Source organism: Gossypium hirsutum, chromosome D12, assembly GCF_007990345.1.
Source record: "Gossypium hirsutum isolate 1008001.06 chromosome D12, Gossypium_hirsutum_v2.1, whole genome shotgun sequence".
Taxonomy (NCBI): Eukaryota; Viridiplantae; Streptophyta; class Magnoliopsida; order Malvales; family Malvaceae; genus Gossypium; species Gossypium hirsutum.
The window spans coordinates 931731-1003819 of record NC_053448.1 but is presented as its reverse complement, the minus strand read 5'-3'; the positions used below and the strand labels follow the sequence as shown (position 1 = coordinate 1003819).

General features: G+C 32.9%; 4 protein-coding genes and 1 long non-coding RNA gene across 10 annotated transcripts; 4 read left to right on the top strand and 1 right to left on the bottom strand.

The window, feature by feature from the left end:
* Nucleotides 1-27374: 27374 nt before the first annotated feature.
* LOC107936834 (F-box protein At3g56470) lies at nucleotides 27375-29130 on the bottom strand. The gene is made up of 2 exons (XM_016869603.2): nucleotides 28969-29130; nucleotides 27375-28471 (listed from the first exon to the last, which is right to left on the bottom strand). The coding sequence occupies exons 1-2, from the start codon at nucleotides 29007-29009 to the stop codon at nucleotides 27541-27543; spliced, it is 972 nt and encodes a 323-aa protein (XP_016725092.1). The 5' UTR covers nucleotides 29010-29130; the 3' UTR covers nucleotides 27375-27540.
* Nucleotides 29131-41548: 12418 nt separating this feature from the next.
* Nucleotides 41549-46759, top strand: LOC107936848 (RNA-binding protein BRN1). 5 transcript variants are annotated; one of them, XM_016869618.2, is made up of 10 exons: nucleotides 41691-41875; nucleotides 42098-42180; nucleotides 42712-42757; nucleotides 44051-44102; nucleotides 44255-44380; nucleotides 44539-44618; nucleotides 45285-45464; nucleotides 45630-45975; nucleotides 46070-46213; nucleotides 46291-46759. In XM_016869618.2, the coding sequence occupies exons 2-10, from the start codon at nucleotides 42149-42151 to the stop codon at nucleotides 46416-46418; spliced, it is 1134 nt and encodes a 377-aa protein (XP_016725107.1). In that variant the 5' UTR covers nucleotides 41691-41875; nucleotides 42098-42148; the 3' UTR covers nucleotides 46419-46759. The 5 variants fall into 5 exon arrangements, with proteins under 5 accessions (XP_040964052.1, XP_016725106.1, XP_040964051.1 ...); XM_041108118.1 differs by lacking the exon at nucleotides 42712-42757 and having other exon boundaries at nucleotides 41549-41875; nucleotides 45678-45975; nucleotides 46070-46197; XM_016869617.2 differs by lacking the exon at nucleotides 42712-42757 and having other exon boundaries at nucleotides 41549-41875; nucleotides 45678-45975.
* A 5709-nt stretch (nucleotides 46760-52468) lies between these two features.
* On the top strand, nucleotides 52469-56826 carry LOC107936828 (probable ATP-dependent RNA helicase pitchoune). Of its 2 annotated transcripts, XM_041108116.1 has the most exons (3): nucleotides 52469-52598; nucleotides 52700-53030; nucleotides 56413-56826. In XM_041108116.1, the coding sequence occupies exons 2-3, from the start codon at nucleotides 52741-52743 to the stop codon at nucleotides 56486-56488; spliced, it is 366 nt and encodes a 121-aa protein (XP_040964050.1). In that variant the 5' UTR covers nucleotides 52469-52598; nucleotides 52700-52740; the 3' UTR covers nucleotides 56489-56826. The 2 variants fall into 2 exon arrangements, with proteins under 2 accessions (XP_040964050.1, XP_016725087.2); XM_016869598.2 differs by lacking the exon at nucleotides 52469-52598 and having other exon boundaries at nucleotides 52605-53030.
* A 5408-nt stretch (nucleotides 56827-62234) lies between these two features.
* LOC121224604 (uncharacterized) lies at nucleotides 62235-64055 on the top strand. The gene is made up of 2 exons (XR_005922183.1): nucleotides 62235-62318; nucleotides 63709-64055. It is a non-coding gene; the product is annotated as an uncharacterized lncRNA (long non-coding RNA).
* Nucleotides 64056-69683: 5628 nt separating this feature from the next.
* Nucleotides 69684-71128, top strand: LOC107936832 (peroxidase 3). The gene is made up of 4 exons (XM_016869601.2): nucleotides 69684-69966; nucleotides 70043-70234; nucleotides 70314-70479; nucleotides 70574-71128. Exons 1-4 carry the CDS (start codon nucleotides 69685-69687, stop codon nucleotides 70975-70977), a joined length of 1044 nt encoding a protein of 347 aa, XP_016725090.1. The 5' UTR covers nucleotide 69684; the 3' UTR covers nucleotides 70978-71128.
* Nucleotides 71129-72089: the final 961 nt, after the last annotated feature.

The window sequence follows — 72089 nt, the reverse complement described above, 5'->3', positions numbered from 1 at the left end:
ACCAGCGTCGAATTGTCTTTTGACTTCTTCTCTTATTTTCAACACAATGTCAGGTCTCATTCTCCTAAGCTTCTGTTGAACGGGTTTACAATCCTCTTTTATGGGCAGACGATGCACCACAATGTTAGTACTTAGCCCAGGCATATCTTGGTACGACCACGCGAAAACATCCTTGAACTCTCGGAGCAAATTAATGAGGTCTTGCCTTGTCTTTGCGGTGATTTCAGTTCCAATTTTCACCTCCTTTCCATCCTCTAGGCTCACTATTTCTAACGATTCCCTATGAGGTAGGATATGCTTATCCTCCTGTTCCATCATTCTTAACAAGTCCGGAGATGCATCATAATCTTCGTCATTTTCAAAGTCGTGGGATCCCTCTGAACACACTTCTTGCTCAAAAATAGGCTCCGTGTTTGAGGCAGCGTCACTCATGTCATTGATATCTGAAGACCTATGAGGGCGCATCAAAGAATATACCAAGAATATAAATTTATGAATATGTTTGTGCAAAAGAATTACAAATGAAAGAATTATTTGTAAGACAATCAACCAAATGAAAAATATGAAAGGAAAAAAAAGTGACTGATCGAGATGAACGTAGACACGTATTTCATTAAAATAATGATATTTAGGCCCAATGCCTATTTCACAAAAGATTTCAATATCGTTTCTAGGCCAACAAACAACAGGAATGTTTTGAGCATTACTCTGAATAAGCCCTAAAGACTACAGGGATTTCTTCAGCAGTCCAATTGTTTAGCTCGCTTCCAGGCTCATAAGGGCAGATCTCCAACAAAGCCCTCCTTTCCGTTGCTTCTATGGCGTTGGTATAAACGTTTTCCAACATTCCTCCCATGCCGCTACCGGACACTCCACATTCAGAATGAATAAATTCTCCCGACACAAAAGATGTAGATATGTGGGGAAAGGTTAAAGGCTCACACTTAGCTTCATGTCCATTCAAACGCGCCCTTCTTCTCTCTTGTCTCTTCTCTACTTCTTTCTTCTTCTGTTTCATGTCTGGCTTGTACCCTAAACCAAATCTATCAAACTTTTCCTTCGGCATTGGTGCCTCAATCCTTCCCTGAAGATATTTTCCCAATCCTTTCCCGGGTAAGGCTCCTCTTCCTACCATCAATCGCAATCCCATCTCAGTGGTCCTGGATATTTTCGGTACTGGAATTCTATTTCCCTCGCAATAAACATCGCGTTCACAAATTCTAACGACCGAAAAGAACATTCTAGTGCCTCATCGTTGATGTCCACATAAGGTGCATCGCTAGTCATCATTGCGATAATATCCTCCTCTGCATCTATTGTTACCAACCGATCCTCCGATACCAACTTCACCTTCTGATGTAATGATGAAGGTACTGCCCCTGCTGAGTGTATCCACGGTCTCCCCAATAGACAGTTGTAGGAGGGTTTAATATCCATTACCAAGAAATCCACCTCATAAGTGACTGGGCCAATCCTTAATGGTACCTCAATTCTCCCCATAACCTCCTTTTTTGTTCCATCAAATGCCCTTACTATGTTCTGGCATGCTTTCATGTGCGAACTGTCTATTGGTAATCGACTAAGAGTGGACAAAGGCAATACATTTAGTGCAGATCCATTATCAACCAAGGCCCCCGGGAGTGTGTACCCTTTGCATCGGACAGTAACATGCAGGGCTTTAGTAGAACATCTTCCTCCGGATGGTATTTCATCATCACTGAAGAAGATAAAATTGTCAGCACCAATATTGTTGATCAGCCGATCCAGCTTGTTTACCGAAATATCGTCAGCCACATATGTTTCGTTTAGCACCTTTAATAGTGCATTCCGATGTACTTCCGAGTTTAAGAGTAAAGCTAATACAGAAATGCGGGCTGGCTGTTTGTGTAGTTGCTCCACAACACTGTATTCACTGTGTTTCAAAAACTTCAAAAACTCCTTTGCCTCCTCTTCTTTTATTGGTTCATTTACCAATGGTTCAACTTCTACTGCTTTCCCTTTCCTCTGTTCTTTCTTCCAATTCTCTTCCCTGGACGACTCTGCTTGAGCGTCATATCTTTTTCCATTGCGCGTGTAAGAACCTATTTCCTGATTTCTTTCTGCTTCTTTTCCCAAAATGGTCACATTACACCCGTAATTCCACGGCACCATTTTGTTATCCCTATAAGAGAAATTTGATGGTTTCTGGATTACAATTTTCAGTGTTACCTGAGCCCTAACCTCATTACCCTTAGGGCGTGAGATAATGACCACAGGATGATTTGGAGCCTTTGTTCCCAACTCTGTCGCGCATATGCTCCTCATTTCTTTCGCATCCTCGTAAAACCTCATCTCCTTGTTATCCATCATGCTTTGAACCAAAGCCTTAAATCCTTCACATTCTTGGATTTCGTGCCCTGTTTTATGGTGAAATTCACAATAATTTCCCATCTCATGCCCTTCCTCAGAATCTGAAATAACCAAACCTCTTTTCGCCATTTCTTTCCAGACCCGTTTCAATGGAGTTTTTACTTCAGCAATGTCAGTCTTGGCTTCTTCTCCCGTACCTTCGCTAACCATATTCACCCCTTTATCTGCGTGATTAGGTAACGGATTCTTTGCGTTAGGTGAGTCGTCAAGTTTGACGACACCTAAATTGATAAGTCCTTCTACTACCTTCTTGAAGGCAGTACAATTTTCTATCGAGTGCCCAGAAATTCTCGCATGATAATCACATTGCGCGTTCATATCATACCATTTTGGATACGGGGGTTGTAGAGGACTCAAGTATCGAGGAGCAACAACATGTGCATCGAATAAAGTCTGATACAACTCCTTGTATGACATCGGGATTGGCATGAATTGGGGCTTTTCAGTACTTTGCCTAGCTCCCGACTCTTGTCTTGATGATCCCTGTTGATTAGTAACCACTTTCTTTGGTTGATTCACGGTAATTGACCTACCATAAGCATTCACATTATTCACTTCATTTTCTCTTTTCCTCAGGGGTGCCCTCCTATTATTTTCTCCTCCATCTATTTTTCCACTTTTAATGGCATGCTCAACCATTTCACCATTCATGATTATATCCGAGAAATTTTTTGAAGCGCTTCCCAACATGTGAGTGATGAACGGGGCTTTCAAAGTATTAATAAAAAGCGTCGTCATCTCTTTTTCCAAAAGCGGTGGTTGCACCTGAACTGCCACCTCTCGCCACCTCTACGCATATTGTCTGAAATTTTCGTTCGATTTCTTCTCTAAAGTTTGCAGAGTTATCCTGTCAGGCATCATTTCTGAGACATGATTGTATTGTCTCAGGAAAGCCTGTGCTAAATCCCTCCAAGTAGCAATTTTAGCTCGGATCAGCTGATTGTACCACTTTGACGCCGCTCCCGTAAGACTTTCCTGAAAGCAATGTATTAATAATTGATCATTATTAATATGCCCTGTCATTCTTCTACAAAACATAGTAATATGGGATCCTGGGCAACTAGTCCCGTTGTATTTCTCAAATTCCGGCATCTTAAATTTGTAAGGGAGCACCAAGTCCGGAACCAAGCTCAGATCATTTGCATCTATTCCATAGCTTTCGATGCTTTCTATTGCCCTAAACTTCTCTTCTATCCATTTCCATTTCTCCTCAAATTGTTTTGGAAATTCCTCCTTCGCCTTGTCCTTTTCAACCATCTCGTCAAGATCTGGGACAGCAATATTATTCGGGCTATCACCGGGATTAAGGCCCGCTCCGGGTTGAAAATTCATTGAGATTGAAGCATCGCCTTGGAACTGCTGGGGCCTAACCGACACAAAGGGTCTCCGCGGATGCAGCTCAGTCTGTACTTACGCATGCGGAGGCGTGAAACCTGGAGGATAAAGTGGTTCACCATTGTTTTCTTCTTCACTAACAATCACAAGACCTTTACCCTTATCTACTCCCTTCAATAATTGCGTCATCTTAGCCACCAGATCATTTTTGGACTCCTCCATCTTTTGCGCCATGTCACGCTGAATCTTTTCTATTTGCTCTTTCATTTGCGCCTGCAACTGGTCTTGCATTTCTCTTTGAAGTCGCTCTAGCTTCTCCAACCTTTGGTCCATAATTTTTGTCTTAGCTCGGGTGCCGTAACTTTGTTGGTTTTCCAGGTTAACTGAAATGATTTTATTCGATTAGGTTTTTAACGGTCATTAATGCATGTGATGTGATGCAATGCATGAAAAGAATGCAAAGAAAAAGAGGCACTGATTCTAATTCAACTTCATTAGAAAACTTTACTAGATAAAGAGTTTCTTTACATAAAATAGACTACATATATGGCTTTGCCCTTACACTCAAAGCCTTAACCTTTCTAAGAAGCCAAGCTAACTCTCGGCCCCTGTCTGACTCTAACTCATACTTCAAACTTAATAGATCAGCCTGAACCACTAGAGTTTGCAGATGATCAGCTACTTCGCGCACTTGAGTCACCGCCTCTCCCATAATATAATCTCTTTCTCTAATCTGCTCTTGAGACCGACGGAATTGTCTTTGCCACTGCTCATTATTTTCTTCCAGAAGCTCTATCCGGATTTCACTATTTTGCAATGCATTCTCTAGCCCTCCTATTTGTCTTTTCAATTATTCAATTTTGTCTAAGCTCGCCCTTAATTCAACCGTAGCATTACGATTACAGTACTGGTGAAGCGATCTTTCTAGTTCAGTTATCCGGACCTTCAACTCCGTCTTCTCGTCTTGGCAATCTAGTAGACTCTTTCCCAAGGCGACTTCTCGAGCCCGAGTATCCTGGAATTTCTTTTCCCATTGATTAACTTTCGTCTTTTCCTCCTGAATTTCTTGTCGCCATTGTTCTGGTGTTTTACCCAAGCCAGCAGCTCTTACCGACCTACGCAATTTCTTGTAATCTGTCTTCAGGCTGTCCAAATCTTCTTCTGCTTTGTTCTTTCCTTTTCTCAATTTGTTGGCCTCTAATCTTTGAATGTCCACATCCAGTCCTAACTGCATTTTTTCTTCCTCTAGTTGTTCTATCTTCTTCCCCAATTCTAAACTCCTTTTTTCGAATTCTTGTTTGATGATTTCTATCTCAGAAGGCAAAACTTGTAAGTGTTCCTCTAAAGATCGAGCAGTTTCTGAATTTGACGCCGGGATGTTGTCGTTGATCCTTTGATCACGCCACTGACCATACTCGGGGGTAATTGTCGGACCCACGGCTAAGATCTTCATTCGACGAGTCTGGTTCCAGGCATTAGATATTTCTCGAACCTTCTTCTTGTAATTGTCCTCCCTATAGGAAAAATCACTATAAGCCAACCCCTGGGTTGCTGGTATGAATTGTCGTGATCTATACTGTCTTGATACGAGTAGAGGAGCATATCCGATAGCTCCCCATATCCCGAGCAGCGGAACCCAGTCAAAATCTCCACATCGGTACAATATCTCATCAGGAATTAACCAAGGAGCCCTCCATTCAATATCTTCATCTTGGAGATTCTGGAGTATCTCTATCCATTTTTCTTCTGAAATATCATCCCGTCTTGGCGTGGCCACCAATTCTCCTAGAGGGGAGTAGCTATCGGAGAATACCCGATAAGAGACCTTTTCGACTTTCCAGAAGTGGCTATAGAACCATGCCAATAAGAGCTGCGCGCATCCAATAAACCTTCCCTCCCCTGCTTTTCGACACGCATTCAAGGATCTAAAAGTTTCAGCTAGTATTGTCGGAACCGGCGTAACCCCTTTACTAAGCCGATCAAACAAATCAGATACAGCCTCGTCTATGTGTCCTAAAGCTTTGGGGAAAACCACTAGTCCATAGATACCTAAAGCGAAGACATCGACCCTTTTCTTTAAGTCAGGATGTACAAGCACCAAATCTCGCAAACTTTTCCAAGGAACACATTTACTGTCGCCCTTTTGTTGGATCCGGGCAGCGACCCACTGCTCGCTCATCCCAGTGATGTTCATTAATTTCTTTAACAACGGAGGGACACAAGCAGCTCTGGAATAAGCCTTGTCGACTTGAATCTTTGGGCACCGAAGCAAGGTCGTATACTCCTCCACAGTAGGCGTCAAATCTACCTTCCCAAAAGTGAAACAACTGTAGGCAGGATTCCAAAAAACTGAGCAAGGGCTCGGAATAAATACTTGTCCACTTTGACACTAAGCAGATAAGGTAGGTCACCGTAGTTACAATAGAACAGCTGCTTGGCCTCGACATCCCATTGATCCCAGACTTCTTTCATTTCTCGAAGGTCATTCTGGATTACACTGATACGGGTAAAATCCCACAATTCTGACACGTACCCTTCGGTAAGACTATCGCCTTTCTTCCGTTGTGTCGTTTCAGCCCATATTCGCACAGCCGCATTATCCTCTACTTTATCAACAAACCCCTTTTCCATGATAAGCTTTCTACCAAGAAACTGAACGTAAATCGACACCTCTTTTAGAATGAAGATGCCATGCAATCACAAACAAAATAAATTAGCATTAAACACAGAATAAGATTTAAAATAAGCGTCAAATAAATACAACATTCATTTAGGTAAGCACTAAAAATTTGGAGTAGCTCTACCTAGGTCGGTTCCTATGGCTCATTACATGTGGTTTGGTTCTAAAGTAGGGTACCTGAACCAGCAAATTCCTCGATCCTCACCCATTATAGGCTCATACGGACCAAGTTCGATTCAGGGGGATACATTTCCCTATGGCCATGCGGAGATGAAAATCTCACGAAGACATAGGTACGGATATATCCCGAAAGCGATTCACTATCCCATGCGGAGGTGAAAACCTCACGAAGGCGTAGCTTCTCACTCCCACCTAAAAAGGTGTGACCAACGGTCATGCAATGCAATGCGGAAAGATACCAAAATTTAACAAACAGAGCAATTATAAACCCTAATGATGATGATTATGATAAAGACAGATAAAATAAGATGAAAGGATCGTAATTTTAAACCGAATTTTCAATTTTTGACAAAAGACAAAAAGTAATCACCACGTGGCTTGACCCTCTTATCAATGTCCCCAGCGGAGTCGCCAAGCTGTTGGCACCATTTTTTAATGAAAACGGGGTCAACTTGGGTTTTGAAAAATGAAACGGGAGTCGCCACCAATCCTTTTTTATGAGGTGTGATTGGATCACCTCGAAAAGTGGTTGTTTTAATAAACGATTTGATTTTATTAAAACAACAAGTTTGGTCCACGAAATTTAAAAACGGGTTCGGGAGTCAGTTACGTATGAGGAAGGATTAGCACCCTCGTAACGCCCAAAATTGGTACCTAGTTGATTAGTTAATGTCTTAATGTCGAAGGTTGAAAACTTTGAAGAATTTTAAAAATACGATCCTTGTATTAAAACGTTGAAAATTTTCCAAGAAAAGGAGGGTATTTCACGTTATTCGAGAAAGAGAATCATATCCAGTAAGTTAGGACACAATGTCTCAAATTCCTGATACGCGGATAAAAAATGCTTATTTAAAAGATATTTTATTATCTTGGTTTTAGAAATAAATCAGGCCCAGTAAGTTAGGGCACGATCTTTTCTTGATTTCCGAGATCGTTTAAAAATTTGAGTTTGAAAAGATTCGTGTATTTAGATTTATTATGAAAATCGAAACCCAGTAAGTTAGGGTGCGATCCTTTCGAATCTAAACACGAAATATTATTTCAAGTAAAAAATGTGAAAGCAAATTGCATTGTTGTTATGCATGGCAAAATTAAAATGAATACAAAAATATAAAAATGATATGAGCAATAGCAACAATAAAAAAATAAATAAAAAGTCAGATCTATAACATACTAAAATAACCATGTATATAAACGAATAAAGTTAAACATTCACTCAAAATAATAATGGAAATGAAATAAATAAATAAATAATAAAAACAAACAAAGAAAATATATAAACTATAAAATATAAAACATATACATGAGTGTATATACATAAAATTATGAAAATATGAAAAATATATGCATGTACGTATTTTAAAATTATCATATAATACATATATAGGTAAGTTAAAATTTTAAAGTATAAAAATGTGTGTATGCGTACGTAGGAATATGTATGTATATAAAACTATATGAAGATGTAAAAACATACAAGTATGCGTATATATTTAGAAAAAAATATGTATATAGATATATAGATTCAAATTATGAAATATAAAACAAATACAAAAATAAGTATATACATATATATATATGATAAAATTTGAAATTTTAAAGATATAAATAAACAAATAACAGCAATAATAATTAATGATAACAGTATGACATCAAATTTATTATTTAATAAGAAAACAAACAAAATACAAAGGGCTAAATTAAAACTTTAAACGAACTTCGGGGCTTGAATATGGAATAAACAAAAGGAATAATACAGGATCAAAGTGAAACACGCTTAAAGCGTGAGGGACTTGTGGGGAAATATTTCCCCGTCCTGAAACGCTGCGTTTCAACCATGGGCAGCAATTGGTCTAAGGACCAAATCGGAATAGAAGCAAAATCCACTGGCCAAAATCTGAGAAAAACAAAAGACCACATTGAAGCAAATTGCAAAAGCGGAGGGACCTATTGCACAAATAGCCCATTTCATGAAAGCACGCGGATCCCCCTGGAGCGGGTCGGATCGCGCGCGGGTCATGGGGCCTAAACGGCGCCGTTTTGCAATGGTTATTAAAACCCAAATCCTTTTTTAAAAATCATTTCTGTCACTGTTTTAAAACAAAAAAAAAACAGAACCCTTCCCCCTTTTTAAAGACCTTTCCCTCCTCCGGCCGTGGTCACCACCGGCGAACGGCCGCGCCGTCGCAGGCGGTAGTCGGATCTAGGCAAAGATTAGCCTTTTGGACCCCTCTTTAGATCTAGATCAGAGGCCCTATTCTCTTGATCGAAAAAGCCAAGAAAGGAGGGATCTTTCACTTCCTTTTCGGTCCGATTCCAACGCCGAAAGTCTCCGGCGACGACTTTCGAGACCGGTAAGTGCTTCCTTTCCCTTCTTTTTCCATTTTGTTAAAAGAGTAGCAAGCAAACAACAAAATAGAATGAAATAATCAAGAATGCAAGAACAGGAAAGGTAGAAAACAAACACTAAAAAATGCAAGGACAGAAAAATTTGAAGTCAACCTTTTTGTTTTTTGTTGTTTTTTTTTATATTTGCTTCTGTATTGATCCGGTTTTTTCTTCCTTTTTTCAAACTGATCTCCTTTAGGCTTTATAGCCGATTACAATATTAAGAAAATGTGGCTACTGTTGCTTGCTGCCTTGCTCTGCTCTGTTATTTTTCTTTTGATTGCAGGTGCCAGAGGAGTTGGTGGTGGCGTGTGGGCAACGTTTGCAAGGCGGTGGAGCAGGTGGGTGGCGATGCTAGGGACGTGCGGCGCTAGGCTAGGGTTAGGGGGATTAGGTTTCTTTTTTTTTTGATTTGGGCTCCGAATTTGGGCCTCGGGTTTGGGTTGTATTTGGGCTTGTGGGTTGGTGCTTGGGCTCTGTTAATTGGGCTGTACAGTTGGGAAGAAAAGTAAGAAAAACAAATGGGAGATATGATCATTTTTCATCTTAATGCATAATAAGATAAAGGAAATAAGAGAGAAGTTTAGTTCAAAGTTATGTATTTTTCAAATGTTTTTTTCTATCTTTCTTATCAAAAACAGTTATAGAAAGAAAAATTATGTTCTTCATCTCTTTAGTTTTTTACCTTTTAATTTTTCATCCTTTCAATTTTTTTTTCCACACTACCAAGCAAAATTCATATGCTATAAACCTAAACAATTTTTTTAATAAAATAAGAGAATGAAGTAGATGTGGAGCATCTTTTAAAAATCTTTAAAGGATAATATAGTCTTAAAATAAATTAAATAAATAAATAAATTTAAGTGTATTTTTATTCAAGGTTTAACTAATAAATTTGTATCTAAACAATACCCTTTTTCGTATCTTGATACTTAAACCTTCTTTTTGTTACAAGTGGTATTTAAATATATTTTTTTTAAGTTGGTATATCCGTTAGTCAAACTATTAAATCTCTTTTTAATAAAGGTTTAACCCATAAATTGGTATCTAAATTATGCAATTTTTCCATTTTGGTGCCTAAACATTTTTTTTATCACAAATGGTACCTAAACTATTATTTTCTTACCCATTTTCGACAAAATTGTTATATCCGTTATAAAAATTCCAACCAATAATAATCTGTCATGTCATATAAACTTTAAAAAATATTTTTAATTCTTTCATTTTTCTCTTTTCTTTTACATTATTTCTCTCTTTATTTTTTTCTATTTTTCTATTTTTTTGTCTTATTCTTTTATAATGTATGATAATACCAACAATGCTCGAAATTTTCCCTCTTGAGATGAAGAAGCTGGCTATTAGTTTTATTTTCGAACTTTATAGCTTGCTTGCGCAACTTGACAATATCGAAAAAGTTATTTCATTTGTCAGAACCAAATTGGAATGCCTGGTCAAACCAATTGGGATATTGTCCGAAGATAGGGGTTGAACCAATTAACACACAAATTAATACAGGTCGGTTAAACCCAACTAAAAAAATAATTGAACTGATTTTCTCTATTTTTTAAATAGTTTTGTTTTATGAATTTTTAATAATTTATTTGATCGAACTGAAAAAACAAATCAAATTAAGAATTGATGGCCTGACTGATTCAAGCATCAGTCTAGTTCTAAAGCAAGAAAAAATAAAAATATATATAAAAAAGAGAAAATAATATTTTTTGTCTTCTTTTTTTTTTTGCGATGTGTCAATTTTAAATTAGGTATCTATTTTTAAAAAATAGACTTACACCACGTTTGGTTGGGGTGAATAGAATAGAACTACAATGGAATAGAGTTGTAATCAGTAGTTCAATTATTGGTTTAATGGAATAAAATAGAGCTGTAATAGTATTCTTGTGTTTGGTTGAATTGAATAGATATTGTAATAGCATAAGGAAAAAGACTTAAATGACCAAAGTACCTTTAGCAGAATTTTTTGTTAGGTAGATGATTATTGTTATTGTTATTAAATTTTAATAAAATTACTATTAAATATAATTTAATAAAAATAATAAATAATTTAGTCATATTTTAACATAATTATTATTAAATATAATTTAATAAAATTCTTAATATAATTATTTATAATGTTTAATAATAATTTTAATATAATATTATTATTAAGAATATTTCGATGCCTAATATATTTGCTTCAATCTAGCCTCTCACCTCTTCTCTCACAAACATGTCACAATCACGAATATAAAAATGAGTTTTACCTACAGTATGAAAATCCTCTAATAACATTTTATTTTAATAGTCAATTTTAATAGAAGGCTACTTTTTTTATATTTTATTTTATCCTTTATAATAGCATGGTAACAAAAAATAATTATAAGGTATACTCTTTAATAAATTAATTATTTATAGCAATCTTTGGTAAAATAAAAACCTTCAAATTTTACATAAAAATTACTAAATTTTAGTAACATTAGTTCCTTTCATATGTGAAATAAAAAAAATCAAAACTCATAATTCTTTATGTTATTCAAAAACCATAGTACTTGATTTTATGTTATTCAAAAACTTATAGTTCTTTATGTTATCCAAAAACATTAAGAAAACTCGACATAAATACAGAAGGAGCTGAGATTCGTAAACCCTTTTTCTCAAAAGCCATTCCTCATTTATTGCTAAAGAATGCAACTTGATATTCTATCAATTGTATTGTTGTCCTTCCAGGATCCCAATACCTTCAACTAAATAGGTAAAAGTTACAAGGTTTATTCATCATTGAAAAAACCGAATAGGAGGTTGAACTGTTTGGACCATCTATTTTCTGATTTTTTCTGGTTTAGTCTCTAAAATTTTCCAATTCAAAAAGTTGAACTGCCAATCCAATAGATTCCTAGTTCAATCTATTGAAATAGCTGACCTGATTTTTAAAGCCATGGTTTTATCTAAAAAACTAAAATATTTTAAGGGTCAATGATGCAACATTAACCTGGATAACAAACCTCATTACTAACTCGTTGATAAGCACGCAAATATAAAAAGACAAAATGAGTGAATCTACATCAGTACAACCTTTATGCTTGTCTATCGAACCAATAAAGACAACACCAAGTCCTAAACTACAAAACGTAATGCATTTTCAAACATCTATTCCACATATCATTGGATAGTCGTAGGACAAACCTGTACAAGCTATATGAATAATTACAATAAAATGAACTTGCCTTGTAACCAAACCCCAAAGCACTCTTGGAACCAGGGCAGGAGTCTTTTTGTTATTCTCGTATAAGAAACTGTGAATTATCTCCATAGCATTGGCTTCTCTTAGAAAGTCAAACTCATATTCGATCTTTACAACACAAAGGATAAAAAATTAACGATGTGCAAAAGAACAAAGAAATCCAAATCCAAGTGGAACGATACTCTCAATTTACATAAATTGAACAGTACATAAAAGAAGGATATATGTGTTTTGTAAAGAACACCAGTGTGAATACAGATACATGTTTTTCCATTTCCTTGTTAACGGAGAACAGATCAAATTTGATATCAGTAACTCATGTTAATCAAGAATGAAATACACTTATGAGCCTTAAACTGAGCTTACAGGACCCTAAAAATAGTTTGAAAACATTCAGTGATCATTTTGAAACAAAACAGAAAAAATTGAAAATATGGGTCACACGGTCGTGTGGCCAAGCCGTGAGACATAGCCCAGACCGTGTAAGCATTCGAAGTATGGACATATGACCATGTGACCCCTATTTTCAAATTTTTCCATTTTTTTTGTTTCAAAATGGTCCCTAAATATTTTCAAACTATTTTAGGGTATGTAGGCTCAGTTTAAATAAGTGTATTTATTTCTTGATTAAAATGAGTTATTGAATGTTATTAGATAATTTGCATAATTGTTTTTATTTGAATTTAAATGTTCTAAATTGTATTGTAATACTCCGTAACCCTAACCCGATGATGGAAACGGGTTAAGGGTGTTACAAAAAGTACCATACAATTAAGAAAAAAAAGGTAAAGTCTAATTATCAATCACCTATTTACGAGTGGCCATACTCGCGGTTGGTGGCTCACTGATGCCAAAAATGACATTCAATATAACGCCCACGACTGCAATAGAAGGCAACAACCGCTCATGTTCTTCATAGATGGCTTTGTTGCTCGATAAAACTCACAGTATAAGCATGCCAATACTGTAGAGCCTCAACTATAATTTTTAGCTTGGTCCAAATTTTCTAATAATAGGAGGTATGTGATGTGGACTTTATTCTGATTTACATCCGACATCAATACCCCACTAATCAGTTGCAAAATATACGATCTTGCATCATAAATAATGTCTATTTGCATTGGACGGCTCAGTAGATGTTCAAAATTATTTCTTAACCAGGTAAATTTCAACCTGGTTAATTTTCCTTCCTCGTCATTGAGGGCACTCTTCCAAGTAATTGTTCGCAAGTGCCCCACAGATCGATAACTTTTCCTAGGCTGGTCACTGTTTGTCCATCAATAGACAACCCTAGTTGGATTGCTACGTCTTGCAGTGTTATGGTTTCCTCCCCACAAGGGAGGTGGAATGTGTGGGTCTCCAAGCGCCATTGTTCTACTAGGGCTGATACTAAATCGACCCGTAAGTCAGAAATATGAATGAATACGACTACCCTAAATCGTGCAGCATTCAAAAATGGCAGAACCCTCTAATCGAGAAAATATCTCGAATCATGGAGTTGAGGCCTCACAACCCGGTACCATTCCTGTAGAAATCATAAACAAAATATTTTTATTTCTTGTAAAAATACAAATTATATGGATTTTGTTTAAATCTCAATTGGTCAAAAATTTACCATATCGTGTACGAACTTTGCAATGTGGTTTTCATTATTTAGAAGAGATTAAGGATCCATTCCGATATCTGCATAAAAATCGAACAGTTTATCAAAACGATATAAAAGATGAAGAAATTATTGAAGAAACATTTATATTAAAAACATGTTACATTAACTTACAGTTTTTAAATAGTGGAGTAAAGATGAGAAAATAAAATTTTTCGGTGAATGGCGGTGGTACTTGAGGTGGTGGAAGGGTCGGGGACCAATTAGGGGTTTTATAGTGGGGACCATTAAGGGTGTTAAAAGAAAGAAAAAAAGAAAGAAAGAAGGAAGGAAAGAAAAAAATTTACCTGAAAGCATCGTGACTCGTAGCCTTCGGGTTACATCAATGCAAGCGATGCCGGCCATCAGAAGGCTGTGGACCCGCTGACATAGGTCAGGTACCGACCACCAAAGGCCCACGTCCCTGCTGACATGGGTCAACGTGTCAGGTGCTGGCTATTCCCTTCCCAAGCCCACTAATGTGTCAAGTGTTGGCAATTAATAGGTCGTGGCCTACATACGTGACCGATCACTTTTTATTTTTTTTAAAACTATAATTAATTTATTTCTTCAATTATTATTTTTAATTAAATTATATTTTTTAAAATTAAATTTATTTTAAACTTTAATTAATTGACCTTTTTAATTAATTTTGATTGTTTTAAATTAAATTTTATTTTTTAAATTAAATTTATTTTAAACTTTAATTAATTTATTTCTTTAATTAATTTTTATTTTTAATTAATTTTTATTTTTAAAATTAAATTTATTTTTAAATTAAATTAATTTATTTATTTAATTAATTTTAATTGTTTTAAATTAAATTCTATTTTTAAAATTAAATTTATTTTAAAATTTAATTAATTAATTAATTTTTTAATTTTTTAATTAAATTATATTTTTTAAATTAAATTCAATTTTAATCCAAATGGGGTTTTGTTATTATTTTTTATACTATTTGGGGTTATTAATTTATATAATTTTACAACCATATTTTAAACTTTTTTTATCATTAGATACAAAATTGATTTGCAAATACAATATTGATCTACAAAGATAAATTATAGTAATCATGAAAAAAATAAAAAATGACTCATCATCTTCCAATCTGACATCACGAGAAGATTGACCGGCACAATAGACACAATGTGGGCAAGTAGATCGGTTGTGGTCGGATGTTCGGCACACTCCGCACTATTTGGGTTCCCCAGTCTCCTTAACATTCATGCCATTTCGAATCCTCGTCGAAGGTGGTCGACCTTTAGGATGTCTACGGAGACTGTGGTCTGGCAGTATCTCGAAAGCAGCCGGTGGTACTTCCCAATTTGAGATATCCAGCAATACGGGATACTTGTTTCCCTAGATATCGAATGTCTGTTGCAGCGTGTAAACATCGTCTATGAATTGTTCGACGTTTAGGTTGGCGTTCGCACACGCTGTATGAACATGCACACACGGATATCAAAGACTTTGGAACTTCCCATACTTGCAACGCCTGTTTTGTAGATCAACTGCGTACAACCTGGGCGGAAGACTCGAGCGATGACTGACGTATTCTTGAACCCGAAAAGTCTCAAAGTCGTGAGAATACAGTTCTACATTCATCGTTTGCGCCTTCTGAGCATTTACTGCCATGGCCTTTTGGACGGCCTTAACGTGCACGTAGCCAGCCTTTATCTGCTTTACTTGTCTCAGCCCCATCTTTGGCATCAATGTGGCAAGCCTATACAATATTGCTGAGAAAATTGTAGAAATTAGAAAATGACGTATACGTCTCAAAATGGAGTTAATCGCCTTTACGAATTGGTCATCATCTAACCATAACGAAACCCATCATCGTAACTTTGAGTCCACTGCCAGTGCTCTATTCTACCCAACCACTGTCAAAGATTTTGGGGTAACGATGTCATCTGAGCTTCAAGTCTCGTGAATTGTTGCCTGAATCTTCGTGGTTCTATCTTGTACCCTACTTATGCAACAGATTCAAAATGTTAATTATCAAGTTAGAACAAATAAATTCTATAAAAAATTATGGGAAAAATGATAAATTTTGTAAAAATATATAAAAAATGACTACAAATTTTCAAAGAAAATTTTTAAAAAATACAAATTGATAAATCTTGAAGAAAGATTATAAAAAATATACGAACTGATATTTTTCAAAACAGATTTTAAAAATTATGCTCTGACAAATTTTCCAAAGAGATTAAAATTAAAATATGAACATATCAATTTTGGAACAATATTTTTTACCCATGTTCACGGTTTATTTGTGCCATTCTTTATTCTTATAATCCTTATGGAAGTTTGTCGCGATATGCTGGATGCATTAAAAGGACCTTCACGAAGCCCCCGAATGCCTTATCACAGCCAATAGTCCCTTCGATCCGTTTGATATAAGGCAGATGTTGTCTTTTCTGACAACGTGCCTCCACAGATTTCTTAATAAAAATTTCCAAGACTCGAAGGATTCACCCTCCACGATGGAGAAAGCGATAGAAGTACATTCCGATTGTCGTCTTGTACAATCGCAATCATGAGTTTTTACGTGTATTTGCCGCAGAGTCAGGTACCATCCACCTATATTAACAACTTGAAGTGAGGGTACATAGCTCGAACGTCCAAAACAATCGCCTGAAAGCTCGTTTCATCGGTTGTATCTCGTCGTCTGGACCTCTATGCGGCTTTGTTTGCAAATCAGTCATCGTTCCCGGTACATACTCCCGCACCACGACCATCCAAGCATCCACCCTTGAAGCTCGTTGTATGACGCATCCCAGTCACCATACAATCGTTGCATCACCATTTGCTTCACCCACAATGCCTTCTTGTAAGAAACCTGGTACTTGAATCGAGCTTGCATGTCCGCAATAAGGACTAATATAGGGATGGTGGGCATGTCTTTCACCAACTGTAACACCCCTAACCCGTATCCGTCGCCGAATTAGGGTCACGAGGCATTACCGACCTAAACACAGCTCAGAACAATCATTCAATTCAATTTATGAACAAATTCTATTAACTCAAGCACGAAATTTTTTTTAAACTCGAGTTGTAACTAGCAGCCCAATCCTATAAATCACATTCACACATATAGATCACTTATCCAACTAAAACTAATCATGCCTTAATACTTATAATACATAAGAAATTTATGTTTTAAAATTTTAAGAAATCAATATTATTAATTTAGTCACCTATTCAGCCCAATTAATATACATCAATGCAACATTGCATGCTTTACAAATCGATTGTTCAAACCTATTTAATATCATATTCATACCATTCGAATATTTAATGTATATATAAATTCAAGCTTATTTCATTAGAGCATATTTAGTAATTTCATGTCAAAACATCCATTGCATATATTTATTTCATTAGCAAATTTTTAGCCACGCTATTTTATAAACTATGCACATATGCATACTAAGTCATATAAATCCATATCTTTAACTAAGTATCAACCATATCATTTTATTATATATATAAATATGCGCATAACACTTTAAAACAAAAGCCATTTCTAAATTCAAATACCAAATCATGCCTAACCCAACTCATTAAATAATTTATAAACAAAATAACAATTTATATGTTATGCATATGCGCACATTTACTTAGGTTAAACTTTTCACACACCTTATTAGGCATACAAATATAAAACATAAGCAAGCTTCATTATACAACCAAATACAGTTATAAACATTACTAACATATATGCATTACACCATAGCCACGTTAAACAATTTTTGAATATAAGGAACAATTCTAAATACACTAATTCACATGCAAATTATCATGCCCCAAAACACATAAACACAACAAATCAAGTATCCCTATATTTGGCCATTAAATTTAGCCTCAAATGATCAAACCAAACCATTTTAAAACATATACGTTAATTACCATTCCAATTGTACCCAAATAGCATTTACACCATCATTGATATACTCATCTTTCTATCTTCTTACCTATTTAATCAAGTAAAATCTCAAAATCATCCCACACATAAATCACTATCATAGCATCATTAACAAAACACAACCAAAACAAATCCATCATCCTTATATCAAGCTTACCAAAATGAACTAATCATGAACCATATATACATATATATCTTTTCATCATACCGAATTCATATACCAAGCATACCACACATATATACCATGTCCCAAAATTACTTAAACATTAGCATATTATTATTAAGATCAAGCCATTTTCGCATGGCTATTTATATATATACAAATTCAAAACCCAACATATTTAATCTAGCCTATACATGTCATATGCTCATAGTTTAAAACTTCAAAAGTACCGAATGATGGTCGATAGTGTGACGATAATTCTTGAAGATCCCCAAGCTCGTAACTAGCTTCCAAAATCTATATAACAACGAATGAGCAAACACATAGTAAACTTAAATAGCTTAGTAAGTTATAAGCAAATAATTTATCAAAGAACATGCATAATTCACACAATTTGGCCGAATACTCTCAATCTTGAACACATATATATAATCACATTTAAGCAATTAGTTCACATTTTCATGTTATACCAAAAAACTTACATTTATTTCCAAACTTCATATACCTCAAACTTACCTGATTCACTTAAATCGAATTCACATTCGGTCTTGCCATATCTTTGCCTGCAGAACCATTCGGAATAAAAAAGGATACTCGGATAGCTCATAAAGCTCGTACAATGCCAATGTCCCAGACGTGGTCTTACATGTAATCAAATAACGATGTTACTGTCCCAAACAGGGTTTTACACGTAATCATATACGATGCCAATGTCTCAGACATGGTCTTACACGTAAATCTCAAATCGATGCCAACGTCCCAGACGTGGTCTTACACAAAATCACATATCAGAATCCTATGGTTTGTACAGGGCTTTCGAATGTCTTTATTCAATCGTATCAAACTCGTAATCAATTCTCCTATGCATAAAATAATTCAGCATTTACAATACATATATATATTTAAATTAATGATAATTATTTACTTTTACCTCGAACAAATACGAACGAACCAAGATAACTATTCGACCACTTTTGATTTCCCCCGATCCAAATCTGATTTCTTCTTTTCTTGATCTTGAATCAAGCTTGGACTATGGCCGAATGTTGCTTGCTCTTTTTCTTTCTTTTTCTTTGGTAAGTTCGGCCAAAAAGATGAACAACATGCATGGTTTTTAGTTTATGTTTTATTATATTAACATAATTAATTAATTTACAAAACTAACCTTTATAATTTCATTTAAAATCCATTAACATTAGGCTTTTATGTCCATCCATAATTTCAATGGTATAATTTCAACATAAAGCCCCACATAATGAAAGCCATAGCAATATAACACTTTAACAACTAGCCAGTCACTTTTGCATTTTACGCGATTAAGTCCTTTTATAAAATCGAGCACACAAGCGATAAAATTTTTACACGAAATTTTCACACATATAAATTAACATGCTATAGACACTAAAAATAATATTAAAATATTTTTATAACTCAGATTCATGGTCCCAAAACCACTTTCCGACTAGGGTCTAAACCGGGTTGTTACACCAACAGCATGATGTAGTTGCATATGGTTCTTGTAACCAATTTTTTATGGTCTTCCGACATACGAGCGACCGTGTATGTGTGAGGAACTTTTATTTTCCTGACTATCCACATTTGAGTCCGATGCATTAATACAACCCGAACACGCCAGTTACAATCACTTGAAGCTTTCCAACATTTTCCAACATATAAAGACTATGTTTACTTCATGACTTTGTAGTCGATAGAAAACTTCAAGTTGTACTACTTTATTGCATGTAAACAATCTTTCTTGTTATCAAAATTTTGTCCTACGAACAACTCTTCAGTATCTGAATCTCGATCTAGTAGCCAGCTGTCACTATATTTGGATATTTGGGGAACTCGCATGCATGCACTGCATCAAGATCTACGACAGTCATAAAGGCCACTGGATTATTATAGATAACTATACCAGATCTCATGTTCCCAACTGAATGGGGGTTTACATATTCACCCTCCACCACGCCTTCAACGTCTATGTCTTCAGGGATATCATCTGAATCAGGGTCACTGAAATCTTCATTATCATGGTAGAATTGATCTTCATTATCGGATCCTTCATAACCATCTTCTATAGTGCCCATGAATCTTTAGACGAGGACACGAGATTGGAATGCTATATGAACATCCAATGTAGTTTAGATTTTTGAGAGTTTGCAGTGACCCTCCACAACCAGGCTGATCTTCCCAACAAACATTAAGATCAAAATCAATGCCAGAACACTGGCTTACTGGAATTACAACTTAAACAGGTTCTAGATCAGCTATCCCTGCGAACAACTCATCTGGGCTGGGATTATCCATCTCATGGGGGAAATAAATTACTATCATTGTCCCTAGATCATCATCATCTTTAAGCTCCATTTCTGATAACTTCAGCGGATCTGTTGAAACTAGAAATTCATAAAATAGTCTCAACATTTGCTTCCTGTAACTGGTAGCTATCTTTGTATTGATATTCTGTTTCTAATCCACCAGCAAAACACGCTTGTTGAATCTCATTCTGATTTTTTGTCGACTTTGAAAAACACAAATTTCTTCAATTGTATTTATTATTTCTCCATCGAGATGAACATAAACTAACAAAATTTAGAAATTCATCTTTAATAATTTATGCTTCTTCCTTAACAAACAAAACACTTATATGCTTAATTTCAGTTTTCAACTAATAAAGCAAACAAAAATCTCAAATCAAAGACAAAACACCTATATATATACCTAGCTTCAGTGCTGAGTATTAAAAGTCCGACACTAAATTTTTTTTTAAATTTGTAAAAGGGGTGTCGACCATTAGTGCTCCAGCACCCAATTTTTTTAAAAAATCTGGTACGGGAGTGCCAACCATTAATGTCTCAGCACCCCAAAAAAATTTTGGTATTGGGGTGCCGGCCATCAATATACTAGTGTCATGGGTTGCGCATTGGAGCATGCAACCATGACAAACTTGTGTGATCCATCGTATTTGAGAGAGGTCATTTAGCCCAACCAAACTGGCCCGGTGCCTGGAGAAATTAAAAGCCCATCTCAAGAGCCTGGTAAATATGGAAAGTGATCTAAGAAGATATGATTATGTAATCTTAGAGTTCTAATTGTATACAGCTTCTAATTGTGTCTTAGAGTTCTAATTGTATACAACTTTTAATTGTAGCCCTTGATGTACTTTGAGGCTCAACTATAAATAGAAACCTCTTTGCTCATTGTAATTCATTCAGTTGTCAATAAGAATTTTGAGAGTATTCACTCAAACTTTTCTCTCAAGTGTTCTTGTTTTTGTTCATCTTTCAAAGCCCGTTCTTACTTCGTTCTTCTGCTATTTTTCGTGGAAGCCTTGATGGAATTCTATTGAATCATTTATCATTGCGAGTTAGGCTGACTTAGGCATTTTTACTGTTGAATCATTTATCGTTGCGAGTTAGGCTGACTTAGGCATTTTTAAGCAAAGAAATTGCCTAAGGCCGCACGGATCGCGTGGGAAAACTCTAAGTCCATGACAGTTGGTATCCGAGCCAGGTTCGAAGCGATCGTTGAAAGATGTTAAAAGAAGTTACTGGGAATGTTGAGGGAATAGAGACCCGTGGGAGGGCTAGGAAAGCTAGTCGCTCGATGGACATATTGTCAGCTTTAGAGGATCGTGCCGTCACTCTTGAGAATTCCGTGGGGGATATCAAGGAGAGGATTGATGATGTCGATGATAGGCTCCATGATGGATTACAGTCCATGCAGGAGCAGCTCAAAGTGTATGTGTTGGACAATGTGGAACAGTTGACGGGTAGAGATGATGCCATTGAGGCTATGGTGGTGGTCTTGAAATGGGAGATTGCAGAGCTCAAGGGTGAACTCATAATCTACAAGGCTACTTTGGGCAATGGTGGGTTAGCTGCTGTCGCACCCAAGCCCAATATTGATGTTCCCAAGCCCAAGGTGTTCAAGGGAACAAGGTCCGCAAAAGATGTGGACAACTTTTTGTGGGGAATCGAGCAATACTTCCGTGCCAAAGGAATCACAGAGGATGTCACTAAGGTAACTACTACTGCGTATTTATCTGACGTTGCTTTGTTATGGTGGCGTCGTAGGTCCACTGATGTGAGACGTGGTGGGACCGAAATCAGAACTTGGGAGGAGTTTCAATGTGAGTTCAAAGCATAAGTTTACCCAGAGTATGCCAAGGATGAGGCTCGGGCAAAGTTGCGTCGGCTTGTGCAACAAGGCACTATGAGGAAGTATGTGCAGGAGTTTAGCGGATTTATGCTTCAAATCACAGATATGGGGGAGAAAGAGGCATTATTTTCCTTCATGGACGGATTAAAACCGTGGGCGAAGTAGAAGCTGCAACGCCGAGGAGTTCAAGAACTCACCAAGGCTATGTCCGTAGCAGAATCGCTTGCTGAATTTGGTGGGAAGAAAGACAATGCCAATTCTTCTAAGCCCAGATTTAATCAAAAGGGTAATAGCGGGGGGGATAAAGAAAGGCCCACTAGGAACGACAATGGTAAAAAGCCTTGGGACAAGAAAAAGAGTGGGCCTATAAGTTGCTTTCACTGTGATGGTCCACATATGATCAAGGACTGCCCAAAGAAGGCCGCTTTCACGGCTATGGAAGCAAAGGGGGAGTCTGATATGGAGGATAACAACCTTGGTTCGATACTAGGGGGTGTCGAAGATAGAATGAGCCATGGTTTGATGTTTGTAGACATCATTGTGGCTGGTAGAAAATTGAATGCACTCGTTGACACTGGCGCTTCTGATTTGTTCATGTCTGAGGAGGCTGCTTGTAAACTGGGCCTCAAGATAGATAATGAAGTGTGTCAGATCAAAACAGTGAACTCAGAAAGTGTTCCAATCAATGGGGTGCAAAGGGAGTGGATTTTTAGCTCGGCAAATGGTCTAGAAAGGTATCCATTAAGGTAATACCATTTGATGATTATGATTTTGTGGTTGGACTAAGCTTCCTTGATCAGATTAATGCTCTTATTGCCCCGTTGAGCAATTACATGGTGATTTCAGACGCGAAACATCAATGCATGGTGAAAGTGACAAGGAAAAGAAGCTTTGAGGGAAAAACACTGTCAGCAATTCAGTTTGCTAAAAGTGTACGTAGAAATGAAGTCTCATATTTAGCCACCTTGAAGATCGAAGAGACCGCTGAGTCTGCTAGTGTGACCCCGAAAAAAGTGGGTCAATTGTTGCAATCATTTCGAGATGTAATGCATGCTTAGTTGCCTAAAAGTTTGCCACCCAAGAGGGAGGTGGACCACAAAATCGAGCTAGGGTCCAATGTGGTGCCACCAGCAAGGGCCCCCTATCGTATGTCGCCGCCAGAATTAGAAGAGTTGCGAAAACAATTGAAGGAACTTTTGGATGCGGGATTTATTAGACCATCTAAATCCTCATATGATGCCCCAGTGTTGTTCCAAAAGAAACATGATGGGTCATTGAGAATGTGCATCGATTATCGAGCTCTAAACAAGATCACTGTGAAGAATAGGTACCATATTCCTCTTATTGCAGATTTGTTCGATCAGCTTGGTAGTGCAATATGGTTTACCAAGTTAGATCTAAGATCGGGGTATCATCAAGTTCGGATAGCCGAGGGGGATAAACCAAAGACAGCTTGTGTGACACGGTACGGATCGTATGAGTTCCTTGTGATGCCTTTCGGACTCACGAATGCCCAACTACATTCTGCACCCTTAAGGTACTTCAACCATTTCTTGATCATTTTGTAGTTGTTTACCTTGATGATATTGTGGTATATAACAAATCTCTTGAAGAGCACATGGGACATTTGAGGAAGGTGTTCCAAACTTTGAGGGAAAATGAGTTGTTCATTAAGGAAGAGAAATGCTCATTTGCCCAACAAGAGGTGTCATTCCTAGGACACATTGTGGGAGGTGGTAAGATCCGAATGGATAAGAGTAAAATTCGAGCCATTTCAGAGTGGAAGCCTCTAACCAAGGTAACGGAGTTGAGATCCTTCCTTGGGTTGGCAAATTACATCGATGCTTTATCAAAGGCTACTCTAAAATTACCACTCCCTTGACGGACATGTTGAAAAAGGAGAAGGTATGGGATTGAAAACCGGAATGTGAGAAGGTCTTTAATCAATTGAAGCAAGAAATGACGAGTGAACCCGTATTTGCCTTGCCGAATTTTGCAAAGCCTTATGAGGTACGCACGGATGCATCAGATTATGCTATTGGGGGAGTACTGATGCAAGATAGGCACCCAATTGCTTTCGAAAGTCGAAAGCTTAATGAGACGGAGCGTAGATATACGGTCCAAGAGAAAGAGATGACTGCGGTTGTACACTGCTTGCGCACATGGAGACATTATCTATTGGGTTCCAGGTTCGTGGTCATTACCGATAATGTTACCAATAGTTACTTTCTAACCCAGAAAAAGTTGTCTCCCAAGCAGGTTCGTTGGCAGGTTTTACTACTGGAGTTTGATTTTATAATGGAATTTAAACCAGGAAGCGCCAACATTGTAGCTGATGCACTCAGTCGAAAGATGGAATTCGCAACAATTAGTCAACTTGATGGTTTCTTGTTGGAACGTATTCGAGAGGGATTATCCCATGATCCCACGGCCAAAAATTTGATTGAGCTTGCCAAGGAGGGAAAAACAAGAAGATTTTGGCTTGATGGGGAGCTGTTATACACTCATTGACACCGCCTCTATGTGCCCCATTATGGGAAACTCCGTAAGGAAGTCATGAAGGAGTGTCATGACTCGAAATGGGCAGGCCATCCAGGGATGCATCGCATTTTGGCCCTTTTGGAGGAACATTATTACTGGTCTCACATGGGTGCTGATGTGGAAACCTATGTAAAAACTTGTCTAGTGTGCCAACAAGACAAGGTTGAGTTAAAGACTCCAGCCAGTTTGCTTCAACCCTTGCCAGTCCCGGAAAGGCCATGGGAGAATTTATCCATGGATTTTATTATTGGTTTGCCTAAGCCTGACGGGTTTGGGAGTATTCTTATTGTGGTGGACAGGTTTTCAAAGTATGCGACATTTATTTCGGCAACCAAGGAGTGCCCTTTTGAAGAAGCAGCTCGGTTGTTTCCTAGAAACGTGGTGAAATATTAGGGAGTGCCACTGTCTATTATCAGTGATCGAGATAGGCGATTTACGGGCCGATTCTGGACGGAGTTGTTCAAGTCAATGGGCTCAGATTTGAACTTCTCCACGAGCATGCATCCACAAATCGATGGGCAAACTGAACGAGTAAATACCTTGTTGGAGACATATCTTCGACACTACGTAAGTGCCACACAAAGGGATTGGCCAAAGTTGTTGGATGTGGCCCAATTTTCATACAACTTGCAGCGAAGTGGGGCCACAAATCAAAGTCCATTTGAAATAGTGACGGGTCAACAGCCACTCACACCCAACGCTATTGTGACCCATTATACAGGACCAAATCCGGCAGCCTATCGATTCGCAAAAGATTGGCAAGAGAAGAATGACTTGGTTAGAGCTTGTTTACACAAGGCAAGTAAGCGTAGTAAGAAATGGGCTGATAAAAAATAAAGGGATGTGCAATTTCAAGTGGGTGACTCAGTCCTCGCTAAATTACACTTGATTTTGTGATATACTGGCTTGCACAAGGGTCTTGTGCGAAGGTATGAGGGGCCGTTCAAAGTTGTGAAGAGAGTAGGCAAGGTAGCCTACAAGCTTGAGCTGCCAGCAAAACTTAAAGTCCACCCGGTCTTCCATGTTAGTATGCTTAAGCCATTTCATGGGGATCAAGAGGATCCGAATCGAGGCAAGCCCGAACGAGCACCGATGGGGGTAAAGGTGTTGTATGATCGTAAAGTCGAAAACATTGAGGCAGATCGGGTAACTAAACAAAAGTACCACCGACCACGGCATGAGTACTTAGTTCGATGGAAGGGACTTCCTGATAGCGAAGCAAGTTGGGAAACTGCCGAGGCATTGTGGCAATTCCAATGGAAAATTGACCAGTTTCATAAGGAGGATGCGACGAAGGCGTCGCTAGAACAAGTGGGGGAGAATGTCATGGGTTGCGCATTGGAGCATGCAACCATGACAAACTTGTGTGATCCATCGTATTTGAGGGAGGTCATTTGGCCCAACCAAACTGGCCGGTACCTGGAGAGATTAAAAGCCCATCTCAAGAGCCTGGTAAATATGGAAAGTGATCCAAGAAGATATGATTATGTAATCTTAGAGTTCTAATTGTATACAGCTTCTAATTGTGTCTTAGAGTTCTAATTGTATACAGCTTTTAATTGTAGCCCTTAATGTACTTTGAGGCTCAACTATAAATAGAGACCTTTTTGCTCATTGTAATTCATTCAGTTGTCAATAAGAATTTTGAGAGTATTCACTCAAACTTTTCTCTCAAGTGTTCTTGCTTTTGTTCATCATTCAAAGCTCGTTCTTACTTCGTTCTTCTGCTGTTCTTCGTGGAAGCCTTGAGGGAATTCTATTGAATCTTTTATCGTTGCGAGTTAGGCTAACTTAGGCGTTTTTACTGTTGAATCCTTTATCGTTGCGAGTTAGGCTGACTTAGGCGTTTTTAAGTAAAGAAACTACCTAAGGCCGCACGGATCGCGTGAGAAAACTCTAAGTCCGTGACACTAGCACCCAAAAAAAATTATATTTTTATCTGATAAAGGAGTGTTGGCCATTAGTGTGTCCGCACCCCAATTTTTTTTAAATATTGGTATAAATGTATACCAATATGATACGATCTGGAAAAAAATACATGAGTGTCGACCATCTAGTGTCCAAAACTCCAAAAATTATTATTTTTAATCCCTAGCACAATCACCAACCAATGATTGTGTTAGAAAATCAATTGGTGTCGGCCATCTACTCCTCATAACCCAATTTTATTGTTCATTTCAGGTCATTTAGGTGATTATTTTTTAATCAGAGTTATTTACGTAAATAATTATTTCTGGGGGTCATTTGAGTAAAATAACTGATTATCAAACATATTTTTTTTTAAATGAACTTTTTTGAAAGATAAAAAAATTAATTAAACAACTTACTTGATAAACGATTGGAAAAATTAAATATTATAAAAATTGCAAAAAATTTAAGTAGATAAGAATTAATATCAAAATATTATAAAATTAATAACTCTAATTGCAGTTGAACTGATGAATTTTAATTGAATTAATTTTCACGTAACCTAGATCACCTAATCAAATTCTACATCATTGTTATAATGGCAACATCTAATAAGAGTTATGAATTTGGACATTATAACATTATAAAAAAAACATCAATACATCCTATTTAATTATATTTTATAATAGGTATGCAATGAATACAAACTGGAAGCATGCATGCATGCATGCATAGACCATTCTCTCAAGTTTGTCGATTTAAGGAGCTTTGAAACAGATTTTGTAAAATAACTTAAAAAAGTAACCAAAAAGAGTTGAATAAAATGGGAAAGAAATTTTACACAGATTCTAGCAATATGCAGCTAGATATTATTCTTATCAGCTAGACCTAGCATTGTGAAAGGAAAAAAAAAAACTAAAAATTAAAAAAGAGCAGTGCTGCAAATCAAATTCACCCCATAGAGTGATCACCAACTTAGCATTTTGTCAATTTGATGGAAACGAGGTTGAAACCATACCCCTTTGGAGCGACGGGTTCCACCTCCTTTAGCATTCGCTCTATTTTCGTAGGGTACCATCTTATCAGCATTGAGACAAGAAACTGTTGTCCCACAAGTAGAAACATCTCCCAGTTCTAAATCCAATCGTTTCTTCATATCTTCTTTCTCGACATTCGAAATGAATCTTAATGGGATACATCTTTCGTTCGATGATTTCACGTAACGTACCTTCCCCAAGCTTATGCTTCGATCCTTGATCGAGAAGCAAACCATTAAATCGGTGTTGTCGAAGTAGTAGAACACGCCGTTGTGGTATGCGGCGCATTCGATTTTGTTCGGGAATGAATTGAGTTTGTGCTTTGTCCATGAAGTGGCTCCGCGGTGGATCACGTACAGTTCTAAGTCATCCGTTTTGTTGGTCCTGCAAATGATGCATACGACACAGTCTTGTGAAGTTGGAGGAGTTGAAAACACGGCTACATGGTCAGATATTCCCATAGGAGGGAACTTGGTTGGGACCGGAAGATCAATTCGAGCACGAGAGAAAGGGCAGAAGAAGAATATCAAGCCTTCGCGGTATACGAGGAGCCATCCTTGGCTTGATGCGAGGCAGGTTGCTCCATCCATTTCGGGTATAGTAATGATGTATTGTTTGCCTGATTCAGTCACCAAGGTGCATTGTGAATTGTTGTTTTCTCCGTACAGTAGGAACCAAGGATCACGATTTGGTAAGGCTTCGATCTCGGCCGAAGCGGTCGAAGAAGCGAAATTCCAATCCTTGCAGACACCACGGAACCGGAGTAGCTCGATTATACCTAAACGATCAGCAATGGGTGGTAAAAGTTCTGAAGGGAGATCATTCCATTCCCTTGTTGTCACTTGGTCACGCGTGCTCGACCTGGTAGAAATTACCACATTTTCATCTGGCTAGTTAACACAAATTTAACCACATTTAACAAATATTAGCATTGTAATTGTGCTTCAAGTACCCTTCTTTGAAAATGATAATTGGGTCGAGTGATAAGAAATTCGACCCTTTAAGTAAGGTATTAAAATTGATTCTTGTGTATATTTTTTTTTTTGAAAAAGATTACTATTCATTTAGAGTTCCGATTCAACTCAAACTCTGAATATAATTGGTGCCCAACGTAACAACCAGACATTAAAAAATCTAATTAAGAAAAACCCTAACACTCAATTAAACCCTGGACTGAAAAAAAGTTGGCAAAAATTGAATGATTGATAAATTTTTATTTTTTTATTATCTCGAATCAGAATAACATATGAATAGAATTAGTATTGATTGAATCTGATATTATTCATTTAAAAACAAATGAAACCAATGAATCATTGTTGATGATCAGTCAAAAAGAAATGGAGATTTTATGGCATTACCTTTGACTATGAACCACAGGTGAAGAATCCATGCTCCCCATGGAACAAGAACTGGGATGACTGAAGAAACTATATATTCTGTTATGCAATTTTACACACACGAGTGTCTTTCAAAAAAGGTCATCATTTATACTTATTTTAACTAATAAAGTTAACTCTTTTTTTCTCTCTCTCTTTATTTAGAGCAGGAAAAAAGAGAGAGCCCATTGGACTTCAAATTACCTAATCAGAGATAATCAAGTTATCAGTTTTAAAATGACTTCTTCAACATAACAATGGGATAATTCTATACTGTTTTATCTTACCATAAATTTTAATTACATTAAATGAGTTTAAATCTAATTTAAGATATGGAAAATTGGAAATGACAGTAAGGCCCAAATTTGAAGCAAAATTATTACGTTAAATAATAAAAAATTATATTCACGCTTTTCAAGACCCATTAAAACTGGCAAGACTTTTTATCATTGATATGATATTTTTTGTTTGTGGCTTTGGTTTGTGAAGCTAAATTTGGTACTGTTGTTGTGCTTTCCTATAAAAAAAAAGGGTTTAATGTTTGCAAACCCAAATTTTATATTTTTGAGGGTATTGATAATATTTTTATGAACTTAATTGGTCATCATTTAAATGTGAAATGTAGGCTTGGGCTCTTTTAGAGTAAGGAGCAAGCAAGAAACCAGATATGTTGGTGCATTTTTTACTGGAACTCCTTTGAATTTGAATAAAAAAGGCTTCTTCTTTTTTAACTTTTGAGAGTTTTTTTTTTCTTAAGCTATTTCATTATAATATTCTTACTAAACATTTATATATATATGTATGTATGAATTGTTGATACACTTGAAGATAGGTTGTTCTTACGACTGTTGGGTGAAATAACGGCTATTTTAGCAATAGTGGCGGAGCTAGAAAATTTTTGGAGGGGTCGGAATTAAATTGTATATTTTTACGATAGTAAAAATATAATTTCACCATTTTAATAATTTATATATTTATAACTTTTAAAGGATTAAATTTAAATTTTTATTATTTTTGGTAGGCTAAAATATAATTTTACCATTACTAATTTAAAATTTTATAAATTATAAAGAGTCTAAATAAAGAATTTTCCATTTTAGAAGGTCAGAGCCCCTGCCTGGCCCCTTTGACTCCGCCATTATTTAGCAATGCTTCTAAAAAACACTTTTGAAATAAAGCTTGAATTTTTGCTTCAGAAGCGTCTTGTTTAATAATGTTTTTTTTATCTTAAAAGCGTTTTTGGTCCCAAAAGTGCTTCTTAAAAACATTTCTAAATTTGGTACTAAAGTTGAGGAGGTCATGAAAATTGATATTTTGGAATGCGCTTCGTTGATTAAATGAGTAAAAGGTGGAGAGAATTAGAGTAAGGAAGGAGATGATGTAACATGAGTTTTAAACAGTGTTGAAATTAGAAAAAAAAATCAATTGTATAATTTTATCAGAATTAAAATATAATTTTATTATTTTAATAGTTTATATCTTTATAATTTTTTAAAGGACTAAATTAAAATTTTATTATTTACTAATTTAAATTTTTAAAGAGACAAAAGTGAATTTTTTTTCATTTTAAGGGGCTGAAATCCCTTACCAACCCCCTAGCACCACCCCTGATTTTAAGGAGACCTTTTTTTTGTTCACGGAATGTAACATTACTTCTAGTAATAGAATTATCGAAATGTAAAATTACTTATATTATCCTATTTGATTTATTTGATTGAAATGTATTATTTGGTTGACTAAATGTAAATTTACCTAGAAGCACATTTTATTAATTTGTCCTTATTATATATATATATTACTAAGTTTAGTACTTTCAACATTAGTTAAAAGATGTTGATACAAAAGTTTAGGGAGTTCTTTCGTCAAATATACGATCAATCCTCAATGTAACAATTCATTTGTCTACAAAAATTTTAAGGTGCACTTGGTTTACCAAATCTTATATTACGTTTCGTAATAGGATTACAAGAATATAAGATTATAGGTGTTTGGTTCATTTGGCTAGAATATAATATTCTGGTATTTGGTTGATGAAATGTAAGACTACCCAAAAGCACATTTTACCCAATGGTCCTTATTATAGAATTTTTTTTAACAAAGTTAGTTCCTTTAATATTTTTTAATTTCAATTTTCATAAAATTATGATAAATTATTACTATTCTTACTTTTTTTAATTACAATTTATATATTATAAGTAAATATATGATGTTGAAATAAGTATAAATTATAATTATAATAATTAATGAAAAGCGATTGTAACATCAACTATGATTATATTTATAATTATAACCATAATTAATATATTAATAAATAAAATAAAATAATTATAATTATAATGTATGACATATACTGATTCACTATTAAGAATAAATATATTTTTTTTGTTTTTAATTAGTTTAAACTTTATTTAAGAAAAAAATCTAAATTAGATGAATAATAGTTTTAAAAAAATATTTAATCAGATAAATTAAAAGATTTAACTTAAATAGATTAAATTGGATTAGATTAGATGGAATAAATTTTGTTTAAAATAAACTAGATAAATATTTAATTAGATAACCAAAAAAATTAAATTTTAGATAAATATCTAATTAAAAAATTAATTTAATAATTTATCTATTTGATTTAACTTAAATATTTATTTAATTGATTATATGTTATCTATATTTTCATTTTAAAATTTTATTTTAGCATAGAAAAATTTAAAAACCAATAAAAGAAGTATTTTTTTTAATTACCTAATTTATCTACTATTTAGTAGATTTTATCATTATTTACAAATCACTTTAAAAATAACTATTATATATTTATGTTATCTTAAATAATATTATCCAAAGAATAAAATTAAATATTTTTAAATTTATTATTTTCTTATCATTAAATTAAATTGGTTTCAAATTATTTTAAACCCATTTAAAAGTGTACCTATTTTTTCAAATTTAAATTTAATAATAATACTTCTTTTTAATTAAAGTTGAGGAATAAATTTCAAAACTATACATGAACATTGTTCTAATGTGTAATTTTATATACGAACTTTGGTTTTGTGCAATTTTATACAAGAAAATTTGATTTGATCCAATTCTCACAAAACTATTAACACAATTATCGATATATCATCATTTTATGTTTATATATTACATACACAAATAATTATATTTATTCAACATGAAAATAAATTCATGTATTTATTTCTTTAAATGTATACAACTGAATCAAAATTAAAGTTTCATGTATATATTTGAACCACAACCAAAATTTCATATGTATAATTACATCAAAATAAAGTCTATATATCAAATTGTACATTAAACTAAAATTAATATATAATTTTGATACTTGTCCATAAGTTATATAAATACACATTTTTATTAGTCCAACTATGGTTTTTAATTATTTATTAAATTTTAAATTATTTTAAACTCGTATATATATTCCTTTTATTTATTTTTAATATTATTTATATGTTTTTTATTGTATTTTTAACATATACTCATAGTTTAAATATTTTATTATGTTTAGATATGTACTATAATTTAATGTATAATGTATTATAGAAATTAGGATAATGCCTAAACTATTCTTCCTGTAAAAACTTCGAAAACCTTAAAATCAATATTTTTACAATATTTATTTTTTTTAATTTTTATTTTAAATTATATAATAAGATTTGATATTTCATTTAACGGTTAAATTAATTATTTTAGTAACGAGATGACTTTATTAATATAACATCGATATTTTGATGATGTATTTAAAATATTTTAAAGTTTGAGGATCAATTTAAATGAGGATAATAGTTTGAGGATGTTTGGTGCAATTAACTTTTTTAATAAAATTAAAATTTTTATAATTATATAAATATATATTTTTTAAAGTTGAAGAATTTTCGTAAATAACAAATATTAAATTTATTTAATTTTTTAGAACAACAGCTTTATTTAAAAAAATTAATCGGAAAAAAAAAAGGAAATGAACCAGAAAATAGCCTTTGGGGGTGGCGTTGGCGGGGACAGTCTGGCGTACTTATCTTTTGCACCTCGGAATTCACGCTAATCTACGATTGTACCCTTTTCCCTTTGCTTTTTTTACTTCCTTACCCTCCTGTTTCCATATCCCCTTCTACAAAACTTACTATAACGGTATCCGTACTCCTTTTCTGCCAAAAATGGACCCTGCCGCACACGATTGGGTTTGGTCAGCCCCTTCCTTTTCCAGTTTTGCTTTCTATCCATCTTTTCTTTGGGTGCTTTAATTAATTAATTTATTAATTTCATTTTTTTTCACCATCAAAATGTGGGTTTTATTCTTAAAATAGATAATAAAGTTAAGAGTAGAAGAGTTTAAAAGGATGGATCTAAAAAAGGAAAATTTGAAAATAATGAAAAAAAATCAATGATTGTTTCAAGTTGGTGATTTGACATTTTAATTAATTTTAGTTTAATTAGATTTGAAAAAAAAATTAGGGTTATTATGTTATTTGATACCTGAATTTGGTTTCGACTTTCGATGCCCATTTCGTTATTTAAGGGTTTTTTTTAATTTGATACTTGAACTCTTTTTGTGCTAGTTAATTACCCGACCAATAATTAATTTGATACTTGAGCATTTTTATCCTAATAAGTAGCTATGCTTTTTTTACTTGAGTTTACGTGTCGAACATTAATTGGATACATGATACAATTTAATATTAAAATCAAACTCAGACGTCAAATTATAATAAAAAAGTTCAAACACCCAATTGAATATTAAGATTAATTTAAATACCAAATGATATATTAATCCTTGAAATTAGAATGAAAAATTTTAAGGTAAACTACAAAAATAGTCACTTTTGTTTAACTCAGATTACATCACTTATATTTGAAATGTTAACAAAATAATAACAAGTTATTAAAACGTCAAAGACAAGTGGTTAAAATGTAATTTGAGACAAACAAAAATGACTATGGTTATAATTTACCCAATCTTTTATAACTTTGAATATTTTACAAACTTATTCTAAGTCATATTATTACAGGCTATACCAGAAGTTTACATCATACCAGATATTGCACATGGGTGACAATAAAAAAAAAAGTTTAAAATTATTTTAAGATAATAATCTATTCTATAATATGCAGTAGCTTTTTTAAGGAAGTTTTTTTAAGATGTTAATAGATGACAATTACAAAGGAAATTTATAGGATAAATATTTTTAATTTAATTTTTAAAATATTACTTTAAATTATATAAATATAATTAATGTACACATAAGTTTTGAGTCGAAAGTTGACTTGAAATTTTTGAGTTAAATTTATGGATGATTTGAAAAAAAGTTAGAATCTTTGAAAATTTCTTGAATACAAAGAAAAATATCGTTTGATTCTTCTCTTCGGTTTGACTTTGATCCAAGGATCGTCAGACTTGATCTTGGATGGATGTGAATTGCTTCAAGGGTCGTGTTGACTTGCTCTTGAAACGAATTTCAACCTCTTTTCTTTAGTTGAAACGGATTGAAAGGCAACTTTATTGAGAAACGACTTTTGATTTCTTCTCCACAATTGAATTGGATCAAAAAACGATTTTTCTTCAAAATTGATAGGCCGTTCTTCAGAATTTCTTCAAATTCTTTGGCTTTTTTAAAGAATTCTGCAAAGATTTTCTAGGATTCTTGAACATGAGTTTGTGTAGAATGCTTGGGGTGATCCCTTTTTATAGTGTTAATTACTCGAATAAAAGAGAGTTTTTGTAGAATTTAACTGCTTCATTTGATTCATCACATTAATAAAATAGACTTATTGCAGAATTTAATTACTCCATTTAATTGTTTTACAATAATTTAAGTTATTTTATTTATTATTTATCTTTTATTAATTTAATTAATTAGAGATAAAATAATTATTTGATATTATCACTTAATTATTTTATTTTTAATTAGTGATAATATATAAATTTAATATTTATCTCTTAATTAAATTAAATTAATCAAAGAAAATTAATTATGACACATGTATAATATCATCAATTTTTATCATGGTAATTTTGACTTGATCTACGATAATTTTAGCTTGACACGTGTCGTTTTTTAATTAGTCCAAAAAATTCGTCGTCTATGAATACTCCACGAATACAAATTTAAAGTGTAACAAGTGAGCCATGAAATTTGATTTGATATGTATCATCGATGGAATTTCTGATTGAGCATATATTTTTAATCTAAATTAACTACATATTTTTATGCATATTTGTGTGTCACGGATCATGAATCAAAGCTTGTGATGAATGCACACAAAACGTTGCATGGAGGTCAACTGATCAAATGAGATTCATTTGACCCATTTAAACTGACTCGAATCGAGGAACACATAAAGAAGCTCATCTACTTGAAGCCTTGGTAACAATCCAATAAAACTAGAGTTATTTATTGTAAATCCTAAGGGATAATATTGTATAGACTTTAAATTCCTTAAGACTCTCATTTTATAAATAGGCACTAATCTCAACTGTTAATGTAATTTAATCTGCACCGTCGGATCGAGGAGCTCAACTATAAATAGAGACATTTCCCCTCATTTGTAATCATCTCATTGTATTCCATCTTGATTTAAAGAATATATTTTAGAGCATTTACTCAAACACTTGGGGTGCATTGCTTTTTTTGTGGCTTTCCAAGCTTTTATTGTATAAAACATGCTTTCCAGTGGTGTCGAAAAATGCGATTTTGGGACTCTGTTTCCATAAATCGAGTCCGTAAATATTTAATACGAATATTTACGAAGCTAGTGTATTGATGAATTTAAAATTGGTTAAATAATTTAGCTGAAATTGTGATTAATTAATGCCTAGGGACTAAATTATAAAAGTCCAATTGCTATTTTTAATTAGAAAAAGGTTTGGGGACTTTAGTCGTTGAAACAAGGCTCGATAGTATATTGCACCATGCCATGGCATTTACATCTCATTGTGACGACATTCGAATGATGTCGCGACGTCACATATTGTTTCTACAATCTCAAATAAATTTTAACTTGCATTTTTTCCAATCAAACTTTAAGCACAGTCAATTGATATTTCCTCTAACAAATGCAATCTTTTAACATCAATTCATATACTTTAATGCTTTATTCAACAATACGCAAATGCTTGGTTACCTATAAGCTAACCATCTAATGTAATACCTTCAAGTCATATGCATTCATATCAATTTAACCAAGGCCATTAATATTACAGCATATCACACCATTTCAAACCAAATGTAATTCTCTTTACAAGCCATATTCAATCAACCAAGCTTATACGTTAACCTTTAAAAACATAAGTGTAACACTCATAACCCATATCCATCGCCAGAACAGGGTTACAGAGCATTACCAGAGTTTACAGAACAAATATAGTTAATTAATAGAATTTACTATTTGTATCTGAAACCAATCATATTCAATCAAATTGTCCCTTAATTGGACCCTCGGGGCCTAATTTATGTGTTAGAAACAAATCGGGACTAAATTGAAAACTCAGAGAATTTTTCTCGAAATTTCAAAAATTATCCTAGGTACAAGGGACACACACCCGTGTGGCTCACACAGCCAAAGACACGCCTGTGTCTTAGGCCGTGTAGGCATTCGATGTGAGGCACACGGCTGTGTCCCAGCCCGTGTCTATACCCGTGTAACTCTCTAACTTGAGTCACACGGCCAGCCACACGCCCGTGTGCTAGGCCGTGTACAAGGTGCAGGGGTCACACGGCCAAGACACACGCCTATGTGCTAGGCCGTGTGCAAAAACCTGGACATTCTATTTTGAAATTTTAAGATGCAGGGGACACACGACCGGGACACACACCCATGTGCTAGGCCGTGTGTCACACATGGCTGAGACACACGCCCGTGTCTCTACCCATGTGGACTAAAATAGGTCATTTTATGACCTTCTATCTCACCTATTCTTAATTTCAACCTATACATCTCAAATTTCATACTTATAGGCCATAACAATATCTTCAAAACAACCAATTCCTAACTTTAATATGGTCATATTATCACATATATTCTATCATGCTAAACTAGAACATAAATCAATTCACACATGTAACTATCTCTATCAACATGTTTTACCAATTCATTCATTACTATGCCTAGGGATTATCCATCCATTAACCACACCAACACTTATACCAACATGTTAAAACCTTACATATATAAGTTGACTTGGAACATAAACAAAAATGTAATTCTTGACATTTACACAGCCATTTCAATCCCTATACATGCCATATAAACCATAATATATATAAACCATTTGTTTGTCCCTTTGTTTGAGGCTTACAGTAATACTCTCCATTGTCTTTGTTAGAGATGCCATTTGTTCTTCCAAGGATGTGATGTTAGTTGTTATGACATTCATCACTCCAGAATTTGGCTTTGAGAGAGATGTTGGAATAGCATAGTCACTTGATTGGACGTATTTTCCCTTGAATGATAAGCAGCATGATACATTCGATCCATGAGGAAAGGCTTTTTCTGAATTATGAGTTGGTGAAGAAGAATAGAATGGATTGTCACCGAGCATTGAAAAGGTTTGACCGAACAACTCCAAAAGAGCATTCGTCTTCGCCTAGTGCCATAAGGATGGGTGGGAACATTAATGTTTGATGAAGTCGAATGGGTTGCAGGATTGGCTTGAGCGAGCTTGTTAATGATTATCCTCTTTGAGGCCATCGCTACTATGAACTTTGGTTTTTCGAGAGAAAAGATGAAAGACAGAGATTGTTCCACTAGGCGTGCCAAAAAATTGTATACACAAATTTGAGTCGAAAGTGAACTTGAAATTTTTGAATCAAATTTATTGATAACTTTGAAAGAAATTTACAATCTTTAGAAATTTCTTGAATAAAAAAAATCCTTTGATTCTTCTCTCTGGTTTGACTTTGAAGTTGAGTGACTAAGACGTAAATTTACTAATAATTTAGTGACATTGAAAGCAGTTTACCCAATTATCAACTTAATTGTTATTAGCATTTCGATCCTAACTTGACTACCTACGTCAGCTTTGTCAAAATCTCTTCAAAAGTACCAAAATTGGGTGACAACTACAGTGTGAACTTTAATGGTGCGGTCCCAATATGATCTAAAATAATCTCAGCCTTTGAATTGATGAAAATAAATTTAAGCTATTAAATATATCAACTCAATACTTGTTGCTTACTCAACAAGTGACCCATTATCTTCTTACCTTGAAAAGTGAGTTTTTGACTTAAATCATTAATATATATTATGTGCTACTATGACAGAACCTGAATAAGGTTAGAGACCCAAATTTTCAAATGATATATCTTTTCCTTTTTTTTTTCATTTAAGGACCTCTTTTTCTTTTATTTATTTCATTTTTTAATTGTTAGTTTTTTTTATCTCAATTTTAGTTTCTTTTATTCTTTTTTCAAACTTTTAAAAATAAAGTGCATTTATTTAATTATTTTAAAAATCAACATAGTTAATTTGTAATATGTTATATTTTTATAATAAAATTAGTTAACACGCCCTCTTTTATATAATAACTTCTTTTTTTTATAATTTTTATACTAACAAGTAACACTAACAAATATTAATTTTAAAGAAAATATAATTAAAATATTTGATTACAATAAAAATTTATTTAATATATAATAAAATAATAATTGGATCAATATTTTTGGACCAATGATCGAATTGAGAATACTAGTAATGTTGAAATTTGCACTCCAGAGGTCAAGAGGTTGGCGATTAATTCTATTTTTGAAGATCACCACCTGCTTGCTCTACCTGACGAGAGCGAAAAAGTTATCTCATCGATCAAAATTAATCTTTTCAAAGTTAGACCTGTAATTGGTTAGGGTACTAGTTCAAAGATAGGGGTTGAACAGATTAACCTGCAAACCGATACGAACCGATTTAACAAGACTAAAAAAACCAATTGAACTAAATTTTCTCTATTTTGATTTTTTAAAATTTTTAATAATTTATTTGGACGAACTGGACGACCTGATCAAATTGAGAATTGGTGGTTTGATTGGTTCGACTACTGGTCTAGTTTTGAAGAATGAAAAAAAAAGAAAAAAGAAAATATATAAGAGAAAATATACTTTTATTTTTTTGTCTTTTTTTTTACCACAGATCAATTTTTAAATGGTGTTTTTAAATAGACTTAATGGTTCAATTAACGGTTGAACTAACAGAGGTATCAACTTGGAAAAAAATAATTTAGACATCATTTGTGACAAAAAAAAGTTTAAATACCAAAATAGAAAAATACATAGTTTAAGTGCCACTTTATACTATCGAGGGACCACTTGTGATAAAAAAATTTAAGTATCAAAAGGAGAAAAATAGTAATTTAAGTACCAATTTGTAATTTAAACCTAGCTCCTTAAAAACCATTGACATGTGGCAGAGTTTTAGAGGTTTTCAATAATAATTTTAAATGCTAAAAAGTTAAAAAAACTAATAAAACTAATATTTATATATAAATTTGAATTTTCTTATTTAATTTTGAAATAAGAAAAAATCAATGAAAGAAGAGAGCGGTCCTCACTTATCATTAAATTTTCTTTTTTTATGGTTTACTACTGAAAGCAATTTAACTTATAATGATAATATATTATTTCAAATTTCAAGTAAAAAAATAAATACTTCAAAATTTTTTCAAAGATCCAATGTCTGAAATTTAAGTTCGCATGAGATTTGCACCGTTAAAATTCGCGTAGTAGTAGTCTACGTCTAAATCTTAAATAACCTTTTTTTTTCTTGGCTAACCAAATTTAAGACATTGGAACAAATTTGTTTACACACGTTTCCATTTTTTTTTGAATAAAATAAGAAACTTTACAATAAGTTAAAAAGAGTCAAAATGCGAAACAATATATAACTTTTTAAGTCTTTCTCTCTATCAAACAATAACTTGGCGATACGATCAGCTTCAACATTTTCTTCTCTAGGGACATATTTAAGTAATTAATTCTCCACATTCTACGAGAGTTGAGTTATAGTATGATTATTGTTGAATTTGACCACTTCGACAATGATTCCTTGATAGTCTCAATAATTTTTATGTTGTTTGTCTGCATCAATACTCTATCATGTTGTCTTCCTTACACCAACGACACACAAGCCAGAATACCCCACATCTCAGCTTCGAATATTGAATTATTACAAACACGAATTTAAATAATTAGTTAAATAAACTAACTCGCTTGAACAAATCAAACTCACACTGCCTTATAATTGATATGCTTTGGCTAAGAGCACATAACATTGTGCATGATTTTTGTACTAAGTAATAATTTAGTTGACACAATCCTAAAATAATAAATAATAAAAAATATTATTTACATAAAAAGTATTTTCACTATTTTGTTTACTTAAAACACAATCCTAAATAATAAATAAAATCATGAATTATTATGTTTAATGGAAAATAAGTATAATATCAAATTTAGTCCGTTTTGTTAATTTATCTCTTATTCTTTTTTTAAGTTAAATTTACTCCCATTCTTTTAAAAATAGTCAAAATTAACCATCAACCTTTTGAAAACGAATCGAAAAATATTTTTTTAACGAGAACATTAACTAAAATGTTAAAATTTTAAACACAACAGCTTGCATGACAATCCATGTGCACTCCATGCTAATTCTTTTTGAAATTTTTTGAAAATTTTTTATATATTTCTATTTATTATAAGTTTTTATTTAAACAATTTATTATTTATTATAAGACAAATGATATTATGTTAGCATGATGTGTACATGAATTATCATGCGAGTTGTCAAGCCAACAATATTAAAAATTAATATTTTAGTCACTATTTCTATTAAAAAAAGTAAATTAACTTTTTTTGAAAAGTTTAATATAAAATTTAAATTAAAAATAGAATAAGGATTAAAGTGACAAAATATAAACGTTAAATGCTAAATTTATAATTATAACGATAAATACCTTTAAAAAAATAATATTAATTAAATTCAAACTTTAAAGAGTATGTAATACATTGCAATATATAGATATAAGAATAAAATGCTTCAATCATTATCAAATATGACTTTGTTTTATAAAATGGAGCGGAGAATTTGAAATTTTTTTTTGACAATAACGGAATTTCAAATGGCGTAGACTTGTTCAATTTTCAAATATGATAATTTTGGAGTTAACAAAAAAATACAATATATTTAATAAAGGATGGAAATAAAGTATTTTTATTAATATAAAAAATTGAATAATTCTTTTTGAGGATAAAATAAAAAAAAATGGAAAGAAAAATATTAAACATATTGAAGTGCAGTAGTTTGTGTTTGTGTCCTTGTTCAATGCAAGGCAGCCGCGGGAATCACTAAAAATGGCCAAATGAAACAAAAGGGGTAAATACGTCATTTAACGACGCCCTCCCTTCAAAGTACAAATCCTCGTTCCAGCTCACAACTGTAACAAAGTACATCCACCTCAAAGCTGAGAGCTGCACAGCTGTAAGGGTATTTTCGTAAATAAACCAAAACGGTAGCCCCACTTTGCAGCGAATTTTAATTGCAATAAAATAAAATCCATTGAAGATCCAACTTTGCCCATCCAGAAACCCCCCATTTTTTTCAACTCCGACGACTTAAAAAAAAAAAAAAAACTCTTTCAGCTAGAGAAAGAAAATCAAATAAAAGAGAAAAGAGAGAGAGAGAGAGAGAGAGAGAAAGGGAGAAGAAGAGTAGCAGGCATTAATGGCGGAGGGAAAAAAGGAGAAGAAAGCGACGAACGAAGAGAGCGTGAAGCTGTTCGTTGGTCAAGTGCCGAAGCACATGACGGAAGCTCAAGTTCTCGCAATGTTCGAAGAGTTTGCTTTGGTAGACGAAGTCAACATCATCAAAGACAAGGCTACTCGTGCCTCTAGAGGTTCAACTTTCTTTTTTCTTTTGTTTTAAGTTTATTATTTTTATTTTTAGAAGTTTTGAATCTCTCACATTGTTCGTTCTTCTTTTAGCGGTTGTCTTTTTTAGTGATTTGTTTGATTCGTTTAGTTTGGAGTGTGATTTGTCGTGTTTTAGTGTGGTTTATGGTGTTCGGAACCCTAATTTTGAGTTATTTTCTCGTTGCTTTTCTTTTATGTTGATTAAGGGTGTTGCTTTGTTATATGCCCGTCAAGAGAAGAGGCTGATAAGGCGGTCAATGCTTGTCATAATAAGAAGACATTACCTGGGGTTAGTTCAACTTTTGAATTTCTTTTCCTTTCATCTTAATGAATTTATTGCCACATTGTTAGTTGTTGTTGTCAAAATCTAGCTGGTATTGTCCAAAGTTTTTCTCCACTGATCTTAAATTCTTAATGCATCGTACGTTCACAATTAATTTCACACTTTTAGCTTATTCAGCGTCTGACCTGCAAAAGTAGGACCTAACCGCTATATCTGTCCACTCTATTTCACTACTGATCTGAGGCAGTCAAAATTGTTACTGCATTTTATACATTGTGGTAGTGGCATGAATCTCAATATTTACTGTTTTTGATGCTGAAAGCTTGCATTATATGACATTATTTCTTAAGCTTCCATTAAAACTACCCTGCAATTGTGTTCCCTGGCATTTTGTAACGAACTTGGTAGAAGTTCTTTTCCGCTTCATTGTGCTGATTAAGGTACATGCAAATAGTGCAATTGTAGAATATACGAGCATATAAATTTGATAATTATTTGTACTTGCTCATTGAAGTAAATCAATGTCTTGAGTTTTAGAGACAACGGAAAACGAGAAGATCACAGCATCAAAGTCCAGCATGCTGTAAGCTTATTTTTTTAACACCTGGTTGTTTTCTGATGAAATGAAGTTTTGAGAAATTTTACTAGTATGTATAAGATTAAGGCTAGGGGTTTCTATGCTAGGTATCATTTTAGCAGAACATTATTTCAGCGAGAAACAGGTGTTTAATGATTTCAACCTTCAAATTTTAAGAAATTCAAATAATTAAGCAAACAATAGGTATTGAAGTTATAGTGATAGGGCGTCACATAAGGCTGACTAATCTCCAGTCCCCCCCCCAGTAATCTCCAGCTATTTTGCATGTTATCACATTATGTCAATCGATACCTATCATAACTGATTGATCTGCTTGCCATCTTCGAGTGAATAAATGCATGACTTATCATAAGAATTATATTGTAATCGAAAACAATGAGCTAGCTGATCAAATGAATTGGTCTGGTTAGTAATTTCAATGTAATGAGTAAAAAGTGTGTGACTCGAGTGAAATGAATGAGGCGATACTGTGGTTTTGGAAATAAGGGGAAGTATTTGTGCATATTAATGTAAATAAGAAAGTGCTTATCAACAGAAAAACCTTTCAACGCTTATAAGGCAACATCAAAATGAGCTTCTCCCTGTCAGACTTACTTCCCTTATCAGGACTTCATTCTCCACAGTTAATAAAAGAGATGAATTTCTTTATGTAGCTTGACAAATCAATGAGTCTGAAAAGAATTCATGATTTCATTGTAATACTGCAATTCAAAGTATGTAAGCATAGTTGATAGTGCAACAATGGGAATCGTCTTTATGTCATCTCTTGTACAAGTTATATTAGATTTGATAAATTTTAAACAAGAGCAGGAGAATCGCATAGTTATGCTTGAGCATAGATCTAGGAATCTAATCCAAAGAAAACCAGTGTTCCTTCTGGGAACAGGTGTTAGTAGAATTTGATTGACTAAACTAAATTGTATTTTTACATCAATTTATCCTAAGATGGTACTAGTGTGACTGGATAAATTTATGCCACAAGTTTTGCGTACATTGTCAGTCATATTTGCATTTTATTTTGATGATTGATCATTGTGCATTCTGTTATGGTGGTGTAAGATATGCATCTTTATATGAGCTTAGGCTTAGAGTGGTTAATCACTCGATTCTTTTCCTTCAAGCCTTTAACTAAAAATTTGGTGACAATTAATCCAAAGTACTTCATTGCAATCTCCTATGTCTGCTATTGTATATTTTGTCCATAGTATTACTTTTACCATGTTAGTGTTATTACCTACCTGATTGGGACTCATCTTTCTGCTGTTTTGTCTGATTCAGGCATCTAGTTCATTGCAAGTGAAGTATGCGGATGGCGAGTTGGAAAGATTAGGTATGCATAACTTCTGTACATTAATTGCTTATTATTCTGCCTCCTATGAGGTTGGAAGAATTGATTCTCATTCATCTTTTGGTAATGCTCTTTCTATCAAATCCTTGGATAAAATGAATAATCATCTTCTTTTTACTGCCTGATGGATTTAGAGCACAAACTCTTTGTTGGCATGTTGCCAAAGAATGTCTCTGAAGATGAAGTTTCTGCTTTATTTTCTAAATATGGAACCCTAAAGGACCTACAGATTCTAAGAGGTTCTCAACAAACAAGTAAAGGTACTTATTCTTTGATCTTGTTTCTTTTTGGTTTATTATTATTATTATTATTATTTTGTAGAAAATGTGAGAACCACTAAATTGCATTAACAATAAAACCTAAACCACAAGCTGATTTCAATATGTGAATTGTAGTTTTGTTGGTTTCTTTATTGCAGGCTGTGCCTTTTTGAAGTATGAGACAAAAGAACAAGCCCTTGCTGCCCTGGAGGCCATTAATGGAAAGCATAAAATGGAGGTTGGTATATTTTTAGATATTTCTGCTGTTTAAAATCAACACATTACCATGAAGCTTGTTCTGGGTATCTATTCCTGTTTTATATGGTATGCAACAGTTATATGCTGACCAGCTATCTTACATAGTCATTGCTCATTCATAGGAATGAATGTCATCAAAATTTCACTTATTTCATGATGTTACCTTGTGAGAATTCTAGTTTCTAAAGGTTCCGGTACTAACCTGGAAATTATTTGCATTTGCATCAAAGGCTGATGTCTATGGCTTGATATTCGTATTATGTACACTGTTATAAATAATAGCATGCTGCATCTAGAATCAACATTGTCAAGCTAGTGGGCTCTCTTTGGAAGTCAATAATCTTTTATCTTCATCAAGATACACTTGGATTATGTCTGGAATTTTGTTCTAGACCCTAGTGGTTTGGAAAATGCATATATACAACTTGAAGTCATTGTCTTCATTAGACTTTGTTCTTGTACCAGATAATCAGTTTTTATTCTGGACACCTCTTTACCTTTGGCACTGAAATCTTAGTTAAGGATGCTGTGGTCATTTGCCTGAAATAGCATCTTATTGTTATCATGTATGGTAGTGAGTTAGACGGTTAGTTATTCTAATAAAACTGGGGTACTATATTCTGGTCTTTATCTTCTGCTGTTTTAGGGTTCAAGTGTCCCTCTCGTTGTCAAATGGGCAGATACAGAAAAGGAAAGACAAGCTCGAAGGGCCCAGAAAGCCCAATCTCAAGCTTCGAACATGCCAAATGCTGATTCACCACATCCTTCATTGTTTGGAGCCTTGCCAATGGGTTATGTTCCTCCATATAATGGATATGGATATCAGGTTGTTTTTCCTTTTCTTTTTCTGGATTTTTAAATTTTTGAACAAACTCATTAGTGATTCTGTCTCCTATTAACTGAGCTATGGGGATTGTCCTTTTTTTGTGTCATGATGCTTAGCTGAGCATCTAATATCTAAATATGATATATCATCTCATTATTTATTTAGGCTCCAGGAAGTTATGGACTTATGCAGTACCGCTTGCCACCAATGCAGAACCAACCTGCGTTCAACAATATGATTCCTCATGTGAATCAAGGAAGTTCGTTGCGAGGAATCACCCCTGATCTTGCTCCCAATATTGCTCCTAGAAATTATGCTGTGCCTCCTACAAGTTATGTGGGCTCAGCTTACCCAGCTGTACCAGGTCTGCAGTACCCCATGGCATATCCTGGGGGAATCATGAACCACCGTCTGTTGACTGGTTCACCTGGTTCAGTGCCACAAGCAAACATAAACAGTAATTCTTCATCATCTTCCCCTGTTGGTACAAATTCAGGAGGGCATATTGAAGGTTTGCTATCTCTGGTCATCTTGGTTTTTGTTGTTCTTTCAAAAATAGATTCTTGGTTGTAGTATGTTATTAAATAGTGTATCCTCTGACCTAGGTCCACCTGGTGCAAATCTATTTATTTATCACATACCTCAAGAATTCGGTGATCAAGAGTTGGCTAATGCTTTTCAAGGATTTGGCAGGGTCTTAAGCACAAAGGTTTTTGTTGACAAAGCAACCGGAGTTAGTAAATGTTTCGGTAAAAGTGTTCTCTTTTACCTGTTAATCTGATATGATTGTTAAGGAGTTTCATCTCTCAACAATCTCTTTTTGCAGGATTTGTTAGTTACGACTCTCCAGCAGCGGCTCAAAATGCAATAAACATGATGAACGGATGCCAATTAGGTGGTAAGAAACTCAAGGTTCAGCTTAAGAGAGACAACAAACAAAACAAACCTTATTGATTGGGAGGTGGCAGAAAATCTTTGTAACATTTGGTCACACGGAACTTGGATATATTGACTGACTGGTATCAGCCTTTCGGGTGGATTGAGGATAAGCTGTGGTCATATGTTTCACTCCATCCTCCTTGTAATTGCTTCATGGGATCAAATTCCCAGAAACTTGTAATTTATGGCGCATTCCATGCCTATGCAATTTGTATTCTGTGTATCATTGAATTCCATTTAGATACTAAACATTAATTTATTGATTTTTCCTCTAGAACATCTGTTTGTAGTATAATTTTGCAGGGACAACCGGGATACAACATTCCTTTAATGTATTTGTTTCCACTTTCAAATAACTTCTTCTCAACAGTTTTGAATATTTTTTCCTCAGCAAGATACTTTCTGTGAGTTTATTCAATATCTCTGCACTTCTCTTTTGTTCCTTGGTGAAACTTCTTTTTGCTGATATTTTTAAGGATTCCTTCAAGCTACCTGAAGTGACCTGACATTCAGGTATTATGAAATCATTTATGCATAGCTGTCTATCTTTATGATTTTTGCATGAGAATTTTTTTCAGTTCTCCTTCCATATATTATCTGCATTGCTGTCCCTTGCATATTTTTACTGGAATTATGATTTATCATTTAGCTACTTATTTCCCCTTCATTGAATTTAGTTTCTACATATTTTACTAGTAGTTGAGATTTGTAAGATTTTAGTTGTACAACTAACATCTATCGTACCTATCTTTATCTTCAGTAGCTTAGTTCAAGATGATGGAGATACATTATCTAGATAATACCTATCCAGTTTTCTTCGTTGAAATTTGGAGGTATTTCTCATGCTCCGCTGTTTCAGTTGAGCTTTTACCTGCTTGGTTATATATCTGTTTGCCGCAGGGTAACCAGGGACCGAACATCTTCAGTATCACTTGTTGCTTCCATGTTGACTATTGTTTGTACTGGGATCGTGAAGTATTTCTGAAAATCAAGGTATCATCCATCTCATTTATGAGAATCATCAATTTATCATTGTGACATCACTAGGATTAAAATTGTACGTTCTGAGGAGCAGTCACTTTACTTTGACAAGCCTCATTCAATAACTATTCCTGACGTGATGAACCTTCTTCCTCGCATTTTATATCTCCTTTGATACTTGCTTATTTTCATTAGTTCATGACTGCATTAAAATGATCTTTATTTAACCATCATTGTGTGGTTAATGGTTTCTTGTAATACTGCTAGTTGTTGTTGATCAAGTTGATATAAAGGACTAAATCTTGACGTGCGCTATTGCGCTGTTCCTTTCATTTTCCGTTCCTTCCATACGTGTCTCTCTTCTTTGTCATGCATGCCACATTATCCATGTTCCTGTGGGTGCTGGTTGCAACCCGCTGCATTGTTGGTTTTTTGTTAAGTAGGGACTTTCTAGAAGCAGAAAAGGCAAAGAAACGTCATTTGTTTTATTCCGATTTGAGTACCACTGATATAAATCTGTTGGCGGCTTGTGAGGCCCGGACCGTTCTTTCATAATTCTTTTCCCCTTTCGTGCTGGTTTGGTCCTGTGATTGTATCAAAGTTTAAATCTTTTGGTGGGTCTTCATCATTATTAACCTTATCTATACTTTTCCAGATTCTCATATCTCAGTGAAATAACAGAAATACTAAATTATTGAATAGCCCATGCTTGGTGAAGTAATGATCCATCTCTACCACTCTACCACGTTTTCTATTATTTGGTTTGTTGGGAGGTTGGCTGGTTCGATTTCCAACTGGTTACAAATTGAACCAATATTCTACGCCAAACTCATCTGTTCTCAGCAGTTCCATTTCCTTTTCTTGTTTACCTACTAAATTATTAATTCTGATCTTAGTTCTTAGTTATTAAGATGGGTATTATTTGTGCTTGATTGTATTTGTAATTTAAAAAGTTTATTTTATTTTCTTCCGTTTTGGCATTATTAGTCATGGAAAAGGAATTTAAAAATGGATTGACAGGTTTCACCCAGGGCATAAATTAATTCCATTTATAAAAAAAATAAAGAAAGGTGGAGCAAGAAATCCCAGAATAAATATAAAAAAACAAAAAAAACCCCTGAACTCGCTTAGTCAATTGTTGAATACCATCAAGTAGCTTTACCGGTTTAACACGTGGTTGATTTCAGACGAAATAAAAAACTGCCATAAAATAAATTCCAATAATTTTTTTGGGTAAACTACTCAAATGGTCCCAGTGTATCTATATTCCTATATTGGTCACTCCGCGTTGACATGATCTTATTTTGATTGATATAATAATAGTGTTAGCCTTTTAAAATTTTACACAATATGTAAATTTGATTTTAATCCAAAAAATCCAAAAAATATATATAATTATAAAATTTTCAAAATAAAAAGTAAATAAAATTTCAAAAAAATTATTAATTTTCATCAATTGTTTTGGTTTTTAGATGTTTTTCTGAAAAATATATTTTATATAATATTTTAAATATCAAATATTTATTTTATATTATAAAAATTTAAAATTCATTTCAATTCACACCATTGTACTTTTTATTGTGAGATTAAAATTTAAGTACAAACTGAACTCTAACTGAATCAAATTTAATAAATTTCAAATTCTTAATCGGAATCAAATCAAATAAATTTAAGTACGAACTGACTATAATGAAATCAAATTTAACTTTTTAATCAGGATCAAATAAAAAATTATTATTTGAATTGGATTTAATTTTTTTTTGGTTCAACGTTAGGAGTGAGTTGGTCTTGCAATTCAGAGTTGAAATCTATTTATCTATATATATACTAATTTTTGGATTTTTAACAAAAAAAAAAAGAAAAAGAAAGAGGACTTTGGTTTTATTAATGCCGGATTAAGTGTTGAAAACACATACAGAGAACATGATTTAACTATAAGTAACAAAATACTAGATAAGTATAGGGGGTCTAGTTGAAGTAATCTCATGCCATTAAATTTGCTTAGGATTGAATCTCCTTGTTACTCTTACCAGAAGAGCACTTTTTATTTTTTTAATTTTGAATTTTATGTACTTTTTATTTGAAACCTTTATAATTATAATTTTTTTTTGAATTTTTAGGCTTAGGATTGATACAAAATGTAAACATTGAGAGAGAAATTGTTAATTTTTTTAGAATTAGGATCGAATTGACATAATATATTAATATCAAGGGTTAAAACTATTATTATACCAATTAAAATAAAGCCACATTAACATTCAATTTGTATTTTAACGGAAAGTGACTAAAGCCAAAATAAGAATGCGAGTAAACTCGGGTGACTATTTATCATAGTTTACTTTTTTTTTTTTTTACATTTTTTTATTGATGACCCCATGTGATTTTTTAGTATACATTCAGTGCACGTTATGTAGTAAAACATCTCCATCCATCCCTTTTAGTTTCCCACTCTTTCATTGTATGCTCCGTTTCCCTATATTATAAAATCATAATCCTCTTCGTTTGGGTTAACCTCTTCTCTAAGTTTATTCGTCCTTATACTTTTTTTAATGGTATTTAAGCTTGTTAAAGTTTGGTTTTTATTATTGTTTTTTTTTCTAAAAAGGACAAGTGTTTTGACAAAAAGGGAAGAAAATTGTTGGATGAGTGTTTGGGTAATGGTAAAACACTTCTTCGTTTGCATAGGGTCAAATATAGCAGTAACCAGTAGTTTGCTCTTTTTTTATTTTTCTTTTGTGATCAAAATAGACCCCAAACATTGATCATTGTTGGATTGATTTTTTTGTGTGTGAATTAAAAATTAAAATATGCTTTTTATATTTGTAATTTAGTTTTTTTTTATTTTTAATTAAATTTTTTATTTCAAATTTAAAATTTTAATCTCAGTTGTTACCACTAATGCATTTCTTTTATTAAATTTTCTAGGGTGAAGTCTTGAAATTAAAAAAAAATTGCACTTGAAAGTCATATAATAATAAAAATAACGTTGAAAGTTTTAATGAGAAACTTTTTTTTTCTTAAAAATGCCTACTCAAACTCATGATAAAATAAAGTTTTTCTCTTGAATAGTGTTCTTAAGAAAAATTGCTGTCAGCATTTTAATTGAAATAGTTAGAACTATTAACTACATGTTAAAAATTAAAAACAATAGATTTAATCTTACATTTTAGCATCGTATAGGGACCAAATTGAAATTTGGCCATTATCTTATAATGTCAATTAAAGCAACACAAACCTAATAGAAATGAGAAGCGACATACATGCCAACTTCTAAGACTCGAAGAATTAATTAATAACATTATAAAAATATATGAGACTAAATTATATTAAAATTAAAGTAGAAAGATTAAATCTTATCTTGAAGCATAATAAAAATTAATCATACTTCTAAAATGTGGGGGAAGGGATGGTACGCCTTTCTATTAATTTTTTAAAAAGGAGAGAAAATCTCTCTCATTGTATTTTTTTTCATAAAATTCAAAATTTAAACTTTTCACACGAGAGATGATAAAATAATTCAAGCTCGATCCTCATGATTTTTTTATCACACAAAGGACGGTAAACTTTTCACAAATATAAAATCCGAGTTTGTGTCAGGGCTAGGTTTTGATCAAAGTCTCATCACTTGCCCTAAAAATTATCAAAATACCCTTATATTGATTTTGTAACTAATTATATATATTAGAACATTTACAATATTTTAATTAAATATTTTAAAATTTCATAATATGTATTTTTATTTAATTTTGTAAAAATTAATATAATATAAAAATTAATTAATATTTCAAAATGGCTAAGCAGGAGTAAAAAACCATCTTGCATAATCTCACTCTGATACCATCTCTAAGACTTTACTTGGTAGAATAAAAATAATTTAAAAGTTAAAAAATTAAAAGAGTATAAAAATAGAAGGATAGAAAATATCATTTTTTCAATGGTGCGCTTGATAGGAAGATGGCTTAGAAAATAGCTCGTTAGTTGAAATAATAAAATTGAGTTATTATTAAAATCTATAATATTTTAAGTTTGAATCCCATCATGTACAAATATTTTTTTTAGATTTTATATATAGACACAAAATTGCCAGGATAATGTCTATTACTTTGTAGAAGTAAGTGATTTTTAGTAAATTTTCCACTAAGTTGGAACCCGATTAAAACGTGATATTAACTCCATAAAAATTTTAAATATTAATATAGATACATCTCTCTCTCATATTTTTCTTCTTCTCATGATTTGTTTTTAAACAATAAGATAAAAAAAATAAGGGTACGACTGGTCACCTAACTATGCTCGCATCACTATTCGTTTCTATTTTAGTCACTCACTGTTGAATTGATAACGAAAAGACTTTTTTCTAATTAGTATAATAACACATTAGTCCTCAATACTTACATACCTATCAATTTGATCCTAATTCTAAATAATTCAATAAATTTAACCTTTCACATTTACAAATTCTACCAATTACAACATTTAAAACAAAATTTATAGATGTCGAATGCCTCTGTTTTAAAAGCTGAAAGTTTCAGTTAGGAAGTTTGAGGATCAAATTGATAGAATTTGTAAATGTGCATGGTTGAATTTATTAAATTATTTAGAATTAGAATCAAAGTGACAGAATATGTAAGTATTGAGGACTAAATATGTTATTATACAAGTCATAAAAAAAACTTTATGTTATTAATTTAACGGCGGGTGACTAAAATAAGAATGAATTCAAACGTTAGTATCTAAATTGAAAATTTTTAAAATTGAGTGACCAAAACATGAATGGAAGCAAAATTAGAGGACCATTTGTATAGTTTGCCCAAAAATGAATCATCCCTCCTATACCATTTTCTGTCATTTTCCTTCTATACAAAGCTTTCCATTTTTTTATTCAACCAAGCACAAACTGTTTTTGTAGGCTAATTGTATTTCATATTAACTTGTTTTACCTTAAAAACAGGTACAAGTAAAATGTGGGGGCTTCTGGAAGATTTGGTTCACCTTTTTTATTTTGCACATTTTCTTCCTTCTAGAAAAGTAAAAGGCAGGCACATTGGTCCTGAATTAAATAAGGTTTCACATTCAGCATGCCATCAATGCCCACAGCCACACTCTCTTTTTCTCCTTTACTTTAATATTTTATTTTAATCTATCTATCCATCAGCTATAGTACACAAAAGTCCTTTCATGTTATAAAAAGAGAGACTTGAAAACAAAACAAAAGTCAGTCTTGTGCTTTTTTGTTCATGTTTGTTCTTTAGTGCTGTTATTATATTATATAATGAGTAAAGTTATTGACATCTCTTCTTACTTGCTGCTTGAAGCTACCGGTGATTCGGAATCTGGGTGTTGTTTTGATCCTGCCATGTCTGTTATTAACCATGATGATGATGGTGATGATGATGATGCAGAGTCATGTAGCTGTGATACTACTACATCTGATGTTGTTCATGGTGTTAGAGAGGTTAATAGGTTTGAACAGAAAGCAAATGACGACGACGACGACGACGACGACGATGGGGAGGTGGTGGAGATGCGAAAGGAGGTTCGTTTGCATAAAAAATGCAGGGATGATAGGCGGTTCAATGGAGGAGCGGCCAAAGACGAGAAATCATCTACTGTTGATTCAACCAAAACCCTGAAAGAAAAGAACAGGTTATTTTGGGAAGCTTGCCTAGCATCTTGAAATGATTCTTAAGCTAGCTGTTTCATATTTATTATATCTGCAATTACCATTAAGTGTGATATACTTGAACATACATAAATAACTATTCTTTAACTCACTTTCTCCTTCCAACTATACAAATTTGATTTATGAATAATTTAGGCAACTCACCTGATAATTAGATTTGCGTGTAATTGTCGTATAGAATTTAGTATAATTGGACTCCAATTCTTAGGGAAAGGTGTAATTTGGTGTAATAATAATAATAATTATTTATCTTTTATAAAAATAAATAATATTTTTTATTTAATATCACTATCTTTATGTACTTTTTTAATTAAAATTTGAAATATAAACAACTTAATTATATTAGTATATATTTAATTTTCATATGATATAAATTTTATAATTATATAAAAATAAATAAATGATGTACATAATATAAAATTGAGAAATGAATTAGCCTAGACTCAAGCTTTGAATATTACAACTAATTCGATTCATATTTTAAATAAATTTAATTTTTTATTTAAATTTATTTTTCACATTTAATGTTTTTATCTAAACCCTTTTAAATACCAGATTATTCTTCAAAGTTAAATGCTTAACCTAACTTTAGAACAAAAATATTTTCGAGCTGAGCCAAAATTTAATCAAATTATTTCATATGATTAATTTTTAAGAAGAGATACCCAATAAATTTAATGCTTAAATATCAAATCAACCTCTTTTAATGATTATTACCCAGCAAGAAGGATGCACCAAACTAGAACCCAAGGATCGGATAGTTGAGCTATGTTATGTTCATTGGTCAAATTCGACTGAGCTCGATTAAGTTTAAGTATGATATTAATATCATATATAATTATTTAAATTCAGTTTAATTTAAAATATAAATTTTAAATTTTATCCAACCACGTTTATATTTGTAAATGATTAATTTAAATTCATTTAGGTATGCATATATTAACATTTTTAAATAAAATTATTTTTATTTAATATTTTATAATTATATATATAGTGGTGGATCTTGGAACAAAATTTTGGAGGCTTAGAAAATTTTTCAAAAATTTTAAGGGTTTATCGAGATTTAAAAAAAAAATTGAGGTCTAATTAAAAATTTTTAATTTTTTTATGAGATTAATGATAATTTTCAAAAACTTTTAAGAGAGCTTGATTAAAAATTTTCAAAAAGAAAAAAAAAAGGTGTATTGAAAATTTTTCAGAGATCTAGTTAAAAAATTTCTAAAAATTTTAAAGGAAAAATCAAAATTTTCCAAAATTTAGGGGAGAGGAACCACCTTAATGGTTTTCCTTTATATATATATATATCTATTAATATCATTTTATATTTTCTTTTATTAAATTTTTTAATAAAATAATTTATTATATTTTGAACGTTTACATTATAATAATCTATTTAATTTATCGTATGGTACGAATTATATAACACATGAAATAAATGAAAATTTATGTGTGTAACAAACTATTTTATTTTCCTAAAATAACCTCAGCTCATTATTAACTCTTGCACACAATTATCTAAATACTAAGTGTAAGTTTAAGGGATTGACATTTACATTATACTTATCTTTTTATTTTTGCTTAGAAGAAAAAACTAATATTTGATTTTTTAAAAAATAAGGGGTGTCACATCTCAAAAATAGGGTTAGAAGAATTGAGTTTGTATAAACCAAGAGTAGTCACACTTCGATTTATAAAGTTATCTTTGTGCGTTTGTAAATAAATCGAGGGTTTGAAACGAGTACCAAAATTAGGGTACTAAATAATTAATTAAATTATTAAAATGATATATCAAGTTTTATTTTATCAATTAATCTAAAATGAAGCTTGATTACGGGGTTTAATTTGTAAATAGTGTGTTTTAATTGAGTTAGGACCTAATTGGAAAAGGGGAGAAACAAGGAGTGACCAAAAGGGTAAATTGCCCATTTTTTGGGAAATTAGTCTTCCACTAGAAATTTCTAGTTTCTTATTCTTCCCTCTCCTAGCCTATACTCCCATTCTAAGTTCTGAGAGTAAGTACTTCAAGAATCTAATTATGTTTAAGTTATGTTAATTAAAAATCATGTCAATTAAGTAGCTTATTTACTACTTTAATAATGTTATGTATAGTATTATAAGAGGAAATTAGTGTTATTGATACGAATTTTAGTTTATGAAATTATGGTAATTTACAATAATAGTGGAAAAAGGACTAAATTGTAAAGTTAAAAAAGTATGTCATGACATTGTATAAAGTGGAAAGAAGGCTTAAGTGAAGAAGTGTTAAAAGTTATGGTGTTATATTTGTAACCTAATAAAGAATATGTAAGTTGAGTCCCTTCCTCCCATTTTATTATTTTCAACAAGCTAGAGAAAAGTCACACATTGAAATAAATATATACAATTAAGAAATAAGATTAAGCAAGAAATAGACTTAAAACTTAACGGCTTAGAGTTAGCTTCCCTTGTGTGCAATCCCAAGTTTGAACCCCTTTTTCCCATTTTATTTTGGAAATTTGGCAAGACTCCAAAAAGAAAGCAATATATACAATTAAGTGTCTAAATTAGGTAAGACATGAGTTGTAGGCTCAATGCTTAAAATGCTAAAATCTCTCCAGATCTAAGGCCGAGCCCCCTCATTCCCTTTTTATTTCATAATTTAGCCAAAAACGCCCTAATACACAACTATATGATTAAGCGTAAAAAATAAAAAAAGATTGAGCATATTGCTCAGTGGTTAAGGTGTTAGGCTTCTTTGAAGCCAAGGTTTGAGCTGTTGCCTCCTCCTTTTCATTTTAAATTCAATTTTGGCAAATCTTGGGAAAATTGCAAGTGATGCATTTAAGGTTTGCAAACCCTAAGAATTTAACCAATTCTTTCCTAATTAGAATTCACAACTTACTCATTCCTAAAAATTCTAATCGAACTAGAATTCCACCATCTTTTTATATTATTTTCCTAATTATATTTTCATATTTCCCCTTTTCAAATTCTAGTAGAATTTGCTCTCCATCTTTCTATTTATTCTCTTTTTTATTTTCTTCCCTTTTCTTTACACCATATTTTCATCCTAACTGTTGTTGATTATTTTGCTATCTCGAATCAAATCATCTTCCGTTCAATCATTTTCTATGGGAGTTTAGATTTGTCATTAATAAACATCCATTATCTTGGCCAAGAATCGGTAAGTACATCTTGTTTTTTATGTTTAAATCTCAGATTTTCGTAGAATTTCTATTCGACTTTAATCTTTCAATTCAATTACTCAATCTTTTTCGGTTCTTGTCGAATCTTTCAATAATCTTGACGGATCTTGAAACCAATTGTTAATTCGTGTATAAATGTCGTTTGAATAACCTATTTTAGGTGCATCGAATCAGATTTGATCGTGAGGAATGTCGATCCGACTTTCAAAGAAAAGTGTGTGTTCTTTTACAAGTGAATCGAGGCAAACTGTGTTTATGATTAGGGCCACATCGTCTACCACATGGGCGTGTGGCCTACACGGGTGGACCACATGGCCCCTACACAACCATGTGCCCTATAAACCTTAGGTTAGTTCATGAACCATGTGACCAAGACCCTGCCACACAGCCGTGTCTCCCCTATAGGTTAGTTTTTGCATTTGCCACAAGGCCACAACCTATTACACGGTTTGACAACACGACTGTGTAACCCTTCCACACAGTTGTGTGTCCCCTATTTTACAGTTTTGTCCAAAATTTTATGAATTGTTCAGTTTAGTCCATGAATAGACCCCAAACTATTTTTAGTGCTTTATTTCATTCAATTGAGTACTTGATAATATGAATAATATTGGAATCCATAATCTGATTGACTTAATTATTACTGTATATGCATGATATGAAAATATTACATGTTTACTATCACTGTAATTCTGATGATCTAATAATGTTTTCTATACCATTGTGCTATTGATTGCATGATACGCATTATTTATCCGCAATGTATTTTAGTCGACAGTTTATCTGCTTGACCAGTGGTTCATCCAAAACGTATTTTAGTCGGTAGTTTATCTACTTGACTAATGGTTCATCCAAAACGTATTTTAGTCGGTAGTTTATCTGCACGACCAGTGGTTCATCCAAAACGTATCTTAGTCGATAGTTTATCTACACGACTAGTGGTTCATCCAAAACGTATCTTAGTCGACAATTTATCTGCACGACCAATGGTTCATCCACAACGTACTAGCAGCTTTTATTTGCACCAACGGATGATTTATTCACCAATATTCTTATCGTTAGCAGTTAATTTGCAACGATTAGTGGTTAATCCACAACGTGGTGTAAAAGTAGATAAGTTCTAGGGGACTCCTACTATGGAATGTAGTGGTGGGGTAGGATCTTTTTTGATAAGTTGAAATTGCATTGCATTCATAAACATTTGCATAAATGTGGATATCGAGATATTATATTGACGAGTGGGTCTGAAATACCGATATTCTAAATTGCTATCCAGTTGTGATACCACTAAATGTAGCACCTCTAGCCCGTCTTCAATGCCAGATTAGGGTTACAGAAAATTACCACACAAATCAGAACATTCAACATCAAAACATAAATAATTATGCAATTCATGAACTATCATTAAAAACTCAATTTAATTTAAGCAAGAATACACTTACTGTAACACCCTTTACCCAAGACCATTTCCGGAGTCGAGCATGAGGCGTCACTTGACTTAACTTAAAAGTTCAGGGCATAAAAATTTACTTTCAAAATTAATTTCACCATTCACAATAAAGCTGTCAACCAGCGCAGAAGTCACTAAATTAATTATAACTCAAGCTAAGAAAATCAAAATTTAGATCTGTAAATTTTCCCTAAAACTAGACTCATATATCTATTCACCATAAAATTTTCAGAATTTTTAGTTTAGCCAATTAATACAGTTTATTAGTTGAAGTCTCCCCTATTTCACTGATCGACTATCCTGACCTCTTGTCACTAAAATTCAATTATATCATTGTACAGACTTCATATGGTGATTCCAATTATTTATACTAAAAATAGACTCATTAAGTAATTTAAACATATAATTTATAACTCATAATTCCTTTTGTACAATTTTTAAGGAATTTCTAAAGTCAAAACAGGGGACTTCAAAATCATTCTGACCCTGTCTCACTAAATTTCAAATAGCTAAAAGTATACAACTCTTTTGCTTACTCTATTGCTTTCATGTGAAAGTAGACTCATTCAGCTTTAATTTCATATCTCATTCAACTTCTAATTCTATTTCCACTATTTTTGGTGATTTTTCAAATTTACATCAATGCTGCTGTCCAAAAACTGTTCCATTGAAATTTAAAAAAAAAATCAATATAACCCATTTATAATTATTTAACCTTCCCTGCAAATTTCAAATCACAACCAATTTCAGTATTTCAACTACTCACTTAAATGCTAATGAAGTTAAACCAATCAACCATTTCAATGTCTAACACAACCATCACATTCAAATTTACTTTGCATACTTAGTCATTCATTCTATTACTTTTTACTTCAATTCCCTATACATGCCATATAAATCCAAAAAGTTGTTTAACAAAATCTACCAGAGTAAATCTGGATAGTGTGATTCTTGATGTAGATCCGATCCTCCGAATGTATAAATACGTTAATCTACAAGAAACAATAAACACACACATGTAAGCTTATAGAAAGCTTAGTAAGTTCATAGGCACAAACATAAATCTTACCAAACATTTATACACTTTTACATTATACACCATTACTAAGTTTACCTGTCAACCACAATCTTTGGTGAGTTCCTTGGTATAAACTCACTACTACTTATTCTTTTACCATAATTCCTTTGGGCCCATTTGTCACTTACCATCCTTGATCAAAATTGAGGAACAGTTACGGAAAATTGAGTACTTCACTTTCACTTTGCCATAGTATAACTATGGTCTTATGTATGATCACTTATCATTTGTCCCTGATCAGATAAGTGTAGCCAAGCTACCACTTATCACTTTGTCACTTGATCAGATAAGTGTAGCTAAAGCTACCACTTATCACTTTGCCTCTTGATCAGATAAGTGTAGCTAAAGCTAACACTTATCACTTTTTCTCTTGATCAGAAGTACTCAAATCTGGGTTCCGCTCAATTTGATCATTTATTCGATTTTCGTATTTTTATTTTATTCTCATTTCAACAATAAATATATTTCATCATACATTATATAATTCATGAAATTAACATTTAATTATTAAATTTCAGCCATATGAACTTACCTGGGTCGATTTGCTGAATTTGTAAAAGTTCAGGGACTAATCAACTACTTTTTCTTTTCCTCGACTTGTTTCGGGTTCTCGATCTAAAATGAAAATTTATCCATTCATCAGCATTTAATTCTATTCTAATTCATTTCACAGTTTCTTCCCTTAAATTCTCAAAATTACACTTTTACCCTAAACTTTATAGTTTTTACAATTTCATCCCTACTCGATTAATCCCTCAATTGATATAATTTTTCTAAATTAACACCTTTTTCAACTATTTTAGACTACTACATAGCCTTTAATATTCAAAACCGCAACACCAAACCTTAATTCCCAACTTTTTCACAATTAGGTCTCTAAAATCAATTTCTATCAAAATTACTTAATAAAATCATCATATAACAAAATTAAAGCTTTAATTCCATGTTTATTCATCATAAAAAATCCAGAACTCATCAATGGTAACTTTCAAAATCAGACATGAAATTAAAAACTAATGAAATAATTAGTTGGACCTAATTGTAAAAGTATCAAAATCACAAAAATTAGAAGAAATAATCAAGAATTAAACTTACATGATTAAAATATATGAAAAACCAGCTTGTTTCAGACCTCCTATGGCGTTTTTTCTGATAAATTGTGAAGAAATCTCTAGATTTTTCACTTTTGTCTTTGTTTTATATATTTAATTTGTTAAGTTTCCAATTTTGCCCATGTTTCTCCTTACCTTCTGCTGATATTTTTCTTACCCAACCGTCCAGCCCATATGATTTGGGCCTAATTGCCTTTTAAATCCCTCCTCATTAGTCACTTAAGCTATTTATCACAATTTAACAAATTTTACACTGTTTCCAATTTAGTCCTTTTTAGTTAATTAACTATCTGAACGTTAAAATTTTCTAATGAAACTTTAATACCAACTCAATGACACTCTATAAATATTTCTAAAAATACTTATGGCTCGGTTTAAAATCTTTGAGGTCTCGATACCTCGTTTTTGATTTTAATTATTTTAATATTTATTCCTAGTACACTATTCACAATTTCAAAAATTTCCTAACTTCACATTTAATTTATTCTCACTAAATTAATAATATTTTCTACTCATTTGTTAGATTTAGTGATCTCGAATTACCATTCCGACACCACTGAAAATTCAGGCCATTACACTTACGGGCCTTAATCCGAGCATACGGGGCTCTAAAAACAATTTGGGAATATTCTGGGATCAAATTGAAACAAAATAGAAAATTTTGGAAAAAAATTAAAAACAAGGGTCAAACGTCCATGTGGCCATGCTGTGTGACATAGCTCAGACTGTGTGAACATTTGAAGCCTGGACACACAGTCGTGTCCCAGCCCATGTATCCACTTGTGTGAGTATTCAAAATAGGGCTACACGGCCGTGTCATAGGTCGTGTGTCCACTCGTGTGAGTATTCGAAATAGAGCTACACTACCGTGTCGTAAGTCGTGTGTCCACTTGTGTGAGTATTCGAAATAGGGCCACACTACCGCGTCATAGGTCGTCTGTCAAACTGTGTGTGCATTTGATGTTGGGTTACATGGTCGTGTTGTAGGTCATGTGCTAGACCGTGTGAAACTTACACCTAACAAAATAATGACACATGACCGTGTGGCAGTGCGCATCCCAGGCCTTGTGCTACATAAGTTACCCCAAAACAAGCCAAATCATGGACCAAATCTTGCACACCAAGACACACCAATCCCACATGCATTCATATGTCTAAAACACTATCAAACACACTTCAATTCATACCAAATCAACTTAACCAATATGCCGTCAAAAGACACCACAATTCATACATTAAAATCAACCCAACAACATCTCAAGTTCATTAATTAAGCACATATCTAACATACCAAAACCATTTCAAACATATATGTCATTCAACCATGGTTTACCTATTATCACAAGGTATGGATAAATATTCAACAACCTATCAATTTACACCATTAACTATAATCATTTGTAACAGCCCGATTTTGGGCCTAGTCGGAACAGTGGTTTCGGGACCACTATTTCGAGGCTAGATAAAATTATTTTAGTATTATTTTATGTGTTATAATATAATTTTATAAGTGCATGTAAATTTTGGTAAGTTAATTTTAGCAATTTCTAGTCCAATTCCGAAAAAAGACTAAATCGCGTAAAAGGTAAAAGTTGTGTTTTAATACCTAAAGGTGTGTTAAATTGCCTTGTATCTTAAATTGGGGGTCTTTAAAGTGAAATTAGGCCATTGAAAGTGTGATGGCCGGCCATGGGAGACAAAATTGTTGAAAAGTCAAAATTAGGTGAAATTTGGTCACCAATTTTGACTAGTTTTATTATTAACAAATCAAAAAGAAAAAGCTATCATTTTTCTCTTCTCCTTCACCGAAATATGCAGCAAAGAAACGGTTTTGAAGCTGGAAAATTTCAGCAACATATTTCCCTTGCTTGTAAGTGATTTTAATGTCTTTGCTTGATGATTTTTACATTTTTGGAACCCCTAAAGCATGAGCTTTCATAAGAGGGGACTATTTTGCAAAATGATGAAGAGTCTAGGGTTTTGCCATGAGAGTAAATGTGTTGTTTGCTGTGTTTTTATGGAAGATTATGAGTCCTAGTTGTCTAATAAACAACTTTTGTGAAAGAAATTACATGAAAACACCTTAAAAAAGGGCTAGATTGCTAAGTTGTAAAATAAGTTGTAATGTGTAAAATAGTTGAAATTATGAGTTGCTATAGTTATGAAAATGGTTCATCTAGACTCAAGGAGTAAAGAAATGTGATAAAAATTATTTTACGAGCATTGAGGCAAAAGTGCAAATATGCAAAAGTTTAGGGGTCAAAATGGAAATTTGTAAAAATATGATTTTTATACCCATATGAATATTGTGACTGATTGGTAGGCTAAATGTGATATTATAGATCAAGAAAATCGAGATTTGGACCTAGAACAGAAAGAAATCGATTAAGGGATGATTATGTCCTTTTCACCTTTGTGGTATCGAGGTAAGTTTGTATGTAAACAATACCATGCTATACATGTATTTAAATGTTATCATGACATGAATTGTACAGATATTAAGTGTATGTGATTAATAGAAATATGATAAGACAAAGCCTTAATAGACGAGGAAAAATCCCGTTTGAACCTTAGAAATAGAATAGGATACTAGTGACATGTCACTAGGAATTATGAGTCTAGATGACTAGCTCGAGAGTGAGCATTGAAACCTCATGAGATATGAGGTAGCTTTAGCTACAATTGAGGCACTTATGTGCAAAGGCTTTTCCGAGTATCCAATTAGTATTCCAAGTGTTCAACGGGTAATCCAAGGAAAGAGTTGATGATGGTCCCAACGAGGTAAGTCATTGGTGAGTATACACTTGAGTTATGTTACGAGTTGTGCAAGTATGTATATTAAGCCTATGAGAATGCCTTGATATGTGATGATCTATGATGCATAATATGTGTTCTTACCATGATGGATGAAATGATGTTGTATTAATTTTGTGAACAATGATCATGAATGAGTAACTTAGCCTTGACAGATTTGAGTTACTGTAGTAATGTAACTTTGAAAATACACTAAAAATAGTGGAAAATTAGTTAGAGGCAGAATAAAATATGATATTAAAGCTTAATGAGTCTATTTTCACATGAAAGAAACAGAGGAAGAAAAAGAATTCTATATTGTGTGATATTTGAATTCTTGTAAAACAGGGTCTGAATGAATTCGAGATCCCCTGTTCTAACTTTAGAAATTCATCATAAATTGTAAAAAAAATATTAAGAGTCATACCTTACATGCATGGATTCCTTATTGAGTCTATTTTTAAGGGAAAAAAAATGGCATCGTCGTTGGAATTTTGTATAGGGAGAAATTCGGTTTGTAGTGCACAAGGGTCAGAGTGGTCATACCCTGAAACAGGGGAGACTTTAACTAATAAACTGTACTAAATGGCTTGACCAAAAATTCTAGAAAAAAATTAGTAACTATACATATGAGTATAGTTTCAAGATAAATAGACAAGAACATTATTCGAATCCTGTACTATGAGATAATTGAACTTTAGTGCAGAAGGGTTGAAACTGTCAGACAGTGAATCAGGAGAAAACTTGAGGAGTAAACTGTACTAATTGGCTAAGTCAAAAATTCTGGAAATTTTATGAAAGAAAGATAAATGAGTCTAGTTTCAGGAAAAATTAACGGAACTTAATTTGGAGTTTCGTAGCTCCAGATATAAATAATTTAGTGACTATTGCTCAGGAAGACAGCTTGCAGTGAACTTGAGAATATGTTGTAAACATTGATAAAACAAGTTAATGAGTTGCTTATTGTTTTCATATGAACTTACTAAGCGAAAGCTTACCCCCCTTCTTTCCCATGTTTTCTAGAGTTTCCAGGTTAGCTCAGGTTGAAGGCCGTCAGAGATATTATCACACTGTCGAGTTAACGCTATCGGCGTAAGTAAACTCAAGTGATTCTAGTCTACGGCATGTATAGGGTTTTAATGTGAGTATGTAATATTATGATTTAGCCAAAGGCATTGGCTTGTTATTAAGGTAGTATTAGTCATGTAAATTGGCCTATGTCGGCTAATATCGTTATGGGCCATATGATTATTCTTATGCATGTATGTTATTATCTCTTGTGATGTGGCTTACAACATGTATGCCTAGAGATTGAATTGAGATTCATTGATGAGCTAATAACTAATGCAGGATAAAGTGATTGGTAAATAGTTAATAATGCTTCATGAATGGTTTGTGGATATGATTATTTATGCTTTGTGATGGACATGAGGTTTGATGACATGTTGATAGCTATAGCATTAATATGGTAAAGATGAAAGAAAAACTTATTGTAATGGTTGCATGTGAAATTACCATGGTCATGTCATGTTAGGAAGGTTTAAGTGCCTAATTTTGCCATGTTGTATGCTATTGTATAAGTATGCGTGCATGTGTTGTGAGTGTGACAAAATGGCTTGGAAAATAGCCTTGTATTTGTCCAGGTTTTGGACATGGGTTCGGGACACGGGCGTGTTTTTAGCACCCGAGCGTGTGTTCTATACCTACACGGGCGTGTGGAGCCTTGATACAAGAGATTTCCTAAGTTTTTCATGAGTTCTCGGTTGGGTCCCGAACCATCCCGAATGCATGTATTGGGCCTTGTAAGCTCGCATAAAGGACAGATTGCATGAGAAAAGAAAAGTTTTTAATTATTTGAGATTTCATGGCCCTGTTTAGTATGGAAGTGTTAGTAAAAGTCAGGTAGCACCTCGAACCCCGTCCAGGCGTCGGATGCGGGCGAGGGGTGTTACATCATTGATGCATACATAAGTTTGGTACCACTCAAACATACCAAATTGTCAAACCAAAATCAAGGCCTATTATATTTAAACCTTATACATGTCATTTATAACCATTAGCCAAAATAACCAAAACTACCAAAATGATGATGGGATAGTGTGATCGTACTTCAATGCGATTCCAACTGATCGAGCTTCCGATGATCTACAAAATAGATAAAAACAATTATGTAAGCAATTAATGCTTAGTAGTTCGTATAAAGGAAACTTAACTTACCGAACATTTAAGTTAAACAACCAAGCATAATTTCATTATGCCATAAACCAATTTTCCTTTCCTATACACGCCACCTCACTAGGTTAGTTGGTGTAACATTGTATATATAATTCCAATCAAAACATGACATAAAACATATCTAACATTTCACTTTCATAATTCACCACTCATACATATACACTAAACCATCTTTTCCTTTCAATTACACATTTCGTCGTAATCCATATCATTACTCAAAAATCATAGTTTATTTCACGTAATCACATACCCTTTAAGGCTTTATTTACCCGTTGAACTAAATGAAACAACATCAAATACTCGAAAAATACTCATATAACCATTTAATTCTCTAAACACACCACAAACATAACTAAAAAACATATTTATAGACATATGAAACATATATTTACACCAAGGAATTAATATTCATCATCAAACTATAATAATCAAAACATTCATTTCATATTCATACTTATGTTACATATCTCACCTGAAACATGTTACCTAAATAGCAAACGGTTGAAGGATGAGATACCAACCTTTTCATTGCTATTCTTTTCGACCTTTTCATTGATATCCTTTTCGACCTTTTCATTTGATATCATTTTCAGATAACATCCTTTTCAACCTTTTCATTTGTTATTGTTTTCAAATAACATCCTTTTCAACCTTTTCATTGATTCGAAAATATCGAATGTAGTGCCATGGTATCTTTCAACCATGGTCTTTTCTTTTTCGAGTGTAATACCATGATATATTTCAATCACGGTCCTTTCCTTTTCTCAAATCAAGAGAATCTTAAACATCAATACGTAGATACATATATAAAGATATCAATTAATCTTATAAATTCAAATGTAATATTCTAAAATGAAATACGAACTGCCCTTGATTACAACAGTTGTTTCAGCAAAGTTGAGAATTAATCCAAAACTTTTGTTTTCCCTTGATCAAGTCCGGTTGATTCTTTTATTGATCTAAATAATAATTTCATTCAATGAAATAATTCAAATAGCTTAATGTCATTAATTCTAGCTTATAACCCATTTTAATGTGAAATTATAAAATTACCCCTAACATATTATCTTTTGTACAATTTAGTCCCTAAAACCTAAAACCTGTAATTTAACCATTTTAATTAAAATTCATGCTAACCAATTCTTAATAAATTCACAAGCAACCTATATTTTCCACCATTTCCCATTATTAACATTGAATTTTCCTATTTTCCCAAATAAGTCTTTAAACACAAAATGAACAAAAATAACTTAACAAAATACTTATATCTAACTACTAAATTTAATATTATTTCAACTACTTCAAAAATACTTCAAACTCATTCATAATAAATCTCTAAACCTTTAACAGTTTTACGAATTGACCCTCGAGCTAGCTAGATTAAGCTAATACGAGCTCAAAAACATAAAAATTACTTAAAATGGGACAAAATATCATACCATGCATACCATGATAGCTTGGCCGAAACTTGCTTCCCCCTTGGCAATGGCTATTTGGCTTTAAGGTGAAGAAAAAATAAAGAAGATGATATTCTTTCATCTTTTATTTACTTAATTTTTATATTACCCTTAATAACTTAATTAATCCTCAACAATTTAATGTCCATGGCTGTCCATTTAAGTCCATTAATTTAAGATTTCATATCCATTTGACCCTTTTAGCTAATAGAATTCAACTTTTACATATTTTACAATATAATTTTTTTTACCAAATTAATTATTTAAATATTAAAATTTCTTAACCAAATTTTAATATGACCCTAATAACACTTCATAAACATTTAATAAAATATTTACGGGCTTGGTTTGTAGAAACGAGGTCCCAATACCTCATTTTCTAAAACCGCTTGACTTTAGGGATATACCACTTGAACCTAATTATTCGTTCAAATAACATAAATTATCAAATCAAAATTTATTATAACACTATATTTGACTCTTAAATAGTAAATAATAATATTTACGGACACACTCATCGGATTTGTGGCTTTGAAATCACTATTTTTGACACCACTAAAAAACGGACTGTTACACTAGGAATTAATATTCTGTATGATTTGTCTATTGTTTGCACTGGTTTTCTTGTGATTGGACTCACACTGAGCTTCATAGCTCACTCCCCCTCTTATTTCCATCTTTACAAATAATCCACCAGGTTAGGACACAAACTCGACATACGGAGGGCCCGGTTCAAATTGATCTTTTTATTAAAAAGTATTTTAAATTTACTATTTGAAATTTTGGTTATTTTGGGAACTTTATTATTTTATTCAAATTTTGGCATAAGACTTCGATTTTGGATTTGCTTAGCATGCATGGTAGTTATTTTGAATTTATAATATTGAAACATGAATTTAGAATTTATTATGCATAAAATTATCTTGATTTATTTAATTAAAATTAAGTTGAATTTCACCTTTCTGCTACTAGATTATAAGTAAATTTTTAATAATAAATAACTTGGAAATTAACTAAGTTTTCGAAAGTTGTCACCAGTACAAGGAAAAAATTAAACTAAATCGGTTTTTGTTAATTCGTTAGTTTTTCTGTAAATGAACTAAGTTTTCTCATAAGATAAACAAATATTTTAATATGACGTTTTTTTAAAAAGAAAATTCGATGGTTTATTGGGCCATTTCAATGGCCAATGCAATCTTTTAAATTTGGGCCTAATGTTGAAACCGAGTTGAAGAGGTTACAAATAGATATTATTGATTTTTGTAAAAAAAAAAATCTCCAAAGGGCTTTTAAAATATTTATTAATGAAACCATTTTCTTAACTTACATTTAATGCAAGTGTATTTATTTTGACTTAAAAAGTAAGAAGCTTAATAATTTTTATTTAATTTGTAAACAGTGTATTTTCTCTTTTAAATTGCTGCATTAAAGAAATCTTTTAAATTTTTAAAAAAGTTAATTAATTAGAGAAAAAAAGTGTAAAATGTTTTTGGAACTTCTACCTTCTGATCTGTATAAGTTCATAAGATGTATAGTGGGCAATTGGACTTAATTAGATCTTAGGAGATGGTGAACTATACAACCTTTTTGCACCAGTCCTTATAACTAAGAGGGTGTATATTATCTCAAAAGAGTGATTTAGTTTCAATTAAATTTGCTCATAGGATAGATTTTCGGCTTAAGTTTGAAGATTTATTCGAAATTTGAGAGGGTTTGGACAAAAAAATTAAGTCTAAAACTGAGCTTAGGTAAAAAAATAGGTCCGTTTAAGATATGAGTTGGGTTCAGGCTTGAACATTCAAGGTTCAAGCTCAACTTGTTTTCTATGTTTATAATATAATATATTATGTTAGGTGAGTATTTGGTATATTGAGAGTGTACTTTTTTTTTATTCGACAAACAACCTTCAAAATTGGACATGTATCTCTCTTTTTTAAAAATATTTTATTATATTCCTATAGGGCAATTATCAATTATCTTACCCTAGTTGTGAAATTTAAAAACTCTACTGGTAGTATACAAAAGAATTTTCCTAGTATATTATATAAATATAATATAATTTATAACACAAAGAAACTAAATTTGTAGTAATATATAATACTATAATGTAAATATTAAAAAAGATGTTAAAATGCCTATATATATAAAATTTTAATAAATAAAAAAAGTATATAAAATTATTAAATATTAAAAAAATAATATAATTTTTTTAAAAGAATTCAAAAAAAATATGAGTGGCTTAAAATGGATTTGGGTTAGCAATTTACAAATATGAAAATGTATGGGTAAAAAATTAAGCTCATAATTTGGATTGAATTGAACTTTTACAAAATGTGTTAATATCAAACTTAAATCGACCCGAACCTGACTTGCCCAACACGCATGTCTCAATCGTGACCCTATTTTACCTAGTAAAATTGAGATAAACTAATAATTCAACAACAACAAATTGATTCTATAATATGTTCATAGGCTCTTTTCAAAGTTTGTCCTGTGTTTCTTTACGTTGACATTTTAATTTTTACTTTTTGGATAAATCTGTAAATATTATTTATCTAGAAGTAAAAAATCTGCTACAACAAAACAACATAGGAAGTTCCAATGTAAACAAAAGGTCTATACTCAAGCTATACAATATCATCAGATTACCACATAAGCTCATACCAACTGCGTCTTTCTCAAACAAACGAGTGTTATCCGGTAAAAGAAAGCTCCCCATACCAACCCCAATATAGTTGAAATCAAAGCTTTTCCTCTTAACTTCAGTGCCCTCCATTGTACTATTCAAGGAATTTTTATAATGAGCAAAGACTTAACACCTCTTTCCAAACAGTGTTGGAGTAATTGCATTAAAAAAAAAAAAGGGTTTCTAGTCTTCATCTCCATCTCAGTTTGACAAAGTCAACAGCTAACATTTTAAAATCTTTCATAAGTTGTTGGGTTGCTGAAAATATTTAAACTGGATTGGCGAAGGAGAAAAACCCAACAAACAAATAAGAAATGATCAATGTCCAGTTTGAAGCCCTACATTTTCGGGTCAACTGCAAGTATAACCTGTGGGATTCTTCAAGTATTAGAGTTAAAAATGGCCTTTCTTGGGAGGATAAACTACCCATTAACTTTACAATGATTTGTTTATAAGCTTATGTAGTTATGTTCATCCAAGGAAACAGCAAAACAAAGCTTATAAATCGTTTGTTTATAAATTAAATGTTTGACTTTGGAAAAAAATAATTGTACCGGAACATAAATAATATGATAATGGTTTGAAATTATACATTGCCTAACTGGGTTACAAAGATTCCAAATGAACAAGTATAAAATGGCAGAGCTGGTTTTGCCAATGCCATTCCCACTTTCAATTAGCAAGGCATCAAGGATGAGAAACCAGGCTCTCATTTTGCTTTGCATTGTAGTTTTTGGTGTTATTGGGACCTGCCATGGAGGTAGCCTTAGGAAGAAATACTACAAGAAAACATGTCCTAATGCAGAAGAGATAATCAAGACAGCTACTGAGAAACATGTTGCCAATGATCCCACATTGCCTGCAAGGTTCCTCAGAATGCATTTTCATGACTGTTTTGTTAGGGTAAGGCTTTCTAAATATTGTACACCACATTTATAATGTGTTGGAATCATGTATGCTTATTGGGAAATCTTTTCAGGGTTGTGATGGTTCAGTCCTATTGAACTCGACAACTAATAACTCGGCCGAGAAAGATGCGATTCCGAACCTAACCCTTGCTGGTTTCGATGTCATTGACGATATAAAAGCAGAAGTCGAGAAGAAATGTCCCAATGTGGTATCGTGTGCTGATGTTCTAGCCTTGGCTGCCAGGGATGCTGTTTCTTTCAAAGTAAGCTAAACCAAAACTCTTTACAAGATGTTAATTTTGGTATTGAAAGCATTTGATTTAACTATGTAATTATTTGCAGTTCCAAAGACCCTTGTGGGAAGTTCTTACTGGTCGAAGAGACGGCAGGGTGTCACGAGTTTCCGAGGCATTGGCTAATCTTCCTTCCCCTTTCTCTAACTTCACCACCCTTGTTCGGAATTTCGCTAACCAAGGCCTCAATGTACATGACCTGGTGGTCTTATCAGGTACAATATCAATGCAGAACATAACTAAAAAGAGTTGGTCATTCGATGTCGACAAAGATTTCCGAAAAAGTGCTAACATAAAAGTTGAATGCAGGCGGGCATACGATCGGAGTAGGCCATTGCAATGCCTTCAGCAACAGGCTATACAACTTTACTGGAAGAGGTGATCAAGATCCTTCCTTGAACCCAACCTATGCAGCTTTCTTGAAGACGCAATGCCGAAACCTGACTGACAACACGACATTCGTGCCGATGGATCCTGGTAGTGTGTTCACATTCGATAATAACTATTACGTCACCGTTAAGCAAAACAAGGGCCTGTTTCAGTCGGATGCAGCCCTCTTAACAAACAAAGGCTCCCGCAACATCGTCAACGAACTGGTGGACCCGAAGAAATTCTTCACAGAGTTTGCACAGTCAATGAAAAGGATGGGAGCCATTAATGTTCTCACAGGGAATGAAGGAGAGATTAGGAAGAAATGTTTCGTGGCTAACTAATTCTGGAAAGAAATTCCTCATTCATTTCATATTTAAATTGTTTATTAAAATTTGAGCTACTATTGATGTTTGATTTCGAAATGCTCTGCTTATGTATTAATGTTTGTAAGCTACTCCGTATAATAAAGTCGTTTTTATGTTTTGGGTGTTATAAGGGTAATTACGTCATTTTCTCAAAATGGATGATATCTTAAAAATCCCATAAATTCTAATAAGTCCTAAAACTTTCTTGCTTTTCAATTTGATATGCAAATATATAAATGGTTTATTTTTAATTAATTAATTAATTAATTTGTGTTTAATGATAATAATAAAATATTATGATTTAAATATTTATTACCCAGTATATGGAGTTAAATATATATATATATATTAAAATCCCATTAATTTATGAAAATGGAAATGTTAAGTAATATTTAGTGAGTGTTTATGAAACACAAAAGGATTGAAGAAAAAGAAATACAAAGCTTATTGAAATTGAAATTCATATTGAATCACTTTAAGTTATAATTCTTCATTGCAAATTTAAATTAACCTTAAAAACAGTTCCGCAAAAGATGTCTTGGCTAGTAATTTTGTGCATTTCACTCAACTCAATGCTAATATAATACAACTTTCAAGAACTTGGGAAAAAAAAGAGAGACTATACCCTTATTTGAAAATCTTCTGAAAGAATCCATACATACAAAATTAGATTGAAATCTCCTAAAAAATTTCCTAAATACTCTTATATAAAAACAATTCAAGCCGAGCCTGCATCCTGATTTGGTGGGTTATTTGTAAAGATGGGAAAAAATAGAAGTGAGCTATGAAGCTCAGTATGAGTTTCATCACAAGAAAATCAGTGCAAAAAGTAGACAAATCGTACAGAATATTAACTCATAGAATGATCACAATTGAATAGCAACTTAGAATATCGATACTTCAAATCAACTTATCACCACAAAATCTCAATATTCACAACTATGCAAATGTTTATGAATGCAATGAAATTTCAATTTATCAGATAATGTCATACCCCACCGCTTCACTCCACAGTAGGAGTTCTCCAGAACTCCTCTATCTTTACACCACGTCATGGATAAACCACTTATTGTTGTGGATGAACCACT

What these genes read in the sequence shown, in the direction of transcription:
- LOC107936834 (XM_016869603.2), bottom strand. Translation starts at nt 29,009, where the DNA reads ATGGGGAGCATGGATTCTTCACCTGTGGTTCATAGTCAAAG. An exon ending in CCTGTGGTTCATAGTCAAAG is followed by an intron (nt 28,472 to 28,968) that starts GTAATGCCATAA and finishes AATTTCTACCAG; the next exon opens with GTCGAGCACGCGTGACCAAG.
- LOC107936848 (XM_016869616.2), top strand. Translation starts at nt 41,704, where the DNA reads ATGGCGGAGGGAAAAAAGGAGAAGAAAGCGACGAACGAAGAGAGCGTG. An exon ending in ATAAGAAGACATTACCTGGG is followed by an intron (nt 42,181 to 44,050) that starts GTTAGTTCAACT and finishes TGTCTGATTCAG; the next exon opens with GCATCTAGTTCATTGCAAGT. An exon ending in ATGGAAAGCATAAAATGGAG is followed by an intron (nt 44,619 to 45,284) that starts GTTGGTATATTT and finishes CTGCTGTTTTAG; the next exon opens with GGTTCAAGTGTCCCTCTCGT.
- LOC107936828 (XM_016869598.2), top strand. Translation starts at nt 52,657, where the DNA reads ATGAGTAAAGTTATTGACATCTCTTCTTACTTGCTGCTTGAAGCTACC. An exon ending in ACCCTGAAAGAAAAGAACAG is followed by an intron (nt 53,031 to 56,412) that starts GTTATTTTGGGA and finishes AACCTATTTTAG; the next exon opens with GTGCATCGAATCAGATTTGA.
- LOC107936832 (XM_016869601.2), top strand. Translation starts at nt 69,685, where the DNA reads ATGAACAAGTATAAAATGGCAGAGCTGGTTTTGCCAATGCCATTCCCA. An exon ending in TTCATGACTGTTTTGTTAGG is followed by an intron (nt 69,967 to 70,042) that starts GTAAGGCTTTCT and finishes AAATCTTTTCAG; the next exon opens with GGTTGTGATGGTTCAGTCCT. An exon ending in TGACCTGGTGGTCTTATCAG is followed by an intron (nt 70,480 to 70,573) that starts GTACAATATCAA and finishes AGTTGAATGCAG; the next exon opens with GCGGGCATACGATCGGAGTA.